Raw genomic sequence first — 68,390 nt, 5'->3', positions numbered from 1 at the left:
AATAAGGCTGCTGGGGGGTTCAATATTCTGATGGGTGTTCTGGAGACTGGATTCCCAAAAGTGGGATCAATGGGTCATATGGCAGTTCCATTTTTTATTTACTCACTCAAAGGAGCATGTTTTTTCCATTGATATTTTTAGAGAGAGAGGAAGCGAATGGAGAGACACGCACAGAGAAACATCGATGTGAAAAAGGCACATCAATTGGTTGTCTCCCTCATGCTCCTCAGGGATTGAGTCTGCAACTGAGGCATGGGCTCAGACAGGAAGCAAACCCCAGACCCTTTCAGTCCATGGGCCAACCCTCTAACCACTGAGCTAAATTGGCTAGGGCCCATTTATTATATATACAATAAGAAAAGGAAAAAAGAGCCGAAACCGGTTTGGCTCAATGGATAGAGCATCTGCTTGGGAACTGAAAGGTCCCGGGTTCGATTCCGGTCAAGGGCATGTACCTTGGTTGCGGGCATATCCCCAGTAGGGGGTGTGCAAGAGGCGATGACTCTCTCTCATCGATGTTTCTAACTCTCAATCTCTCTCCCTTCCTCTCTGTACAAAATCAATAAAATATATTTAAAAAAAAAAAAGAAAAAAAAAAGAAAAGGAAAAAAGAGAAAGGAGACAAAAAAATAGAGTTAGAAAAGGAAAGAAAAGTAAGAAATATGAAAGAAAAGAGGAGAAACAAAATAATAATGCAATAGAAAGAAAGGATAAATAAGTACGATGCAAAGAGCAAAGTGGAGTTTGTGATGGCAGAGTTAGTGGCTCCTGGGAGCGCCCTTGGACCCTGTCCTATGTTGACTGAGGATGACTATTTTCCAGGTCCGTCTGGGCCTCCGGGAGGTACTGTGGTGCTAGCTACCGTCAGAACCTGTCCACAGCAACGTCAAGCAACCCAGTCTGGCCGCCTCCCAGGGCTGGCTGTGCGCAGGAGGGGCCCGGAGGCGGGTCAGCAACCCACCAGGGCACCTGTGTCCCCTCCACTCCCTCTGCCTGCGCCAGCTGCCACACGCAGCCGCTGGAAAGGCTGTTTCTGAAGGGGCTGTGGTGGAATCCGGAGGGTGCGACCTCTGGGTGGCGCACTCAGATTTCCTGGAAGCTGGGGTAGGAGCCGCGTGTCCCGGGATTTCTCCCTGGCCTGGGCAGCGGAGCCCCTCCAGCTTTCCCCTGGGGTCTGCTGGAAGCCAGGAGCGTCTCTCAGCTCCCCCGGGAGGAGAAGCACCAGCCAGGTTCCCAGGACAGTGTGGGGAACGGTCACCCCAAAGCCTGTCCCTGACACCCCGTAGGCTTGGTGCAGCCCCCTCAGCGAGGGTGCAGTGCGGGTGGGCTGAGCAGCTGGTGCTGCTGTGTGTGTGTGTGTGTGTGTGTGTGTGTGTGTGTGTGTGTGACAGGTCTCCCGCCCAGTCCTCCCATCTCCCCCCAATGCCTCCCAACCCGGTCTCTCCCCGGAGACTGCAGAGAAGCCTGTGCTCTGGCCTTTATTGCTGTTTTGTTTGGTTTTGAAGTGACTTTATCTCTGTCTGCAGTGTTTAGTCTGCCTGGACCCGAGGAGTCAGATCCAGGTAGTTAGCACTGTCTGTGCAATGAGGCTCAGGACATTCCAGGGCGGCTGGAGGGGTTCCGTCTGAGGAACAGACTGGGCTGCTCTGGGCGGCACCACCTCTTAGGAGCCGGGGGGACTGAGTGACCACCCTGCACTTTGGTGCCTGTCAAGCGCGGAGTGAGTGCTGGTCCTGCCGCCCATTACCGGGAGGCCTGGACAGAAGGTGCTCGGAGCCTTCTTCGCCCACTTCCTCCAAGAAAGTGGGCGTAACAACACCTTCCGTGTGGAATCAGCATCAGCAGTTCCATCCTTCACCGAAGTGGCCGTCACCAGCAGCGCCCCCTGCAGGCTCGTCCTTCTCTGGTACCTTCACGTTTGCCACTAAGAACACGTTGTTTGAGCCTTAGGTCAGTTTATTACGAGGTTTATGCTGTCCCCCTGCTCCTTGGCCACTAACTGTAAACTGAATTCTGCCTCACAGGCCAATATAAAACCGCACATTCACATCACCGCCATGAGTCTATCCCGTGTGATTTTATTTTATTTTATTTTATTTTATTTTATTTTATTTTATTTTTAATATATTTTATTGATTTTTGTACAGAGAGGAAGGGAGAGAGATAGAGAGTTAGAAACATCAATGAGAGAGAGTCATTGATCAGCTGCCTCTTGCACACCCCCTACTGGGGATATGCCCACAACCAAGGTACATGCCCTTGACCGGAATCGAACCTGGGGCCCTTCAGTCCCCAAGCCGACGCTCTATCCATTGAGCCAAACCGGTCCCGGCATCCCGTGTGATTTTAATTATAAAATATAACTTTGTAAATATATATTGAATTAAGTTTCTGGGCCCAATTCAATGTGTGTGGGCCCCTACATCAGCAAAGAATTCTCAGACCCCAGTAGGGTGTCCAGGAATTTACCAGAGGTGGCCTCAAACCACACAGGCTAAGGGTCCCCGCACCACAGATGCTCTGGCCTGTGCTTCTGACCCGCCGGCTGCAGAGTGAGGGTCCTCTGACGCCCCAAACTGAGAGTGCCCAATGCCAGTCCAGGCTGCTGCCCGCACTCCTGACTGACTGGCTATAAACCCAAGGCCCCAGCCTCTCCTGGGTTCGACTGATTGCTGGGATGGCTCACAGACCTCCTCTCTGATCACTGTTTATTGTAAAAGGACACAACTCAGGCGCAGCCCATGGAGGAGGTGCCAGGGCGGGTGCTGGAGGGCCGAGGGGTTCCCGTGCCCCCCAGGGCGCCTCTCCCACCTCCCTGTCACCAACCTGCACTGTCTCTGGGGAGTAAGTAACGTGATTTATGTCAGCAGCTTCTTAAAGGAACAAACACACCGATCAATGGAACTCCTCCCTGTGACTGTGGGCAGCAGCTGCGTAACTCAGTGGCTCCCCGTCGCTGCCTGGAGGCCTGGCTGCGGCACCGATCCCGGGGCCACCCAGTCCCCGATGCGGGCACAGGGGCTCGGACCCGCTGCGAGCTGGCCCCGTGCGAGGACGGCCGCCCGCTCGGGGCTTCCTTCCGCAGCAGCGCGGCCCCGGCCTTGGCCACGCCGCTGTGTTTGGGGCCCGGTCCTCACGGCCTTGCCCAGGAAAGTGCCTGCATCAGTGGGCTGCGAGCTGGACCCGTCTGGGGCCGCGGAGTCATTGCCTGAGCTCATGGGGTGCAGCCAGGGGCCGGGCCGCATCCACAGGACGCTGTCTGCCTGTGAGCCCCGGTCAGCCCGCAGTGCAGCCCGCGTCCTCAGACCGACCGGCTGCGGTTCCCCTGCAGGAAGCTGCGGTCAGCTGCCCAGGCCGCTCCCCGCTCAAGCGGGGGCTGGGGGCAGGGTGCTGAGCTGTGGGAGGGGGGGTGTGGGGGGGGGGGAGCGCGGGGAGGGGCAGGCCTGCAGCGCCGCTCTGCACAGCCTCCTCCTCCAGGTGCTCCTGCACGCCAGGAGACCTCCTGAGGCTGGAGTTTGGGGCCCTCCGTGTCCCATCACGTTCCCACAACCCCGCCCCTGGCCCGTCACATGGGTGCTGCGCATGAGTTCCCGGGTTCAAGGCGCGGGTCCCGTTTCTGCAGGCCCCTCGGGACCTTGTGGGGGGCGGCGCCCCGCCCTACCTCCCAGGACCCTGGAGCCCCAGCCATGTGGACCCCGCCCCTCGGGCACCCGAGCGCCCGCCCCTCCGGAGACTTCGCTCCCCGGCAGGGGACCGGCGCCCAAGCCTCCCCCAGCCCCTCCGGAAAGAGGGAGAAGCCAGCTCTCTGCGCCGCTGTCCTCCTTTCTGCTCCTAAAGAGGAAGTGGGTTTCCCTCCAAACCTCCAGCTCGAACCCAAGTGTTCCCTGGAATTGAAGCGAAATGACTTTCAGACCGTTTTCACTCATTCATCGCTGGCCGGGAGGCAGGGCGGCCTGGGGCGGGGAGGGTCTGGGGACAGAGAGGACTGACCTGGCCGGTGGACACACTGCAGCTGCACAGGGATGTGCCGTGGACTGTGCACCCGAAACCTGTGCCGCTGTTTCCGTGTCAGCCTGTGCACGCGATAAACCCGCACAACACCACACACACACTCACACACAGATATACATACACACATACACACATTCACACACACACTCACACACACACTCACACACACTCACACACATACATTCACACACACACCCACACAAACACACACATTCACACACACACACTCACACACACACACACTCACACACTCACACACACATTCACACACACACACACACATAAACACACTCACACACACACTCACACACATACATTCACACCCACACCCACACAAACACACACATTCACACACACACTCACACACACACACACTCACACTCACACACTCACACACACACACTCACACACTCACACACACATTCACATACACACACACACACTCACACATAAACACACACTCACACACACACTCACACACATACATTCACACCCACACCCACACAAACACATACTCACACACACATACACAAACACACAGAAACACACACTCATACACACACACTCACACACACACTCACACACATACACACACACACTCACACACACACACTCACATACTCACACACAAACACACACACTCAGACACTCACACACATACACACACACTCACACACATATATACATACACATACACTCACTCACACTCACACACATACATATACACATACACACACACTCACACACAGATATACACACACACACACTCACACACACACATTCACACACACTCACACACTCTCACACACACATACATTCACACACACACAAACACACTCACACACACAAACACGCATAAACACACACTCATACACACACTCACACACACATACACACACAAACTCACACATAAACACAATCACACACATACTCACACACACACACTCACACACACACACTCACATACACACACACTCACACAAACACATATACACACACACTCAGACACTCACACACATACACACTCACACACACATATATACATACACACACACTCACTCACACTCACACACATACATATACACATACAAACACACACTCACACACATATACACACACACACACATTTCTAGCTTTAGGTGAATTTGTTGAAAATTGTCTTTTTTTTAAAAAAATCTTAATGATTTCAGAGAAGAGAGATAGAATCAATTGTGAGAGAGAATCATTGATCAGAAATTAGGAATCAAACTTGCAACCCAGGCATGTGCCCTGACCGGGAATTGAACCGTGCCCTCCTAGTTCATAGGTCAATGCTCAACCGCTGAGCCACACAGGCTGGGCTGGGCTGAGAACCACCTCGCTCAACGCCTGATTACTCTTAGCCTCGGCTCAGCTGCGCCCAGCCCATCCGCAGGGTGACTGGGCCCTGGCCTGCGTCCATGGTCATGCGGGCACTGTGCTGAGCGCTGAGCACTGAGCACATGTGGGTTGAACTAAAGCTGAGACCCTGCCTTCACAGAAATCCCAGTCTGTGGGGGGACGTGGAGCAAAGAAAAATAATCAACAGCTAGTCACACAAACAAATGTGTGATTGCATGTGTGACAGGTTCCTGGGAGTGAGGAGGGGATTATTTGGGGGGGCGGCGGTCAGAGAAGCTGAGAGGTGAGCAGGGGGAAGCGTGGCTGAGGCAGAGCGGATGGGAGTGTGTTTCGGGGCGAGAATCGCAGGTGCAGAGGCCCTGAGCGGGAACGTGCCTGGAGTTTGGGGCCGTGCAGGAGTGCCAGTGGCCGGAGGGAGTGAGAATGCTGGGAAGTGGCACAGAATGAGGCTGAAGATGCACCGGAAGTCACACCCTTCGCCACCTCCAAGACAGGGGGGTCCCCCTCAGAGCGCAGGGAGCGGCTGGGGGGTGTTGGGGGGGGAGGGAGCCGCTGAGGGGTCATCCTCGCTCAGAGCCCCGCTGGCCGCCTTGTGGAGAAGCTGCCGTGGGAGGCGGGTGCTCAGGGGGAGGGGGTGGCTCAGGGGGAGGCGGATGCTCAGGGGGAGGCGGGGGCTCAGAGGGAGGCGGGGGCTCAGGGGGAGGGGGTGGCCCAGGGGGAGGGGGTGGCCCAGGGGGAGAGGGGGGCCCAGGGGGAGACGGGGCCCAGGGGGAGGCGGGTGGCCCAGGGGGAGGGGGTGGCCCAGGGGGAGGCGGTGGCTCAGGGGGAGGGGATGGCCCAGGGGGAGGGGGTGGCCCAGGGGGAGGCGGTGGCCCAGGGGGAGGCGGTGGCCCAGGGGGAGAGGGGGGCCCAGGGGGAGGCGGGGGCCCAGGGGGAGGCGGGTGGCCCAGGGGGAGGGGGTGGCCCAGGGGGAGGCGGTGGCTCAGGGGGAGGGGATGGCCCAGGGGGAGGGGGTGGCCCAGGGGGAGGGGGTGGCTCAGGGGGAGGCGGGTGCTCAGGGGGAGGCGGGTGGCCCAGGGGGAGGCGGGTGCTCAGGGGGAGACGGGTGGCTCAGGGAGGGCAGTGGGCAGCGCTGGCGGTGGCCCAGGGGAGAGGCCCAGGCCTGGGCCAGGAGGATGAGGCTCTGGGGTGGAATATTAGCGCTTGTATCAGCCATGCTGAAACGTAGCCAAAACAATGAGAGTGCTGATTTTAAAGACTCTGTTCTCCACGAGACAAGCGCGCTGTGAGATGCTGGCTCTGTGTGACCAGGGCGAGAAGCTGCTGCCCCACCCATGTTCACACGAGCGCCCGCGAGCCGAACGCCTCTGCCCAGGAGCCGCTGCCTTCGTGTTCTCCATCTGCCCCCACGTTCGCCGGGGTCGCCTCCGGCTGAGGATGAGGATGAGGGAGGAACCGAGGTGGACGCGGTGCTAGGAGCAGGGAGCACGGCAGAGGGGGGTCCATGGGGAGGGCAGGGGCGAGAGGAGGGGGCTCAGGGGCTCATCTCAGCCCCCTTCCACGGGACCACGCTCCCTGGGAGCCAGAGGGGGAACCGGCTGTGGAAGGACCAGGCCCCTGAGCTGCGGGAGCTGAAGCCGGGCCGCGCAGTCACCGTGACTCAGCCCCTCTGGCTCTGGCCTCGATCCCGCCTTCCACCCAGCAAGTCCCCGCAGAGCCCGGCGCCTCGCGGGAGCCGTGCTCACCGGGCGAGTCTGCGGCGGAGCACCCGGCCGGCCACCTCACCGAGCCTACAGGGAGGGCAAGGGTCACCTCCTGATAACCGGGTGCCACCCCAGAGAGTGGGAGCCGTTGGTGGGGAGGGTGCCAGGCTGACACAGGCCTGGTCCACACACCTGCTCCGCCCCACCTCAGAGGGTGCCCCATCTCTGCCCACCGCCCAGCCCAGGCGCCCAGGCGCCAGAGCCTGCCAGTGTGGCCTTCTGCTGTTCCGGAATGCTCCCATCTGCCCATCTACCCTGGGGTCTTGCCCTTTCTTGTCCCCACCCCTGGAGGCTGCCGCTTTCTGTCCGGACCTCATTAGGAGGGATTCCCTAAGAGCAGAAAGCTCAGGCATAGGCCTCTGCACGCTCACAGACCCCTGGGCCCGCGGCCCCAGAGCCTCCTCCCCCGCTCCTGCCGATAACGTGCACACATCACACGCTAATGACTGCGGTGGACATCTGACGCCTCAGTCCCTGCCTCTGTGCCTCTGCCTTTGCTTCTGCTCCTTGCCGAAACACCTCTCTTCTGGTTCAGACACGGTTTCCCCGCCATGATCCTTATCGGAGTCCCTGGAGCACCTACGTGCATCCCAATCGCTATGGTTTGGGGGAGAGGCCGAGAGTCCATGCGGCAGAGGCAGGGACGTGTGAGGAGTGAGTGGCTGATTGTGCAGATCTGCTGCCATCCTCTGCGTGGCACAGAGCAGATGCTGGCAAACGCCTGGCGGACGGTGGAGCACAGGCTGGCAGACCCTTCCTTCCCAAGCACGTCTGGTTCCCCACTGACCCCACAGGGCGCCCCCTGGCTGTTCCCACCGGCTCCTGCCTCTTCCCTGATGCTCAGGGGGAGGCCCAGGCTGGCAGGGCTGGGCTGGGGCCTCTGCCTCGCTGTGCCACGCAGTGGGCATCTCAGGGAGCTGCGTGACCCTCCGGTCTCCCACCGCACCCCTGCCGAGCTTACGCAACCGGGAGGCCGGGAGCACAGGCGCAGCTGCACTTTGGAAACCTGGAGGCAGTCCAGTCAGGCTGAATCAATCAGCAGAGCCCCCACCCAGGGCAAACACAGCCCGGGCTCCAGGGAAGATTGGCTGTGACCCCGCCCAAGCCTCAAAGACACATTCTGGCATTTAGAGGCGAACAAAGGGCTAATCCGAGCGGGAGCACCCGCATTTGAATACTGTTTTGGTCTCCTTACACAACATCAGGGAGGGGAGAGGGTGCCAGGCGGAGTGGGCGGGAGGAGGGCTGAGCGGGTGGGGAGAAGGCCCTTAAAAGCATCCCCTGCAGGCCGCTGGGCACCCCAGAGCGCCAGCCGCCCAGCCGCCCAGTCAGAGGAACCGACCGTCAGTCAGAGGTAACCCTTTCCTTTCCCCCGGCGGGGGCCTCTGGGAACAGCTCTGCGCTGCCCCTGAGGCCCCAGAGCCCACTCCGGGCAGCTCTGCCGCCCCAGCGCTGGGAGGGGCACCCAGGACTGGAGAAGCAGGGCGCCCGGGATGGTGGGTGAAAAGCCCCCTCCGCTCCCCGAGGAGGGGCAGGCTCAGCAGTAAAGGGAGCGGAGGCTGGAGGGGAGCAGGTGCAGTCCTGCTTTACCACTTGCTGACTGAGAGCACCTGATGCCGCGGGCCCCGCTGTCCTCTGTGAAGGGGCCCTAACAGCTCGACCTCTTTGGGGACCAGAGGAGATGATGAAGGAGCACCCACGGTGCCTGGGCGGTGAGGAGGGCAGGCCCTGAGGTCAGCGGTGCAGAGGGAGGCGCAGGACTGGGACCGAGTGCCCGCTGTCCTGCCCACAGGGTCTCATGCTGGCAGCCCAGCCATGGCTCCCACGTTGAGGGCTGCTCTGAGTGATGCGAGGCTGGCAGGGCGGGAGGGCCTTCCTGCTGGGCTGTGTGGCTGGGCTCATGGCCAGCAGGGGCACCAGGGTGAGGGCTCCTTCCGGCCCCCCAAAGGGCCTAGAGAGAGGCCCATGGTACCTCCAGGCTGGGGCATCCTGCATGCCAGCAGGGCCCTGTCTGTGCTGCAGCCTGGAGGGGGCAGCGCTGGTGGTGGTGGTGGGGAGTGGGGGATCAGAAACCACTTGCAGGAACACACACACACACACGCACACACTTCCATTTTTTCAAAAATTATCTATACCATATATAATAATAGATATCATATGTATGACACGCAGTATATATCATATATGCATGTATTACATACATAAATTGTATATGTGGTATACATACATATACTATACATGGTCCATGTAATTTTTTTTGCAGAATGGAAATAGCCGTATTGTAGCATTTTCTTTCTTTTGCTTTTCTTCTGATGTTAGGAGTGAAGCAACGTCTGAAGTGGGGGCCTCTGGGGGACAGCAGGAGCTGCTGAGGGGGAGCTCACATCTCTGTGACCCTTTTGTCTCTTTTGCATGTTCTACCATGAGCACTGCCGACCACCTGTATTCAGAGAGTTAACAAACACTTTATTTTTATTTTTATTGTTGACACTATTACAGATGTCCCCCACCCCTTTGCCCGCCTGTGCCCTTCCCTCTGGCCACTGTGGTCTGTGTCTGTGGGTTCACATGCATGTTCTTCGCTAATCCCTCACCTCTTTCATCCAGTCCTCTCCTCCCCTCCCCTCCGGCAGCTGTCAGGCTGTTCCATGCATCCATGCCTCTGTTTCTATTTAGTTCACCAGTTTATTTTGTTCATTAGGCTCCCCGTATGAGTGAGATCACATGGTATTTGTCTTGGAGTTATTTCACTTAGCACAATGCTCTCCAGGCCCCTCCATGCTGCTGGAAGAGGCCCTTCTTTTTACAGCTGCATAGTATCCCCGGTGTAAATGTCCCACAGCTTTTTATCCACTCCTCTGCAGATGGCCACGTGGGCTGTTTCCAGATCCTAGCTACTGTGAATTGTGCTTCTATGAACACAGGGTGCATAGATCCTTTTTGATGGTGTTTCTGGTTTCTTGGGATATATTTCTAGAAGTGGGGTCACTGGGTCGAATGGCAGTACCATATTTAATTTTTCGAGGGAACTCCATGCTGTTCTCCACAGTGGCTGCACCAGCTGCATTCCCACCAGCAGCGCATGAGGGCTCCCTTTTCTCCACATCCTCGCCAGCCCTTGTGTGTTGGTTTGTTGATGGTGGCCATTCTGGCCGGTGTGAGGTGACATGTCTCAGTGTGCTAACCACCATTTAACTAGATGACATTCATAGCAGAAAGTTTAGGGCCACTGATTCCTCCCCTTGGGGCTCACCCTGGGCTGCCCTGGGCCCCCTCTCCAGGGCACACCCGCAGCCACAGGTGCTGACACCTCGCCCTGCCTCCCCTCCTCTGCCTCAGCCATCACACAGGGGCAACGAGCCCTTTTAGTTTTATTTAAACTATTTTAAAAATTGATTTTCAGAGAGGTGGGGGGGGTCATGGATCCTTGCTGCCCGCCTGCCCCTGCCGGGAACCACCCGCCCCTTCCGGTAAACAGGCCCTGACACGCACACTGAGGGCGTGTCCCGCTTCTGTTATAAACAAAGATGAACTTTCTTGTCCGTGAACGTCTGGGAACATTGCTGTGGTTTCTGTAAGCGCCCCAGGGCCGCCTTCCCACGGCGGAGCCGGTGGGGCCTGGCTCTGCGCGGGCGCCCTGTCAACTCGGTCCTGGGTCGGGCACACACGGGGTCTGCCTCCCAAGCAAGCAGGACTTCTGCGAAGGACCCGGCTGTTGACTCCGGGCTCTGCGTTTTATTTTGGCTGCTCCTCACCCAGGACATGCTCTCCACTGGCTTTTAGAGAGTGGAGAAGGGGACACATAGAGACATCCATGTGAGAGGCATCCATGTGAGAGACATCCATGTGGGAGACATCCATGTGGGAGACATCCATGTGGGAGACATCCATGTGGGAGGCGCACAGATGGCTGCCCCCCATAGGGCTGGATGCCACCTGCAGCCTCGCCGGGGTTGTCCTGGGCTGGGAATCGAACCCGAGGCCCTTCAGTCCTCGCTCTAACCTCGGAGCGGCCCGCCCGGCGGCTCTGGGTCCCTTAACCGGCCTGGGTCCCCCGCGGTCCCCGCCGCCGGGACCTGGGCGCCGGGAGCTCGGGGCGCCGGCCTGGTGCCAGCGGCCGAGGCCGGAAGGAGGGGCCCAGGGCGGGGAGGGCCTGACTTGCCATCAGAACTGGGCTCGGCCCCGTCACCCCTTCCCGCCTCCCTGCAGCGAGGGGGACGTCTTCTCCGGGCGATCGGAGGGCCAGAGGGACCAGGCGACTGTCAGGGGGCTGCGGAGGCAAAGAATACCCTTTCCCGGCGCTCCCGGGAGAGGCCCCTTCCCCTACGACACCGAGGAGCGCAGGGCGCAGGGAGGAGGGCGCAGGGTGGAGGGCAAAGGGCGCAGGGGGCGCAGGATGGAGGGCGCGGGGAGGGCGGGGAGGAGGGCACGAGGAGGAGGGCGCAGCCCGCCGCTCCAAGCGCCGTGTCGGTCCCCGCAGGCACCATGAGCAAGATCAGCGCGGTGGTGCAGCGCGCCCGGGCCGCCTTCGAGTCCGGCCGCACGCGGCCCGTGCAGTTCCGCATCCAGCAGCTGGAGGCGCTGCGGCGCATGATCAAGGAGCGCGAGAAGGACCTGGCGGGCGCGCTGGCCGCCGACCTGCACAGGGTGCGCCCCCTCTTCTCCCCAAGGGGTGTCACTCCCCACCCCACCCCACGCCTCCTCAAGGAGCGTCCCCCCCATCCCTCCAAGGGGCGCCCCCCCACGTCTCCCCAAGGGGCGCCCTCCCTATCCCCACTCCCCCCAAGGGGCGCCCCCCCCTTCAGGCACCTGACACCTGTGCCCAGACCTGCAGACGGACTCTCGCAGACCCACCCACCGCCTTATGGCTCCCCTGCTGCCTGGTTCCCCTGCGCCCTCCCCCGCCGCCCGGGGAGACTGCGGCCCCCATCACCCTGGCAAGCGGGACAGGCCCTGCTAGGAGGCACAGATCATGTCCCATTTGGCAGACTGGGAGACCGAGGCCAGGGAAGGTAGCAGGTCGGTCAGGGTCGCCCACTCAGCGCTGTGGGCTGGGGGCTCACGGGCCTCTCCCCGCAGAACGAGTGGAACTCGTACCACGATGAGCTGGTGTACTGCCTGGAGGAGATCGACTACACCATCAAGAACCTCCCGGAGTGGGTGCAGGATGAGCCTGTGGAGAAGACCGCCCAGACGCAGCAGGACGAGTGCTACATCCACTCGGAGCCGCTGGGCGTGGCGCTCATCATCGGCACCTGGAACTACCCCTTCGACCTCACGGTGCAGCCCATGGTGGGCGCCATCGCTGCCGGTGCGGGCGGGGGGACGGGGAAGGGAGGGAGGGAGGGAGGCCACTGTCCCTCTCTGCGGGAGGCCGGGCCAGGGCTGCAGAAGAGGTGCTGGGCCAGGGGTGTGAGGGCCTGTGTCCACTGGGGCCACGGGAACAGGCCTCCCGGCCCCCAGGCCCCGCCAGGCTCTCACACCCCGCAGCGCCCTCCCTGCCGCTGGCCGCCTCCCTGCGATGTGCCAGGGTTTCCTCCAGGCGCCTCCCCTCTCTCCCTCCTTCCCGGTCTCATCCATGGGGACACAGGCCTGTGGCCTCTCCTGCCAGGACACAGGAGGAGGGAGGCGGCAGGCTGGGTCCCTGGGGGGCGGGGAGGGGGCACAGGGCGCTGACTCTGTGCTTTGCAGGGAACGCGGTGGTCATCAAGCCTTCGGAGCTGAGCGAGCACATGGCGAGCCTGCTGGCCACCCTCATCCCGCAGTACCTGGACAAGGTGCGCCCCGAGATCCTGCCGGGGGTGGGGGACAGCTGGCCTCTGCCTCTGGGGCGGGCCCTGAGCGGGGTGTGTGTGTGTGTAGGGGGTGGGGGGGGGGCTGCGTGGCTGTGGCTGTGGCTGCCGGGCGGGGAGGGGGGTCCTCTCTGAGCCTCACTCTCCCCTTGGGAAGGATCTGTACCCGGTGATCAATGGGGGAGTCCCGGAGACCACTGAGGTGCTCAAGGAGAGGTTTGACTACATCCTGTACACCGGGAGCACCGGCGTCGGCAAGATCGTCATGACGGCCGCGGCCAAGCACCTGACCCCGGTGACCCTGGAGCTGGGCGGGAAGAGCCCGTGCTACGTGGACAAGGACTGCGACCTGGAGGTCGCCTGCCGGTGAGGCTCAGCGCCCATGGGAGCTGGGGCCGTGCTGACTGCCGGCTCCCGGCACCGCGGCTGGGGACACACACACACACACACACACACACACACAGGCCGTCCCTGCCCTGAGGGCCTGGGCCTGGGCTGGAGCGGGGGCGGCGAGGGGACCCGCAAGCCCGGGAAGGCAGAAGGGGAGAGGAGAGGGGAGCTCAGCTTCCCGTCCCATGGCGGGCAGGGACCCAGGGCTGGGCTTAAGAGCACAAAGGCTGTCCCCCCAGACATCCCCGAACCCTGCTCTCACTGGTGAGGGAAAGATGGGGGAGCGGGGGAGGGAGCATGTCCAGGGCCAGGGGGCGCCTCAGCCAGAATCTGCAGCCGCCCCCTGAGGCCTGGCCTTAGCGGCGGGACAGGGCGGGACAGGGCGCCGTCCGTCCCGCAGCCTCCGGGTGAGGACACGTCTGACCCGGTTCCCACAGGCGCATCGCCTGGGGCAAGTTCATGAACAGCGGCCAGACCTGCGTGGCCCCCGACTACATCCTCTGCGACCCCTCCATCCAGGGCCAGGTGGTGGAGAAGCTGAAGAAGGCCGTGAAGGTGAGCGGGGCCGCGGCGGCCGCAGTGCAGGCGGGCGCGGACTTCAGAAAGCTGGGGTCTTCTCTGACCATAAAAGCCCCCCACACTCTGTAGATAATTTGGGAAAAGATTAAAAAGCATAAAGGAGGGAAATGTCCCCCGGAATCCTGCCACCCACCACAGCGGCTGCCGCGGGGTGCCGCCCCCTCCCGGGCCTGTCTGAGGCCTCAGCTGCCCCTGACGGCGCCCGCCGGGCAGTGTGAGCGCCGCGGGGCCCTGGGAACGGCAGTGCCCGCGCTGAGCCCGGCGGCCTTGGTGTCCGTGGTGCCCGGCCGGCGCCTGTGCCCTCCCAGCCGCCACCCCCCGGCCTCGGCGCCGGCCAGGCCCCGTCCCTCTCTGAAGCCATCCCCTCGCCCACAGGAGTTCTACGGGGACGACGCCAAGAAGTCCCGGGACTACGGGAGGATCATCAGCTCCCGGCACTTCCAGAGGGTGATGGGCCTGCTGGAGGGCCAGAAGGTGGCCTACGGAGGCACCGGGGACGCAGCCGCCCGCTACATAGGTGTGTGCCCTGCCAGCGCGGCCAGGGCCCTGCACGTGGGCAGCAAGTGGGCACAGATACCTGGGGGCGGGGGCGGGTAGGGGAGTGGTGCAGGCCTGGGGCGGAGAGGTGACAGCCTGGCCCAGCCCAGAAGCCCCGCCCCCAAGGCCCTGAGGGCAGCCCCCCCCCAATGCAGCAGGGCGTGGCAGCACCACAGGGGCCCGGCAGGGCTGGGTGAGGACCAGCGGCCGGGCCTCCAGGCACCAGGAGGCTGGAGGCTTCACAGGGGCTCGGGTGGCCTGGGAGGCCGTCAGGGGGGAAGCCGGGCCCCCACTGCGGTGGGAGGTCTGGGGGGCTGACTGCGGCTTCCCGCCAGCCCCCACCATCCTCATGGACGTGGACCCCGAGTCCCCGGTGATGCAGGAAGAGATCTTCGGGCCCATCATGCCCATCGTGACCGTGCGCAGCCTGGAGGAGGCCATCCGCTTCATCAACCAGCGCGAGAAGCCGCTGGCGCTCTACGTGTTCTCCAACAACGACAAGGTGGGCTGCCCCCTCTGCCCCCCACTCCCCACCCCGCCCCCCACCTCCCGCCCAGGCCCGGGCAGCCCGCTCCCCGCTCCCCACGGCCTGTGGCCTGGGACCCGTGCCCGCAGCCCGGGCGCCGCCGCGCCCCCGCCCCCCTGGGCCTGGGCAGCGGGAGGGAGACCGCCCGGCTGCGCCCCAGCTGGCTCCCGGGCTCAGGGGTGCCCACCAGGAGCCTGAGGGGTGCGCTGGGTCCCCGGCAGGTGATTAAGAAGATGATTGCCGAGACGTCGAGCGGCGGCGTGACGGCCAACGACGTCATCATCCACCTGTCCGTGCACACCCTGCCCTTCGGGGGAGTGGGTGAGTCTGCCCGCCTGCCCTCCGCGGGTCCCTTCCCGCCCTGGATGGGAACTCAGGGCCGGAGCCGTCCTGGCCCGCTCCCACCCCTTTCCCTGTGCCCTCCGCCGGCCTGCGTGCCCACCCGCCCAGGAGCTCCGCCCTCTGCCCAGCAGGTCCCCTCATCCCGGGCTCTGTGTGGTTCCGGGGTGGCCGCTAGGGGGCGCCAGGAGCTGGCCTCCCGGAGGGTCTGGCCCTGGCGCGGGGCTGAGCCTCCGGTCTGTCCGGTCCCCAGGGAACAGCGGCATGGGCTGCTACCACGGCAAGTTCAGCTTCATCACCTTCTCCCACCGCCGCTCCTGCCTGGTGAGGTCCCTGCACAAGGAAGACCCCTTCAAAGCCAGGTTCCCGCCGAGCATGCCCAAGGTGAGCGGGGGCCAGGGCTGCGGGGAGCCGGGGAGCCGGGGAGCCGGGGAGCCGGGGAGCCGGGGAGCCGGGGAGCCAGGGAGCCGGGGAGCCGCTGGGCCTGCGCGGGACCAGGCCTCACCCCTCTCCCCGCCCTGTGCTCCTCACAGATGGCCCGCAACTGAGCCTGCCGCTCCGGCCGCTGCCACAGTGCCTCACCTGCTCCTGCAGCCCCTGCAGCCCCTCCCGCCCCTCCTGCCCCTCGCCCAGGAGCTGCCCCCCCCCCAGCCCCCACCCCCTTGCTGGACACGCAGGACCAATAAAGTTTTCCAAACAGACGCCTACGTGTGCGTGCTTCTCTGCAGCCCTGCGCCCACCCCCCCGCAGTCCCGCCCCATCCCCACCCACGGCTCCCTGACCGCGGAGAGGGGAGGGCTCCCCAGCGTCTCACATGAGCACCCACTCTGGGCTCACGGCAAGAGGCTCTGCGTGCGGAGATGTTCGCGTTTTATCCAAACTCGGGGTGTCGGCTTCACCTCCGGGGTGTCTGCAGAGGCTGCCCAGGAGGCTGTGCCTCCAGAACCAAGACCCAAAGGACTCCCCACAGTGAGGTCTGGCGCTAGGCCAGGCCCCCCCACCCCTCCCCGGCCCAGCCAGGCCCCAGCTGCCAGCCGGAGCCCTGGGAGACTTCCGGGCAGAAGGCAGCGGGCCTCAGGACCCACCGTGCGGGGGCGGGATGGGGGGCTGGCCTCAGGGTCTGAGGGGCCCAGATGGGATCCAGTGACACAGTCTGGAGCGGGGCATCGGGCAGAGAAGGAGCAAAAAGCAGGTGGGGGCAGGTGGGGGCAGGTGGGGCAGGCTGCGGGGTGCCCGCCTGCTGGTCCTTCAGCGGTCCCTCTGGGCAGCGGGGTGCTGTGTGGAGTCGGGTTGGGGAGGAGCGGCTGGTGCTCACAGACTTCACCGCAGCACAGCCGGCCACACTACCCCCTCCCACGGGCGGGACAGATGGTGTGCAGCCCCGCCTCGGTCCTCACCCCATGCTCGTCTCTCCCCAATGGCATGGAGGGCGGGGGGTGTCTCTGCCCAGCAAAGGCCAACCCTCCCCGTGGCCAGGTCCTGCCTCTCCAGCCTTGCCCCTGCTGATCCCTCTCTGCACACCCTCCTCTCTCCGCCATTGCCTGCCCCCTGTCCTCCTGTCCCCCTGTCCCCCTGTCCCCTGTCCAATGTCTGCACTGGGTATTTCCAGGCCAGTAGCTCAGCTCACATTCCCAAACCCCAACACAAGCCAAGAAGCCCTCAGGCAGCTGCCCAGGTGTCATCCCTCTAGTGAGGGGCCGGGAGGGCGCGGGCAGACGGAACTGGTGGGGATCACTAAATATTCACCTTGTGCAAATATTCAAATGCCTGAGTCTAACAAAACCACAGTTTTCTAAAAACCCACCGCCCTCCAGCTCCTGCCTCATTCCTCCTCCCTTCCTGCCATCTCCTCCCCCCGCCCTCAGGGAGCCTGCATCACCCCCAGTCCCCTGAGCCACCAGCCCCTGTGGGCAGGCCCAGTCATTCCCTGTCGCCCCCTCCCCCGCCTGGCCACCCTCCTCCCGGCACTGCTCCATCTCTGGTCTCTGGGACCCCACACTTCACCAGTTTCTCCCCAAAATGAAGTCTCCGGCTCTGGCCCCTGAGCCTTGACTCCTGTGTTCAACTGCCCTCTTGGCATGAACTTGGATTCTTTTTTAAAAAATATATTTTATTGATTTTCTTACAGAGAGAAAGGGAGAGAGATAGAGAGCTAGAAACATCGATGACAGAGAAACATCGACCAGCTGCCTCTTGCACACCCCCTTACCGGGGATGTGCCCGCAACCAATGTACATGCCCTTGGCCGGAATCGAACCTGGGACCTTTCAGTCCGCAGACCGACGCTCTACCACTGAGCCAAACCGGTTCAATTGAACTTGGATTCTTAATAGAACTCTTGATCTCCCCTCTAAGCCAACGTGCCTCATCCTCAGAGGACTGCTCACGCCCAAACCTAGGACTGACCACTCCTGCCTTCCTTCGGGGCCAGGGCCTCCGCAAACCGGGGCACCTCCCCTCCCGCTCCCGCTCCCGCTCCCGCTCTGCACTTCCCGTGCTCTTCCTCCTCGTCATCCCTCACAGCTCCTTCTGCCCGAGACCCGGGGCTCTCCTAGCAGAAGAGCCGATCCTGCCACTGCCGCTGCGAGGACAAACAATGAGAAGCCAGAGGCTCACCCCCCACCTCCTGTCAAAAATAAAAGGCGCCCCCCCTCCTCCCCTCCCTTCACTTAGGCACTCACGTTAGAACACGTGTGAGGGCCGCTTTCCCTCTGAATCCTTCCAGAAGGTAAACAGGCCTGTGACCAGCTTTACAAGCCAAGGCTGTTTCTCTCAAGCACCTGGGAGCCCTCTCTCTGAAAGGCCGTCCAGGGAGACAGCGCCCTGTGCCTTGCTCTGAGCTGCAGAGCCGCTGTCACAGCAGGAGAGTCTGCTTCCTTCCAGATAAGGCCAGCGAACCCAGGCGGTCTCCCCACTGCAGGCCGGGGAGCTGCAGGGCAAATGGGGCTGGCGGCTAGTCAGCCTGCAGCCTCTAGCTGCGGGTGGCAGCTTCTTTCTGTCTCCACTCTCAGCGTCAGCACTGCCTGTGGCTGCATCCTGTTCTGGCCGTATGCCTAATCAATAATCCCATATAATAAAGATGTAATATGCAAATTGACCATGATGCCAACACACAAGATGGCCTCCCTTATATGGTCAAAGATGGCTGCCCCCATGTGGATACAAGATGGCCACCACAAGATGGCCAGCAGGGGAAGGCAGTTGTGGGGGACCAGGCCTGCAGGAGAGGGCAGTTGGGAGGGACCAGGCCTGCAGAGGAGGGCAGTTGGGGGGGACCAGGCCTTCAGGGGAATGTAGTTGGGAGGGACCAGGCCTGCAGTGGAGGGCAGTTGCGGGGGACCAGGCCTTCAGGGGAGGGTGCTCAATACATATTTCAGTAAAGGAATTTAAGAGCATCCTTGGTGTTTGGTTGCTCTGAGTCCTTTTTCCTGCATCTTCTCATCTGAAATTTCCCTGTTTTAGATGACTACAAGCTCACAGGAGCCAGTTGTGAGGGGAAGCCATGTTAATGACAAAGACAGGGTCCTGGTTAGAGACAACCAGTGCCCGTCCTCCCAGCACTGGGCCCCCAGCCACGGCTCTGATAAACCAGAGTGGAGCCAGCCAGGCCGCAGGCAGGAGGAAGGGGAGAGCATCGGCTGCTCCTTCTCCCATCAGCCACTCCGTCAGCCCTGCAGAGGCTGTGGCCTGTTCACAGACCAGGGAGCTGGGGTTCGGGAGGCATGTCATTGGCTCACCGTGCAGTGACCGCACCCCGTCTCTGGAGGCCTGCCCCTTCCTGACACCCGGGAGAGGCCCCTGCCCCCACGCTGAGTGGCTCAGAGGAGGGTGGGGGATGGGATGGGGGGGAGAACGCGGCGTGGGGAGGAGTGGCTCAGAGGAGGGTGGGGGATGGAATGGGGGGTGGGGAGAACGCGGCGTAGGGAGGAGTGGCTCAGGTTCTGAAAGGCTCCCCCTGGCTGTTCACCGCGGGGAGAGGAAAGCACACTCCCCCCTCTCCGCCATCCTGTTTCTGTTTTCTGTCATCAGTATAACGCCTCCAGTTTACAAAGTAACCTGTTTATCCGCAATGTCCTCACCTGGCCCGCTCTGGAGAACTCCGTTTTCACCCTGGATTTGAACTCCAAAGAAAACAGTTGGAATAAACCCGATCCTGCCCCAACAAACACTGTGATTCATTTCCTGTTTTCCCTTTCTACTGTGGTTGTTTTTAAATAAAGGAATGGGCTGAAAGAAATCTGTGTGCAATTATGAGTCAACCTTTCTAAACAATTGCCATGGCCCAAACGTCAATGTCCAGATTTGTCTCGGCTCTCGTGTTACCAGCGAGAGCAGCGGCATTTCCTGGTCCCTCACCAGGTCAAAGGGCACGGAGGCAGCCTGGCAGCAGGCCTCAGGGGCCATTCTTCAGTTCAACACCCCCTCCCCCCCTTCCCGCGTCCCCTAAAACTAAACAAGAGAAAAGATAATAAAGACAAACACAACTGGTCATAGTCAGAGTCTCTTTTAAATGCTGCATTTTGGCTGTTGTTATTCAACAGGAGGGAAGATTTTCTTCACTCACTGGTGGTGGAAACACAGACCAGGTTGGTATGTTTGACACACTGACATGTGATTGGGTGGCTTAGTCAGGATGGCGAGGCTATGCTGCAGTAACAAGTGAACCCCCAAAGTCTGTGGTTAACACAACAGAAGGTTGTGCCCCGCAGTCAGAGGCTGCTGCTCTGAGCATCCCACGCCAGGGCACCCCCTCACGCCCCACGCGCAGTGGAAAAGGTGCGAGGCCACATGGAGGAACATTTTTTTTTTTAAATAAATCTTTATTGCTCAGATGATTACAATTGTTTCTCCTTTTCCCCCCATAGCTCCCTTTCACCCGGTTCCCGCCCCACCCTCTGCCCTTTCCTCCCCCCCATTGTCCTCATCCATAGGTGTGCGATTTTATTCCAGTCTCTTCCTGCACCCCCACACCCCTTTCCCCTGATAATTATCAATCCACTCCCTTTCTTTGCCCCTGATTCTATTATAGTCACTGGTTTATTCTGGAGGAATGCTGTTATTCGTTGAGCAGCAAATGTCTGTGTCACGTAGACAAGAACAAAAGGACAAAGACCACCTGGGAGGAGGGCAGGCTGTGCGAGGAGGGAGAATCTGCTGTGTTTAGAGACACGAGTTGAGGAGTTGACAGCGAGAAAGGCTCGTCACACACCCCTTGTCCCAGGTCGGAGACCACCCCTGCCTGCAGCGACTGTCTCTCCGTCCCCCACTTCCTCCGGAGCGCTGCCCCCCAGACCTCCCGCCTGGTCTCTCTAAAGGTAACGGCAAAGTCCACCATCTCGCACCCCAGGACGCGGAGTGACGCCTGGCCCCCGGTGTCTGAGGCTCTCGGGCCCTGCCTCCGGCCACAGTCAGCCCTCTCGGGCTCTCTCGCCTCTGCAGCAACTTCCCGGCTGGCGGGCCGCTGGGCCCTGGTGAGCAGCAGAGGCACCAGAACCCCCACTTTGTTCAGACATTCACCTCAAAGAAAGGCCACTTTGTCCCCAGTTCAGAGATAAATCCCCCCAAATAGTCTAAATCAGGAATATTGTAACAACTTTAGGAACTTAAAAACAATACTAATGCCTAGGGTCCTAAGCTTAAACATTTTTAACAGACTTTATTTCTTTTTAAAAAATTTTCATTGACTTCAGAGAGGAAGGGAGAGGGAGAGAGAGAAACATCAGTGATGAGAGATAATCAATGACCGGCTGCCTCCTGCACGCCCCACACTGGGGATGGAGCCCGCAACCCAGGCCTGTGCCCTGACCAGGAACTGAACTGTGACCTCCTGGTTCATAGGGCGATGCTCAACCACGGAGCCCCACCACCAGGCTAGACTTGATTTCTGATGGCAGTTTTAGGCACATGGCACAGCAGAGCTGAAAGGACAGAGATTTGCCGTCCACCGCCTGTCCCCCGCTCACAGCCTCCCACGGGCAGCGTGCCGAGCGGCGCTGTTGTTACGACGATGGGCCTTCATGGGTGGATCATCCTCATCTTCCGAGCGTCTGACTCTGGCTCCAGGGGAGGCGGGTTAATCTGTAAGGAGGCCCGCAGGTGGAGTTAGTGTGCGGCCGAGGGCCAGCAGGCCGTGAGGCGCAGAAGCTGCTCGGCTGGCTGGGGCTGCACTGAGGACGGGTGCCCGTCGTGGCTGTGGGTCTGGGGCGGTCAAACAGCAGCAGAGGGCTGTCCCCTCGCTCAGCCTGTGCGGCGTCGGGGTGTGGCCGTTGGGGTGGTGGCCCCTGTGCCCAGAGGACCCCCGGGCGGCAGAAGCTGGAGACAGCCGCCCTCGGAGGAGGCGCTGAGCCAGGAGCCACCCTCTCCAGGACTCCGGGACTCCGGTCCCCTCTTTGTGACACTAAACTGTCCCTCCCCTACTTGTAGGTAACCACTGTGAAGGGAGTTCTCAGCTATTTACGTTCGAATAGTGGATGGGGATCCCCTATTGTTTTCAGGACAGGCCTGGCCTCCCCCCCTTCAGCTGTCCATCTCTCCCTCTCGCCTGCCCCCCCTCCCCTGCAGTGACTCCCCGCAGGCTCACCTCTCTCCTCCCTCCTCCTCTCCATCCTTGTCCTCCTTTTCCATTTACTCTCGCTCTTCCTGAGCCACTGTCGGGTCCCTCCCGCAGGGTCAGGATGATGCTCCCCACCCAACGCCCTGCTTGCCCTGAGCGCTCCCCACCACGGCGGCTGCAGGGGACTTTGGGGGTGCACCCGGCTGTGCCCCCCATCACCGGGCCTGAGTCTATGGGACCAGAACAGGAAATGGAAATCACTGGAGGCATTTTCAACAGGAAGTAGTTAACACAGAGAACGAGGCTCTACCAGGTCAGGGGAGGGCCTGGCCTCTGGGAGCACTCCGGGGCGCCTGGGAGCTGCCCCCAGGAGAGCTCCCTCTACCTCTGCTTCCTCCAGGCTCACTCTGTGCCGGGCAGGGGCACTGCCCCACAACCGCCCGCCTCCTGACCCAACCAAGCGGCCTGGCCACGTGCTGGCTGGTGCGGCCCCGGGCCCTGCTTGCTTACCGGCCACGCAGTCAGATCCCAACAAGCACGTCTCACGGACGGAACTTCCTTCCTACCTACAGCTCTGGCTGCGAGGGCCTGTGGACTCTCCCGCCAGGGGTTAGTGATAGAAACAGCATCCTTTGCTCCGTTTATGCAAAGTTTTGAAAATGCCAACTGGTGTGGCCTGTGCTGCTTAACTTCTCTAAGGGCAACAGAGGCTGTCCGGGAGGGCAGACCGCGGCGTTGACAGCCTCAGGCAGACCTTGGACCCAGAACCAGCGCCTGGGGAGCATGTGCTCCTGGGGGTGCAGCCCCACTCATGCCCCAGGCTCCAGGGCTGGCCTCCACCTCTGGGCTCCTGCCCAGCAAGGTCATCGGCGCCATGGCGGCCCTTCCCTGCAGGGTCCTGAGTGAGCTGCTGGCGCTCTGGTCTCTGCCAACACTGCGGATGGGCCTTAGCCTCTGAGCAGAGCAGGAGGCGAGGGAGGCAGAGGCTGCGGGGAGGGAGGCTGGGCTGGGGAGGGGTCTGCACCTGTGTGGTCTGACCTGCGCTTTAAACCAAGAGCTTGCTCCCCCTGTTCCTCCTGTGACAAGGTGCCCAGGTAACTCCGTGGCTGCCCGGGGAACGCTGCCCTCGCCTGGCCCGGCACTGCCTGCACAGATCCTCTTGCCTTTGAGCCAGGGCCAGACATGAGCTCACATGTCCTCATGTGACCTCTGGGGAAAGAGAAGTTTGTTAGTAACTGTTGTGCTTGAGAAAGACAACAACTCTCTGCTCCCCACAGCCTGTCTGCCTGGGAAGTGTTTGTGGGCTGGGGATCGTGGAACACCTTTAAAAAAGAGATAGAAGAAGATATAAACAAGTGGAAGAATATACCATGTTCATGGATGGGTAGAATTAACATCATTAAAATGTCCATACTACCCAAAGCAATCAGTAGATTCAATGCAATCCCCATTAAAATATCAATGCCATATTTCACAGCTCTAGAACAAACACTCCAAAAATTTATATGGAACCAAAAAAGACACAATAGCCACAGCAAGCTTTTGAAAGAAGAATAAAGTTGAAGGGATCTCAATGCCAGATATTAAGCTATATTACAAAGTCACTGTACTCAAAACAGCCTGGTATTGGCATAAGAACAGAATATAGATCAATGGAACAGAACAGGAAACCCAGAAATCAACCCAAACCATTATGCTCAATTAATATTTGACAAAGGAGCAAGAGCCTATGATAGATTAAAGACAGTCTCTTCAATAAATGGTGTTGGGAAAATTGGACAGGTACATGCAAGAAAATGAAACTAGACTATCAAGTTATACCATACACAAGAATAAACTCAAAATGGGTAAAAGACCTAATGTAAGTAGGGAAGTCATAAAAATGCTAGGAGAAACCATAGGCAGCAAAATCTCAGACACCTCTCATAGCAATATGTTTATGGATACAATTCCTAGGACAAAGGAAACTAAGGAGAAAACAAACACATGGGACTACATCAAAATAAAAGCTTCTGCACAGCAAAAGAAACTATTAGCAAAGTGAAAAAGGAGCCCCCTGTATGGGAGAACGCATTTGCCAATGATACATCTGATAAAGAGTTAATTTCCAAAATATATAAAGTACTCATACAACTCAACAAAACGAAGACAAACAATCCAATTAAAAAATGGGTAGAAGACCTGAATAGACACTTCTCCAAAGAGGATATACAGATTGCTGAGAGACATATGAAAAAATGCTCAATGTCACTAATTATCAGAGAAATGCAAATTAAAACAACAATGAGGTACCACCTCACACCTGTCAGAATGGCCACCATCAACAAATCAACAAATGACAAGTGCTGGCGAGGATGTGGAGAAAAGAGAATCCTAGTGCACTGCTGGTGGGAATGCAGACTGTGCAGCCACTGTGGAAACAGTATGGAGTTTCCTCAAACAATTAAATATGGTACTGCCATTCGATCCAATGATGCCACTTCTAGGAATATATCCTAATAAACCCAAAACATCCATCAGAAAGAATGTGATTACTCCTAGGTTCATAGCAGCACAATTTACAATAGCTAAGGTCTGTAAACAGCCCACATGCCCATCAGCAGATGAGTGGATAAAAAGCTGTGGGACATTTACACCATGGAATACCATGCAGTAGTAAAAAAGAAGGATCTCTTACCCTTTGAGACAGCATGGAGGACCTTCAGAGAAAGACAAGTACCACATGATCTCACTCAAATAAATAATAATAAACTAGGAACAAAAAAGATCCAGAGACATGGAAGCATGGAACAGACTGATGAATTTCAGAGGGAAGGAGGGAGGGAAGAGATTATCCAAAAACTTACCTGCATATATGCATAGTCCATTGGTAGACAATAGTGCAGGGAAGACGTGGGGTGGGTGTGGGGTGGAGGTGGTAATCAGGAAAGCAGGCAGGTATAAAAATTTATCTTTATTTATATGTTCAACAATAAAGATAAATTTTTAAAAAGTGAAGGTTAGCATATCTATCTACCTGAAAAGGTTGGTATAAGACCAATTAAAAAAAATGCTAATGCTGTTGGTCTAATTAGCACATAATGTAGAGACATCTCTACCTGCATATGCTATTACATTAACACATACACTTCCACACTCAACAAAACACATTCTCTGGGAAATCTGCAGGAATCAACATGCCACAAGCCAAGCCCAAGCTGTTTGTTTTAGTCTTTTCCCATCCCTCCTTCTCTTTCTCCTTCTTCAATAAGATTTGTTATGCAACAAGGTTCACTATGTAGCTGATTGACTTAAGAGCCCAAGGACTTTTCCAGTGTTCATTGACGTAAAGGGAAAGTCTGGCCTATTCATCAATCGGGCTCCTCTAGTCTCTGTCAGCGATTTTCAACCTTTTTCATTTCATGGCACACATAAGCTAATTACTAAGATTCCGTGGCACACAAAAAATAGATTATATTTTTTGCCAACCTGGACAAAAAGTAAAATAAAATAAAAATAGGTACAATTTAGATTCATTACACCGGACGGCTATGCTGTGCTGGCTGCTGTCATGTTTTTATTTGATAATCTAAGGGAAGAGCGTTCAGTGCCCTGACTGAATGGTCAGGTGCTGCGTGATTTACCTTTAAATAAATCTTTATTGTTCAGATTATTACAGTTGTTCCTCTTTTTCCCCCCTATAGCTCCCCTCCACCAGGTTCCCACCCCATCCTCTGCCTTTAACCTCCCTCTCCCCCCGCACTGTCCTTATCTATAGATGTACGATTTTGGTCCAGTCTCTTCCCAACCCCCACCCCCACCCCTTTCCCCCAAGGATGATCACTCCACTACCTTTCTATGCCCGATTCTATTATATTTGCCAGTTTATTCTGTTCATCAGATTTTTTATTCACTTGATTTTTAGATTCACTTGTTGATAGACTAGAGGCCCTGTGCACAAAATTTGTGCACGGGGGCTGGTGGGTTGTCCCTCAGCTCAGCCTGCACTCTCTCCAATCTGGGACCCCTTGAGGGATGTCCCAATCATGGTGGGACCGGGCCTAAACCGGCAGGTGGACATCCCTCTCACAATCCAGGACTGCTGGCTCCCAACTGCTTGCCTACCTGCCTGCCTTCCTGATTGCCCCTAACCGCTTCTGCCTGCCAGCCTGATCACCCACTAACCACTCCCCTGCCAGCCTGATTGCCCCTAAATGCCCTCCCCTGCAAGCCTGGTCACCCCTAACTGCCCTCCCCTGCAGAGTTGATCACCCACAACTGCTCTCCCTTCCAGGCCTAGTCTCTCCCAACTGCCCTCCCTTGCTGACCATCTTGTGGTGGCCATCTTGTGTCCACATGGGGGCAGCCATCTTTGACCCCTTGGGGGCAGCCATCTTGTGTGTTGGAGTGATGGTCAATTTGCATATTATTCTTATTAAATAGGATTTGTTATTATTCAGGTATGACAAGGGCAAGAGATCAGGACACAACTGCCATTGAAAAGATAATTTCTCACACAAAGTTCCCAAGGGGAGGGCACTCCATGTCACTGGGACCACAGTGGGGAGCCCCGGGGTCAGTCAGGAGGGGAGAGCCTTCAGTGTCCCTTCCTGGGAAGGAAGGGTTTACGATGGACACATTGGAATGACTCCTGCCGGCCTGGGTGTCCAGCAGCGGGCTCGGGTGGTTAGGGCAGAAGGTGGGAACGCATAGGGTGCCGGGCTGTGCATGCCGGGGTTGGTTTGGCGTGACAGGTGCAGAGCTGATTGTATCCCTAGGAGTGGCCAGCTCCGGGCAGGCAGTCCCTTCAGTGCCAGCAAGGCCCCCAAGATGCAGTGTCAAGGACACAGAACAGAAAGGCCAGGTGAACCCAGGCGACCTCTGTGTATAAAGCAAGCGTGAGCTGAGTGTGACCTGCAGCCTGCAGGGCTGCTCGGCTCCCCGGGCAGCTGCCCACAGTGCTGGCGGCCTCCTTCCCGAGGACACGATGCAGCAGTCCGGCTGGGAGCAGGGAAGCCAGAGCCGGAGGCCGGGAGGAGGCCCGATGGAGGAGGGCAGGGAGGAGGCTGCACGGAGCTGGGCAGGGGGGCAGCCTGAGGGCGGGAGCAGAGCTGGCCTGGCTTTCCCTGGGGCAGAGCCTGGCCGGGAGCTCCGTTGGTGAGAGCGGGTCCGGATGCACCAAGGTTGTGGGTTTGGCTCCGGGAAGTCACAAACAAGAAGCAGCAGCGAGTGCGCAAATAAGTGGAACCACATGTCGATGTTTCTCTCTAATAAATAAAGAAACGTGGTTTTTTTTTGGTTTTTTTTTTAAAAAGGAGTAAGGATTGTCTTCTACAGAGCAGAGAGTATTTGCGGCAAGGTGGTGGCAGTGGCCAGCCAATAAGAATTCCAGCCAGAGGACGGCAGCGGGGGAGACGGCTCTGGGAAGGCACAGAGAAGGTGACGAGGCCTCCGCGTGGAGCCGCAGGGTCACCGGGAGGCTCGCTGGGCGCTGCCACGTCCGGCCCTGGCCGTGGCGCGTGGTAACCGGCGGGTTAATGAGGTGCCTTCCGGGCACAGGCCGCCCCGGAGGACGGGCTGCACCAGGCGGTGCCCTTTGGGTTCGAAGGCTCGAGTCACTGTTTTCTAACCTCACGGCGTTTTCTGGCGTTAAAACCCAGAAATCAGCAGGCTTTCGGGGGGAGGGGGAGCCCCTCGGGGAGGCCGAGGGACACCTCACTGCTCCGGTCGGTGAAGTGTAACCAAGTACAGGAGCTGACAGTTAACAAGTAACCGAGTAAACAGAGGGCAGCACGGGCGTCAGCTGCCGGTCGGCCGTCCCAGGCTGCGGCTGGCCGTGGCATGTGGGGTGCCAGGCAAGGGCACCCGCTGCCCAGCAGGCTCCTCTTGGGGGTTGGAAGGTGAGCAGGGGCTCGCGATGACCCTGCTCCCCTTGTCCTCCGGGTCCCCCACCAGGACTTGGTAGCTTTGGGGCCCTCCTCATGGTGAGTCCCGGCCCCTGCCAGGCGGCGGGAGACCCTCTGCCCTAGCTCAGGGCCTCGGCGCGGAGGCGGAGGATGGAGAGCGCCTGTGATGGCCCCGGAGGAAGCTGTGGAGGCTGCCCCGCAGTCTGGGCAGAGAGGCCGCTTTTAGGCTGCGGCCTCCACAGGCTCTGCAGTGGCTGCTCCCCCGCCAGGCCTCGGAGGCCCGGGCTGCACAGCGGGGCCCGGGGAGACGCACGTCCTCACGCGACAGTCCCTGGAGCGATGGCGACAGGAGGCACCACTGCCGGCCTCCGCCCTCCCGCTGACAGGGACCCCGAGGCTCAGTCACCTTCGGCAGAGGAAGCCAAACAGCTGCGCGCCTGCCCGGCCCTGGAGGGGCGCGGGGCCTAGTGCCTCGCTGTTCTCTGCCGCCTTCTGTGCCGTGTGCCGGCAATGCCAGGGGCAGTGCCGTCCTCTCGTCCCCCTCGGTTGGTGGTAAAGGCACCGCTTAGTGCCCAGGCTGTAGAATATCCCACTAGGAGCTCGGCAGAGGAGGAAGAACACATCGCCAGGAGCCCGGTGCCCAAACTGGGAACGTTTTGTGGAGGAGGCCCAGTGGTGTGGGCGGCACGCCGGCGGAGCCGCAGGAGGGCGTGGCGAGCATCTCCTGTCTGGTTCCTCCTCCGTGCAGCTCCCGGCTGGGCGCTCTGGGGACAGGAGCCTCGCACGCGACCCCCCCCCTCCCAGGTCAGCTGTCCTGCCTGCACGTTCCGGGCCCCTCACTCACTCACTCCTCCTCTCCTGGGGCAGCCTGAGCCCAGCGAGGGGGGTTGGGCGCTCCCCGGTTTGGGCTGCTGCTTGTCCTGGGGGCACACCCACCCTGGTGGACGGGAAGAGATGGAGACCAGGGGCGGAAGGAACCTTGCAGGCGGCCCAGGGACAGCTTCACTGAGCAGAACAGATGCGAGAGCAGGGGGCTGGCTGCTCAGGCCGGGCACCGGGCTCCCAGTGCTGCTGCCCAAAGGGGAGGGGGCAGAGGGAGGGCGAGGGGTCTCTGCCAGGGTCCCAGACCCAGCCCCCACCCCAGGCTCCCGCCTGACCCTCCCTCCGCAGGGCAGGGTTCGTGAGCAGCCCCCCTGGATGTGGTCTGGGCTCTGCGGCCGGCTCTCTGTCTCCATTTCTTCTTCTATGAAAGGGGAGCCGTCTGGGCACGGTCACCTCGGCCTGTAAGGCTCCCAAGTCCCCCTCCCCAGGCCCAGCACGCCCTGCCCTGCCCCAGCTCCCCCTCGAGGTCTCGCCGCTGACCTGGGGGAGAGCAGACACAGGCACCCACAGCGCCAGCCCTGGTGACTCCGGGCGGCCAGGGCGCTGGGCTTTCCCTTGTGGGGCCAGGGCCAGGGCCCAAGGGTCGCCGAGGAGGCGAGGCTTGTCCCACGCTGGTCTTCAAGGCAGCCCTCCTCCCTCTCCTTACTCATTAGCCAGCTGCCAGGTGACCTGGCCGCGGGTCCAGGCCGGGCGGGGGGTGCTCAGGCGCGTGCTCAGGCGTGCGGGGAGCCCGGCCGGCAGCCAGGGCCCGGGATGGACAGCCTCCGGGACGCAGGGCCCCGGCAGCGCGGGGGCTGCTGCCCTGCCCCCTGCCAGCTGGTCCCCGTCGGCTTCAGGGCTGAGGCGTGGCGGCTCTTGGTCCTGTCCGGACCCCTGGTAAGGAGGTGGCAGTGCGGGCCGGGGGGCTGGGGCCGGCTGCTCCGGCATGATCTGGGGGTGCCAGGGGCTGCGGCCCAGCGTGGCGGACAGCAGACGGCTGTCCCCGATGGTGCCGGGGGGAGAGGAGGGCCTGTCCTTCAGAAACCACAGGCTGGTGGGGCGGGGCGGTCTCCTAGGGACAGTGAGAGCCTCTGAGGCAGGAGCCACAGGCCTCCCCTCGTGTGCGGGGGGAAGAGGGAGCCCGCTGCCCTTTTTATGTATGTATGTGTGCATGTATGTGTGCATGCATGTATGTGTTTGTGTACTTTATTGATTTCAGAAAGAAAGGGAGAGGGAGAGGGAGAGGGAGAGGGAGAGGGAGAGGGAGAGGGAGAGGGAGAGGGAGAGGGAGAGGGAGAGGGAGAGGGAGAGGGAGAGGGAGAGAGAGAGAGAAATAGGAGAATCACTGATTGGCTGCCTCCTGCACGCCCACTACCAGGGATGGAGCCCAGCGCCCAGGCCTGTGCCCTGACCAGGAATTGAACCGGAACCTCTTGGTTCAGCCACAGGGCCACACTGGCCAGGCCCTGCCCTTTTTACTGACAAGGGAAAATGTCTTCGGATACATTATTTTTTTCTGATTACAAAAGCTAATTGGTGTGTGTTCCTTGTAAAAGTTTCAGACAAAGCAAAAAGTTATAAAGAAGAAAGAAATTCATCTCCAGTCCCACTACCTGGACATTTTTTTTTTTTTTTATCCTCACCCAGGGGTATTTTTTCCATGGATTTTCAGAAAGAGTGGGAAGGAGGGGCTAAGGGGAGAGAAAGATGGATGTGACAGAGACACATTAATTGCTTACCTCCCACACGCACCATGACTAGGCTGGGGATCGAACTTACAAACCAGGTACATGCCCTTGACTGGAATCGAACCCCCAACCCTTTGGTGAGCAAGCAGACTCTCTAACCACTGAGCACACTGGCTAGGGCCATTGCTAAGATTTTGCTGGGCTTCATTCCTCCTCCTTTTGTTTATATGTGGCCTGGCCTGTGGTTCCATGACATGGGTAGCAGCGGTGAAGGCTTGTGTTAGTCTCGGGCTCCTGCCCGGGGTCTCATTCCTGCCCGTTTAGGCAATAAGACCACAGCCGGGTCCACACAGCCATGGGAGCGCGCTGTCTCCTCTCCGGCCTGGCCGCTGGGCCAGCTCAGGGCACAGCTCCCTGGCCGCTGGGCCAGCTCAGGGCCCCTGGGCCCCGGTGAGTGCGGGCTGTGACCCAGGCTGCCTGTCCAGCTCCTGTTCCAGATGCTGTCCTTCATGATCTATGTGGTGAGCTCGGTGTTCTGCGGGCACCTGGGCAAAGTGGAGCTGGCGTCCGTGACCCTCTCCGTGGCCGTAAGTGCAGCAGGGCTGGAGGGGCACTCCCCCACCCCCAGGGCTTCCTGGAGAAGACCCAGCACAGGGCTGACAGCTGCATCCAGCTGGGACTGGCCCTCACAGATGGCACACAGTCTGCGGGCGGCCGCCCAGAGGGGGTCTCAGCTGCTGCTGGTGGCCTTGCCCCGGATGCAGCCCCTCTGAGGGCAGCGCCCTCCGTGGGCAGCTCCTGACGGCCTGCTTCCTCCTCTCGGCATCAGTTCGTCAATGTGTGCGGCGTGTCCGTGGGCCTCGGCGTGTCCTCCGCGTGTGACACCTTGATGTCCCAGGTAGGCGGGCCTCCTGCAGCCCGGCGGGCAGCGCGGTCCCTCCATGCTGCCCAAAGCGGGTGGGGGCCCCCAAAGGAGGAAGGGGTGGAGAGGTTCCCTGCCCGCGTGTCACATTTTGAGGGCGCACAGATAGGACCCCTGCCCGGGGGGCCCGAGTTCTGGGCTTCCGGTGGGCCTGGGGACCTGGGTTGGGCCCTGGCTGCCATTGGAGGTGACTTGGCGAATGCTGTCCAGGCTCCAGCCTCAGCCTTTCTCTGGGCTGGGGAAGGACTGGGGCGCGGGAGGGAAAGTGGGGGACCGGGTGGTGCTGGGCGAACAGCTCTGAAGACGCTGGGAGCCCCTGGCTGGCAGCTGCTGCCTGTGCTGGCCGAGCAGGAGGGCCGCGGGGGTCCCCGGGGGTCCGGGCCGGAGCGCTGAGGGCGGCTGTGTTGCAGAGCTTCGGCAGCCCCAACAAGAAGCACGTGGGGGTCATCCTGCAGCGGGGCACGCTCATCCTGCTGCTCTGCTGCTTCCCCTGCTGGGCGCTCTTCCTCAACACCCAGCACATCCTGCTGCTGCTCCGGCAGGACCCCGCCGTGTCCAGGTGAGGCCCCTGGTAGGACCCCCGTGTCCAGGTGAGGCCCCCCGGGTAGGACCCCCGTGTCCAGGTGATCCCTCGGGCAGGGCGCCGTGTCCAGGTGAGGCCCCCCCCCCTCGGGAAGGGCCCCCGTGTCCAGTGAGGCCCCCGGGCAGGGCCCCGTGTCCAGGTGAGGCCCCCGGGCAGGGGACCCCAAAGGAGCCCCCGCCCGCTCCTCCCAGGTGCCGCGCTTTGGGGATCAGAAACAGCCACAGTGCGCCTTGGGGGAGGTCCAGGCTAGGTTTGGGGATTCTTCCGCACAGCATGCTGCTCTGCCTGCGGCCAGCAGGGGGCAGACAAGCGGCCAGTTTTAATTCAGGAGGAAAGAGGCCAAGGAGGGATCTGCGTGTTATTTGCATTTGTGTCCCAGCACCAGTTGGAACATGACAGAAACAAGTGTGGCCCTAGCCGGTTTGGCTCAGTGGATAGAGCGCTGGCCTGTGGACCTGGGTTCTACTCTGCTCAGGGCCCGTGTCGAGGCAGCCAATCAATGTGCTCCTCTCCCATAGATTTTCCCCCCTCTCTAAAAATCAGTGGAGAAATGTCCTCGGTGAGAATTAAAAAAAAAAAGAAAGAAAGAAAGAAGGAAAGAAATGCACTGTGCACTACCCACTGTCCCAAAAAGGAGAAATAGGACTGAACTGATTTCTGATAGATTGCACGGTTATTATTAATTTTGGAAACGCCCCCATAGGACCTCCTTGTTCACTGTACATGATGTGCGCTCATTGGCTAGCTCTTGGCAGGAGGGCGTTTTACCCCCTAAAGCCGCGCGCACTCGGAAGGCCATGCCTGTGCGGAGGCCCTGTGGCCGGTCCTCGGGCCTCCTGGGGCACGTGGCGGCACCCCCACTGGTCTTGGCGGCTCCTGCAGGGCCCGGAGAGCCGCTCAGCAAACCGGGTCCCCAGGGAGCCGCGCTGGGAGGCCGCTGCCAGGCTGGCGCTCGGTTCTCTTGCAGGCTGACCCACGAGTACGTGCTGATCTTCATGCCCGCGCTCCCGGTAAGGCTGGGCCCGGGCGGAGGCTTCCCCTCCCGAATGGGGCTTTCCCCCTTTCCTCCCCACCTGCTGGGAGGCACCCCCGGCAGTCCTTTCTGGTCCGTGCAGATTGAACTTGTAAAAATAACAGAACGTGCCTTTTCTGATCAAAAAACCATTTATTGTAGAAGCCTGGGGGGAAGGAAAATTTCAAATCACCTGTAACCCTACCACCCAGAGAGAACTAGGTTCTCTTTCCAGGATTATTTCTACTCACACATGCGTGGTTTCAAACACACATACACATATGCAGTTTGAAATGAGGCCAATGTGGTATATTGTATCATAACCTGCTCCTTCCCTTTCAAATATGTCGTTAGTACCTTTATATGATTAAACCCATTTAAAAGGCCACATAGTACCTCATTGTGCCGCAATGTTTTAACCGATCCTACACGTTAGGTATTTGGGTTGTTCCCTACAGTCATTATTATAAACTAGTAGCCCTGTGCACAAATCCATGCGCCAAAAGCTCGCCAGTAGCTGCTGCTGCCCCCCTTCCTAACTTGCTGCCCTGCCCACTCCTGTAGCTCTCTGCCAACCATTTGTAGCTCACTGCCCACCCCCTCCTGCTGATCCGTGATCCAGTTGTTAAGCAGTCAGTCATTACACTTCACCGTGTAACGACCATTTGCATATTATATCTTTACAGTGCACAAAATTTGTGCATGGGGTTGTGTGTCCCTCAGTACAGCCTGCACCCTCAAGGAATGTCTAACAACCCTTTCACAATCCAGGACTGCTGGCTCCCAACTGCTCGCCTACCTGCCTTCCTGATTGCCCCTAACCGCTTCTGCCTGCCAGCCTGATCACCCCCTAACCACTCCCCTGCCAGCCTGATTGATGCCCAACTACTCCCCTGCCAGCCTGTTTGTCCCTTACTGCCCTCCCCTGCAGGCCTGGTCACCCCTAACTGCCCTCCCCTGAAGGTCTGGTCACCCCTAATTGCCCTCCCCTGCAGGTCTGGTCCCTCCTAACTGCCTCCCCTGCTAGCCATCTTGTGGCGGCCATCTTGTGTCCACATGGGGGCAGCCATCTTTGACCACATGGGGGCAGCCATGTTGTGTGTTGGAGTGATGGTCAATCTGCATATTACTATTTTCTGAGTTAGGATTGCCTTCTTTCCTCTCATGAACTTACTGAGAGCTCAATGAGCAGCGTGTCCACTGGGCCAATTCCCTCGACTGCTCTGCCATCCACGGCCACGCTCAAGGGATTGAAGCTCAGAGACACATGTCATTCCCTGGCAGGCAGGGTTGGCCTTGCCAGCTCGAGTTGCCTTCCTGTCTCTCAAACCCACTTACCCTCCATGGCACCAGGGGGCGATGTTCTTGAGGAGAAAGCTGGGAAGGAAGGGGCCGCCCAGGCCTGGCAGGGCAGACCGGCCACCCACGCTGAAAAGCCAGTGCACGACCTGGCCGGCCCGCCCGCGCCGGATTGCTTTGTGTCGTGGGAACACGTGGAAGGGCTGTTTCTCCTCCACGTCTTCCCCAGAACCAGGCTTTGCTCTTCAGTCCGGGAGGGTGGGTATTTGTCCAACAGGGCCACGTGCCCGCGCAGGGGGAAGCACCCTACAAAGCTCCCCGGGGGGAACTCCTGTGTTAAGTAAACAAGTCCCTCCCATGGGGTGCAGCTGCAAACTTTAATGAACAACAATAAGACTTACATAATGCTCACCTGGCATTGGAATGCTTACAGATGCCAGTGCGGTTGTGTAATCACTTTGCTTACGTGTGTGTGTGTGTGTGTGTGTGTGTGTGTGTAATAGGTGCACATAACATCCCGGGGAGACAGGGAGGCAGAATCACACGGTATAAGTGTGGGGCAGAGCCAGTCTTTGAACACGGGCAGTGCGCTCCGGCTCCATACTCCTGACACTGCGCCGCCTTCAACAGGAGAGGCTAAGGGAGGGATGGGCACATGGCACAGGCCTGGGCCAGGCTGACAGAGGACAGAGAGAGCACAGAGTGCCCCAACACACACACACACACACACACACACACACACACACACATGCATGCACACATACGTACACACATACGCGCACACGCACCCCCCAGATCCGTGTGCTCCACAGGGAAAGAAAGCTCCCTCCCGGGGATCTGCGTACACCTACACCCCCCAGACCCTCCTCATGGGCCTTGAACCTGCTCAGAGAGGCTGCTGGTGCGGCCGCCTTGCTCAGCTGCCCCCGCCCCCTCCCATGGCTGTCTCCAGTGCCCAGAGCCTGCGCCAGGCGCTCACACCTGTGGATCAGGATCTGGTGTGTCCTGAATCAGGCACGGGGCAGCCTTCCTGAGCGGGTGGGAGGCCTGGGGTGGCTGCCAGCACCCGCAGCCCTCGGCCTTGGCAGCAGCCCGCCATTCCCTGCCTCTCCCCGGGCGGGGCGCAGCGCACCAGGTGAAGCCTGCCTGTGGTCCCTCGGAACTTTGGTGGAGTAATTGCCGCAAACTCAGATCCCTGAGAAGTCCCTGTTCATGTCCGTCTGGTCATGCTTTGGTAGTTGTTTACCTGTGGTGTGTTTTATTTTGTGCAGGTGATTTTTCTTTACAACCTGCTGGCAAAATACTTGCAAAATCAGGTACCAGTCCCCGGAGGGTGGCTAGCGCACTGTCCGGGCCCGGGGCAGGGCTTTCCCCGTCTCCGTGTCCGAGTCTGAGCCTGGGCACCCTGACCTCGGGCACAGGGCCCGAGGGGAGCCCGTGCCTCCAGCCTCTCCGCACCCCCCGATGTGCCCACACCCTGGTCCTGCCCAGCCCATCGCAAGGCCAGGCCAGTTTTCGTTTATTTCAGGGGATCGTCTGGCCCCAAGTCCTCAGCGGCCTCGTGGGCAACGGCATCAACGCCCTGGCCAACTACGTGCTGGTGTCGGTGCTGAGCCTGGGGGTCAGGTGAGGCCGAGGGGCTTCGGGGGCCTGTCGGGGACATGCGCACCTAGTGCCCACCCTCCCCTGGGGCAGGCCAGTGTCATCCTTGCTTCACCCACGACGAAGGCTGTGGAGGCCGCTCTCACCGCCCAGAAGGGGGAGGTCATGTGGAATTTGGTGGGGACGCCCCTCCAAAGAGACACGGCGAGAGGGGTCCCGGGGCCTGAGGGAGCCCTGCCTGCCTCGGCCTGCGGCCTCAGCCCAGCCCCCGCCTCCCTGCAGGGGCTCTGCCTTCGCCAACACCCTCTCCCAGTTCGCGCAGACCGTCTTCCTGCTGCTCCACATCACGCTGAGGAGGCTGCACCGGGACACGTGGGCAGGTGGGCGGCCCCGCGACCCGGGCGCCCCCTGGGCGGGCAGAGGCCGCCTGGAGCCCCAGTGAGGAGGCCCCCCACCCCGACCTGCTTCTGGTCCCCTCAGGGCCTTGCTCTCCTCCTCAGGACTCCCCCCTCGAAGTCCTGGGGTCCCTTCACCCCATGCGCCCCGGGGCGGAGCCCGCAGGAGTCAGGCTTGAGAGCCCTCCGCTGGCCCCTGGACCTCAGGAGTGGCAGTAACAACAGGCAAACCCTGGTGTCACCAGCGGCCGGCTCTCCTGGCCCAGCTAACGGCACACCCACTATTCCCACTCCCCTCGGGGAAACTGAGCGGCTAAGCGACTCCCCAAATGCCAAAGATGGTACATGTGGGGGCTGGACTCGAACCCAGGCCTGTCCACTCCCAGGCTCAGATTCCAGCCTTTCTGCCTCCTGAGGGCTGACGGCCTGTGGCTCCGCCTCCAGGCATTTCAGGCACCACGCAGGCCGCCTCCTCCAGGCCAGGCGCCCCCGCCCCCACGTCTGCCTGCCATGGGCTCGTCCTCTGGCCTCAGTGTGCCGCCTCCGTGACCCTCCCGGGAAGCAGAGCAAAGACAGGACGCGGCTCTCCAATGAGCAGACAGAGCCCAGGAGGGCAGGCGCTTGCCCTAGATCCTGTGGTGTCCCGGCTGGAGCGGCCCCCGCCCGCACCCGGGGCTCCCGCCGCCCCTGACCCCCAGCTGCTCCGTGGCCCTGGCCAGGCAGAGGATGCCCTGTCCCCACGCCCTTTTCCAAGCCCCCCCAGCACTGGGCCAGGGCCTGCCCTGGGTACAATGCCTCTTGGGCCTGGCAGGGGGCACAGCGGCTGCTGCTCAGCTCAGGCCTCTGCTCCTAGGCTGGTCCGTGCAGTGCCTGCAGGACTGGGGCCCCTTCTTCTCCCTGGCCCTGCCCAGCATGCTCATGATCTGCATCGAGTGGTGGGCCTATGAGATCGGCAGCTTCCTCATGGGTATGTGGAAGGGCGGGGTGGGGGTGGGGGTGGGGGTAGGGGCGGGGGTGGGGGGCCCCGTGGGCGGCTCACCCAGCTCAGGAGCCCCTTCCTGTAGTTGGCCAGTTGCCAACTGGGGGCACTGTCTCCCCTCAGTCTGAGCTCCCAGGGGCAGGCCTGGGCCTTCTGTGGTGAATGCCAGCACTGCCCTGGCACCAGTGGGTACCCAGTGCGGGGGAAGTCCCCGAGCGAGTGGGAGGTGGAGCGGACGGTGCCGAGTGTGCATGGGCCTGGCCGGTGTGGGCTCCACCTGAGCACTCAGCACGGAGTCCACGCTGCCTGAGAACCAGACTGCCCCTGGCCCCGGAGACTGCCAGTCCGCCCTGCCCCCCGGACAGACGGGAAGGCCAGGCCCAGGACAGACGGCTGACCAGAGCCGATCCCGCACAGCGGCCCCCTGGGTTTCCCGGCCTGGCCCAGTGCTCTTTCCACACCAGCCACGTGCTTCGGTTCAACTGGAAAGCCAAGCCTCCCGGGAACGGCCTGCAGAAGACGCCGAGGCTGGGCAGGCTCCCGGGAGGCTGGAGGCCCAGCAGGACGAGTTTGGTTGTGAATTTGCCCTTCAAAACCCTTTACCCCAAAGCAGAGGTGCCCGTCCGCTGAGGGCCTCGGGGCTGGCCCAGGCCTGCTCACCCCTCTTCCCCTGACAGGCCTGCTCACCCCTCCCCACCCCCCACAGGCCTGCTCACCCTTCCCCCCCCACACAGGCCTGCTCACCACCCCCCCAGGCCTGCTCACCCCTCCCCACCCCCCCACAGGCCTGCTCACCCTTCCCCCCCACACACAGGCCTGCTCACCCCCCCCCAGGCCTGCTCACCCCTCCCCACCCCCCCACAGGCCTGCTCCCCCCCCCCCCAGGCCTGCTCACCCCTCCCCACCCCCCCACAGGCCTGCTCACCCCTCTTCCCCCCCACAGGCCTGCTCACCCCCTCCCTTCCCTGCAGGCCTGCTGAGCATGGTGGACCTCTCTGCCCAGGCTGTCATCTACGAGGTGGCCACAGTCACCTACATGGTGAGTGCCCCCGCCGACCAGCACCCCTGTTGCTCCTGGCGTCACAGGAGGGAGCGGACTGTCACTCTGTCCCAAGGTGCCCCCCACCTCAGGGCTCCCCATGCCCCTCAGGTCCAGGCCCTGCCAGACTCACTCAGACAACTGGCAGTCACCCCGGGGCCAGTACTGAACTCAGTGGTGTTAGAAGAATCCTTTTCTAATGAACACCATTTTAAAATCAGGAGGTTTTACCCCATAACCTGGATTTCTGCATTTTCTTGAAAAAAAATGGGACCTTCTATTTGGCCTTGGGCCTGTATTCCTGCACCCCTCAGAGAGAACTGGGGGACAGGGTCCCTGGGGTTCCTCTTCTCCCACCTTTCTCTGGAGACATGGGGTCCGTGTCCTCAGGTGCGAACCCCCAGCCTCCGGGATGCAGGCTCGGCCCCCGGCTCAGCAGAGGGTCATGAACCCAACTTACAAACTCATTGTGAGGTGACCCTTGTCTTCACAGACGCTTTTACTGAAACATTTTCCTCCAGGGAGCTTTCCTGGCAACTCAGGGCCTTTTAAACATTCACTTTCTCATGAGTCTGGGGAGCATGTGAGTCTAACTGCAGGCCCGTCTGCCTCTGACGTCTGATGGGGGAGATGGGGTGGCCCCACCCCCTCACCACAAAGCAGAGGGTGCAGCAGGCTCTTCCTACGCCGCCTGCCTGGGATCCACCTTCCTTTCTGCTCCTCTTTGGCCTTGGCTGGGGGCTGGGAGCTGGGGGCTGCTTCACAGCCAGTCCGGCCTCTTTCTGGCTCAGCAGCCATCCATCCGAGGGGCCCAGACTGGCTCCGCTGACTGCACCCTCTTTCCTTGATCCCAGATCCCCATGGGGCTCAGCATCTCTGTCTGCGTCCGAGTGGGGACGTCCCTGGGAGCCGCGGACACCGTGCAAGCCCAGCGCTCCGCCGCCTCAGGCGTGCTCTGCACAGGTGGCACCCTCTCCCACGCTGGGGATCGAGGGCCTGGGTGCCTGCGGCAGGGCTAGGCGTGGAGCAGCCAGGCTTATTCCACTGGCTACACCTGCGTCGGGCCCAGAGCGGCCCTGGCTGATCCGTGGACGGTACCCCACCCCCCATTCCAGCCTGCTGTGCTCCTTCCCGCCCTCTGCCGGGCTCTCGGGCCTCTGGGGGCAGCCTGCCACCACGCACCTTAGTGTGGCTCCCCAGGCGCTTCCCTCCGGCCGCCCGGGGAGCTCTGAGCTCTGAGCTTGCCCTCCAGCGGCCCCAGGAGCTGGGGCCCTCTGGGCCCCCTCAGAAGGAACCAGCTGGTGTCCTCGCCTGGCTCTGCCTTCTGGCGACAGGTGCAGATCAGCTCCTCCGCGGAGCGCCGGTGCTCAGGCTTCAGGCGGCACTGGGTCCCCTAGAGGCAGCCACGGCACAGCTCCTGCGGGCCACCCCCCCCTCCCCCGCCCACACACAGTTTCCCATTTCTGGCTCATTTCTAGCACGTGACCGGGTGATCCTGATGCTGCTGCCCAGGACCCACTTGGAGAGCCACGGGACAGGCGTTTCTACGCTGTCCTTCCCACAGGGCGGCAAACAGTGTTCCCGTCCACGTGGCTGGCTCCCATGCAGGACGCGAGGCCCCGGTGTGGCCGGAGGGCTGGCCTGTGCCGGCCGCGCTGGACTCCGTGGCTGATTAGCCAAGTGCTCTCCCCTGTCTCTCTCAGTTGGCACCTCGCTGGCTATCGGCGCCCTGCTGAGCCTCCTGAAGAACCACCTGGGCTCCGTCTTCACCAGTGACGAGTAGGCCATCGGTTTCCTCACCGACCTCTGGGGAATGCCCAGTGGCTGCCGCTGTCCTCGGAGATGGGCATGTGCCTGGCTTGGCCCTGGGTCCACAGGGAGCCGGGCTCGCCCTGGCTGGGCCCCCACAGAGACGCCAGCACCTGGGCTGGTTCCCCAGGCCTGGCCCCACCACCTGCCTGTCCCATGGGCCAGGGACCTGGGTTTGCATGCGAGACAGGGTGGGAGGAGGTGCAGTGGCGGGAAAGTGGCCAGGTCTCTACGCGGCAGTCCTGCTTCGGCTCCCAGCGAGGGCTCAGGCTTGTTCCTGCTTCCCTGCAGGGAGGTCATCGCCCTGGTGGACAAGGTCCTGCCCGTCTACATCATCTTCCAGCTGTTTGAGGCCCTCTGCGTGAGTAGCTGAGGACTAGCATCAGCGTGTGGAGAGGCTGCCTGGGCGGTGAGCGCCCCAGGTGTTTACTCACAGGAGGTCTATTTGTACCCCAAACAACGGCTCCCTGCCTCCTGCGGTTCCAGCAAGCCAAACTGAAAAATCGCACCAGCGGAAGCTCACTGGTTCCCAGTCTCTGAGTCTCCGTGTGCCTTTCTCTATCGTCCAAACTCCACCCATAGGAGCCTGGGTCTACGGGGCTTCTGCTGGGGCTGGGGTTCAGTGCAGTGGGGGGCTTCCTTTCCCCTCCCGCCAGCCAGGCACTCGGCCATCCCTCCTCTCTGCGCGGGCGTCTCCCTCCCTCAGCGCTTTGCGGCTCCCCTGATGGGTGAGCCTCTCCTCCTTTCTGGTTGTACATTTCCCACTCTGCCAGCTTTCCTGTGGTTTTGGATGATGTCCGTTCTGTCTTCTAGTTGCTGTTTTGAGATTGTTGTGCGAGGGGGCCAGTTTAGGTGCTTACCTAGCCGCCATCTTGGTTTCTTGTTCAGATTTCAAAGTTCAAGAGGCAACACCTGTCCCCAGGGCGTGACCTCTCTGCTCACATGTGCAGAGCCATAAAGTACCCATAGCCCTCACCCTAACAAAATACAAACAACCAAACACCAGCAGCCGGGGTGCTGACGCGGGAGCTGTGCCTGCGCTTCTTCAGCTCGTCCGCTCCGGTCCCGGGGGACGAGGCTGGGAAGCAAAGCAGGAGGCGAGCTTCCGGCCGGACAGAGGCTGCCAGTCTCCGACGGCAGGCAGTGGGCAGAGCAGCGGCCGCAGGAGCACCACCTGCCAATCCCAGGACCTGGGGATGGTGCCGATGCCATAAGGGTCTTGGGATGGGGGACAGTCCCGGATTATCAGATCCCAGCGTCACGCCAGGGCCTCAGGGGTGGGAGGCGGCGAGCCGGAGAAGGAGACGTGTGAGGGGAGCGAGGTGGGCGCGCTGCTGTGCGGGCTGCGGGGCCCAGGGCGCAGGCGGCTCCGGGAGCTGGGGAAGGCGGGGGACACTGGCCTGGCCCAGAAGGCACCAGCCTTGGCGTCCGCGTGGTGAGACCATTGGGACTCCCAGGCTCCAGGACTATAAAATGACAGTGCGTGGTTTTAAAGCTAAGTCTGTGTGGTCTGCTACAGCAGTGCAGAAAACACCTCCCCTCTCTGAGTGAGGTTTGGTGTCTCCCAGGCCAGTGGCAGTGTCTCTGACTTTACCGCCTTTCTGTGTGGCGAGGATGCAGAGGCGAAGGGGGCCTGAGCTGTGCTCCAAACGTAGCCACACCCGGCACCGCCTGGGCTCCAGCGCCACACAGAGCAAAGGGGTGGGAGCGCCTGCCCCCCCCCCCCCAACTGCCCTCTGCTCGCCCCAGTGTGTCTACGGCGGAGTCCTGAGAGGCACCGGCCGGCAGGCCTTCGGGGCCGTGGTGAACGCCATCGCCTACTACGTGGTTGGCCTCCCGCTGGGCATCGTCCTGGCCTTCGTGGTCAGACTGCGGACCATGGGTACGCGGCGGGGCAGGGGGAGGGCTGGGTGGGCCTGGACACCCGCCCACTGGCCCTGTCCCCCAGGCCTCTGGCTGGGCATGCTGACCTGCGGCGTGCTGGCGGCGGCGGCCCTGGCCGCCTACACTGCGCGGCTGGACTGGGCGCGGGCGGCGGCCGAGGTGAGTCTCTGCCCAGGTCAGCGACTGCCCACCGGGGAGGCCCGGGCACAGATCCCCCCGGAGGGGCCCGACACGACACAGACCCCCCCAGCCTCCCCCCCATGGTCCCTCCCCCCACGGCCCCCTCCCCCCACGGCCTCCTCTCCTCCACAGCCTCCCCTACCCACTGCCTCCTCCCCCCATGGCCCCCTCCCCCCATGGTCCCTCCCCCCACGGCCCCCTCCCCCCACGGCCTCCCCCCCCCACGGCCTCCTCCCCCCACGGCCTCCTCTCCTCCACGGGCCCCTCTCCTCCACCGCCTCCCCCCCTCCGCTGCTCTGAGGGCGCGCTCTGGGGCAGCTGGAGCAGGGGGAAGCGGAGCGCAGTCCCAGGATGAGGGCTGGGGGAGGCGGGGGTGGGGAGCTCCGGATTTGGGGTCCAGCGCGGGAGCCGGAGGCTGCGGGCTGACGGCAGGCTCTCTCCTCAGGCTGAGAAGTACGCGGGGCTGCCGCGGCGGCAGGGCAGCCAGCACCCCGAGAGCGGGCGCCCGGGAGCCGGGCCCCAGGAAGGGGCCGTGTCTGCAGGTAACGCCGAGGCTTCTGCTGCTCAGAGCGGCCCGCGGCCCCGTGCTCTCAGCGGCCTGAGGCCTGAGCCCGAGACACCCTCTCACACACACACCTCCTTACACACACACACCCACACACACACCCTCACACACACCCTCACACACACCCTCACACACACCCTCACACACACACACCCTCACACACACACACACACCCTCACACACACCCTCACACACACACCTCCTCACACACACACACCCACACACACACCCTCACACACACACCTCCTCACACACACACACCCTCACACACACACCTCCTCACACACACACACCCTCACACACACCTCCTCACACACACACACACCCTCACACACACACACCCACACACACACCCTCACACACACCTCCTCACACACCCTCACACACACACCCACACACACACACACACACCCTCACACACACCCTCACACACACCCTCACACACACCCTCACACACACCCTCACACACACACCTCCTCACACACACACACCCACACACACACCCTCACACACACCCTCACACACACCCTCACACACACACCTCCTTACACACACACACACACCCTCACACACACACCCTCACACACACCCTCACACACACACCTCCTTACACACACACTCTCTCACACACACACCTCCTCACACACACACCCACACACACACCCTCACACACACCCTCACACACACCCTTACACACACACACACACCCTCACACACACCGTCACACACACACCTCCTCACACACACACACACCCTCACACACACACCTCCTTACACACACACACACCCTCACACACACACCTCCTTACACACACACACACCCTCACACACACACCTCCTTACACACACACACACCCTCACACACACACCTCCTTACACACACACACACCCTCACACACACCCTCACACACACACACACCCTCTCACACACACACACCTTACAAACACACACACACCCTTAAACCCTCACAAACACACACACACCCTCACACACACCCTCACACACACACACACACACCCTCAAACCTTCAAACACACACACCCTCAAACCCTCACACACACACACATACATCCCCTTACACACAGTCACACACACACCCTCAAACCCTCACAAACACACACCCTCACAGACACACACCTTCACACACACACACACACACACACCCCTCTCTCTCTCTCACACACACACACCCTCACACACACACACACACACACACCCTCAGACACACACACACACACACACACCCTCACACACACACACCCTCTCACAAACACACACTCACTCTCTCTCTCTCTCTCTCTTTCTCTCTCTCTCTCTCTCACACACACACACACACACACACCCTCACACACACACACACTCTCTCTCTCTCTCTCTCTCTCTCTCTCTCTCTCTCTCTCTCTCTCTCTCTCTCTCACACACACACACACACACACACACACACACACACACCCTCACACACGCCCTCACCCTCACCCGGGAGGCAGCCCGCAGCGGGCTCTCAGCTGGGAGCTCCCGGCAGCTCAGCCTCTCCGGTGCCCCCTCCGCAAAGGCCGGAGCTGAGGCCGGAGGCTCCCGGCCGGGCTGTCCTGTCCTGAGGGGAGGGGGGGTCTGCCTGCTCCTCCCGCACCGCACCCCCCGGGCGCACCGTCACCCGGTGTGCGGTGAGCGAGGCCCGCTCAGGCCCCCGCCCGCCCCGCGGGCACCGGGCCGCCGCCCTGAAACCACTGACCGCGGCTCCAGGGAAGCGCGTGACCCCGTCAGTGCGCACACCCAGCGCTTCGCGCTCATCCCGCCCGCTGCCGCCGGGGGCGCAGCCAGCGCGGGGGCGGCTCCGGGGGCGGCCGGCCAGCGCGGGGGCGGCTCCGGGGGCGGCCGGCCAGCGCGGGGGGCGGCTCCGGGGGCGGCCCGGCCAGCGCCGGTGGGGGGGGGCGCAGCAGGGGGGACCCTATACCCCTTCCCGGCCGGGAGGGCTGAGCGCCCCTTTCCTCCGCAGTGGCCACGGGCGCCTGCCCCGGCGTCTCCCTGACGAAGTTCTCGGGCCCCGGGCGCCCCGCGGACCTCCGGGCGGACCTCGGGGCGGACCTCCAGCCGGCGGCCCCGGCCCGCCCCGCTCCCGCCCGCGGGCTGTCGGCGCGGCAGCTGGCTGTGCGCCGCGGGGCCGCGCTGGGGGCCGCGTCCGCCGCGCTGGCCGCGGGGCTGGCGGTGAGCGTCCTGGCCTCCCGGCGCTAGGGGGCGCCGCTGAGGGGGAGCCGGAGCCGCCCCGCACAGTCCCAGGCACTCCGGGGCTGCGGGGCCACATGGCCCTCCCCGAGGCGCGCCATAGCCCAGGGTCCCAATGCGATTCCGCTGTGGCCAACGGCTCCCTCCTCGCCCGACTTGAGGCGAGGCTCCGGGACTGCAGACGCTTCCAACGAGACGTTCCAGTCAGAACAACCGCCACATTAAAAGGAAGCCTTTCCCAGCGGCTTCTGCCCCTCTGTCCGCGGCCTCCGCCCAGCGCTGGACAAGGGGCCGTGCGCCCGACCCCCCGCTTCCGGCCCGCGGTCCCCTCCTCCCCCCTGCGGCCAGCGCGGCTGCCCATCGCCCGCCCACACCTCCCCCTCCACCGGCATTCCCGTCAGAGGCCTGCAGCAGCCTCCCCGCCGCAGGTGACAGGAGGCGCAGTGTGGCCCGTGCGGAGCCGGGCGGACACCTGTGGGCCCAGCTTCTCAGCCGCACGCACGGCCGACGCAGAGGGCAGCCCGGCTCCATGGCCGGTCCCTCAGCACCAGCGGTTCTCACCGCCCACAACCAACCGGACGCAGCGGGCAAGGGCAACAGAGACAGGATGGAGTCCAGCTCCCTGACTTGAAGGCCAGCGTGCTATGAACTCAGCTCCTGTTCGCAGCGAGTGGACAGCAGCCTCCAGCCGGCAGGCAGGCCGCACCCTCGTCTGCCACAGGTGCCTCGTGCCGAGCCTCTAGCACCACGGCACGCACAGGGACAGCGTGGCGAGGCAGTGCCACTGGTTCTCCACCGTGTCCGTGACTCCCAGCGAGGAGGGAAGGGTCCGTGGTCGAACGAGCGCTGGAAACACCCGGGCACCTGAATGCACTGGGGTCTCCCAGCAGCCCCCGGGGCAGGCTGGTGGTGCCCCTTTTGTGTGTGAGAGCTTGGGATTAGTGTCCTACGAATGTGCTCACAAAACATTCTTGAGATCAGCAAATGGGGATGGGAGGGTAAGAATGCCACCAGTTCTGTTTCCTTGCCCAGGCCACTGGGCATTTCTGGCACCAGCTGATGTCCCACAACTTAGTTCTGCATACCCACCAGACACAGCAATAACTCCCACAGGTTAGGGCCTGGGTCCCATATATGCTGTCCCCGTCTCTCCCCACCCTCACTGGCAACTTCAGGCTCTGCACACCGTCCAGGTGTCGCCTAAGCTGCTGACCAACCAGACACGGATGGGAGGTTCCAGTGGCCCCTCCTCAGGCCCAAGGGCAGCCAGATGGGAGGGCTCCCCTGCACTGTCTCCCTGTGCTCCCTGCCTGCTCCCCACTCCTGCCTTGGGGCTTTATGAAGGCTTCATCAGAGGCTCTGATCGAACCATTGGCACGGGCGATTCAACTCTCCCTCCAGCACCCTCCCCCTCTGAGGTTTAGGGGGGAAGTTCCACCCTCTAATCACATAGCTGGTTTCCTTGGCAACCGTCTCCCAGACCACCTCCTCAGGTCCTGTCCTAAAATCTTCATCATTAACATTAACAAGACACCTTAGTCACATTCACCACTTAGGAATTCTGTGGCAGGAACAGGGACAAAGACCATAACTATTTATTATTACAAATTACAACAGCCCAGAGGATGTAGGTGGAAAAAACTATTTACTACATAGGTATTTTAAAGAACAAAAACCAAACTCACAAAGGGCAGAAAGCAGAACCTGGGAAAAATTTCCTTAGCTAGAATTTAAAACGAGGACGCATGTCTTAAAGAAGTTGAGACACACCTTTGGTAAAGACAAAAAGTGTTTATACAATAGTTGGATCAAAGAATTCTCTCCCAAAGATCGTGTCTGAGGTCCCACGCCAAGAATGTTATGGAAATTACCACTTTCATCAAATATAATGGTTTATTTTGAAGCAGACAAGCCAATAATTTAGTTTAACTAGAAATTATAATTACAATTTACTAAATGAAAATGCCATACTGAAGTTATGATTGATTATTCTATTGTTACAGTTAAGCAACCTTTTCCTAAACTAGGGTAGTGATTAATTCTTGACGCCTCGTTCTGTGATAAAGACATACTTCAGACGGGTCTTCAGGAGCAAACTCATTCAGCAAAGCTGATTACACATTCCACCAGTAAACCACATTCTCTCACCCAGTGGGCGGAGTCTGTCTCCAAGGGGGAGGGTGCGGCTCTGGCGGCTGGTCCCCGGCTGGTCCCCAGCAGGCCCCGCGGGGAGCCGCCCTCCTCTGGGCTCCAGTTTGGCTGGTCCCCGGCTGAGCCCCGCAGGCCCTGCCCCTCAGGAGGGCTGCTCGGTCCTCCATCCCCTCGGCCTGGCGTGGAGTCTTCCTGCAGATTTTCCCGAAGGACCTTCCCACCCCGAGCAGCCACGGTCTCCTGCCCAAGACGGACGGAAATGGGTTCCCCAAAGGGGCCTCTCTGAAGTGTAAAAAAGTGAAATTTACTTGCATTGTGCTACAGAAATAAAAAAACTTAAAGATCTGTCCTTGGAAGGCCACTAGCTCGCAATTTGAGGGCCCTGACAGAGGATAAGAATTGTTGTAAGTACAGCATTTCTACTCCATTCAAAATGCCAGTTAGGTTTTGTAAGATGTAGATCCTAGAACAACGCCTACACCGTGCGAGTGACGGTGACACCCGAGTCTTCCAGGACTGACAAGGTGCCCCGGGGCTGCCGCCCCAATAAGCCCCTTGGGCAGGGACCAGAGGTGCCACAAAGCAAACACAGCGCGACGGCGGTGGACGAGAACGGAGGAGCACCTGGTCAGGCGGCACGTCTGCCAGTGGGCCACCTGGTGGAGGTCAGGTCCGCAAGCCCCAAGGGCGAATGAGGGACAGGGACTCTTCTCCCCGGTTCTAGAGCCCGGGAAAATCTATCCTCATCTCCCTGGTGGAGGCAACAGCAGGGACGGGGCGGGGCGGGGCGTCCCATGTCCCATGACCCGGGGGGAGGCAGTCCCTGAGTGGTTCCGAGACGCCTTTGGGCTCCCAGGGATGCAGGGGCAGCTCAGGCACTCCTTCCCTGGCCCCAGTCCGGGCGGCACAGTCCGGAGGAGGGAGGCTCTGAGGGTCCTCAGTGGGGAATGCTGGGATTTGGCTGAAATGCAAGTTGCATTCATGGCGCTTGGCAATGACATCAGGGTTGATTAGGGTGCATGTTCTCTTCCGTTCCTGGCAGGATGCTAAAGCTATGGCTTCATTAACTACTGCACAGAGTAGTTCCTGGGCGGCGAGGAGGCGGAGTGGGGCCACTGTTCAGTAGTCCAGCACCTGGAGGGAGGAGAGAGACCCGTCACCAACCAGCCTGGACCGTGCGCTGCGTATGCGAACTCCGAACGCGTGCCCCTCAGGGGCCTCAGTGCGGGGTGAACTGGGGTGAGGTCATGCTCTCCCCACACCTGTAACCACGGCGCTGCGGCGGCATCCTGTCCTGCGCTGGTGGGACCGCACTGGCAGAGACGGGCGTGGAAATGCTTGCTCACTGTCCTCACACCGAGAGCGTGAAATATGAAAACCGCTCAGCAGCTACAACGCTGCTGACTTCACCGGGGCGGGAGCTTGGCCGTCAGGGCGCCAGCCTGATGGGGCCGAGGGCATGCTCCCCGGCCAGGGCACATACAAGCAAGCAACCAGTGAACACATAGGAGGTGGAAAAACAAGTCGATGCTTCTCTCGCCCTTTAAAATTTAATTAAAAACACTACGAAATTCCAAGTCCTACTAACTCCAACCCATACTGCTGTGGCTGAAGCGCTGCCCACACCTTAGAGTTCACTGTCACGTTGGATTTCCAAAGGCTGGTGACAGGTATCACGTCCGCCTTCTGCAGCCCCGGCCTCTCCATGCCCTCGGCACGCTCCCTGCAGCCGGCACCGCGCCTCCCCGGGGCTGTGTCCTGTGTGCATGTGCCTCTGTGGAGGCAGCACTCACACGTACTGACAAGTGTTTCTGACCACCCCGGCCGCATGGCGCAGGTGGCTGGAGCATCCTTCTCACTCCAAATGTTGTGGGTTCGATGGCCGTTGGTGCAAGTGTGAGGCAACCGAATGATGTTTCTCTCTCACATTGATGTTTCTATCTCTCTCTCCCTTTAAAATCATGTAAAAACATATCCTTGGGAGAGGATTCTTTAAAAGTCTTTTAAGTCCATCCTAATCCTAGCAAAATGAATACAATCACATCCACACATAATTATAATAAAGATTCCTCAAGTAAATGACCAATATAGGCTCCGTCATTTATTTACAATAAAAGGTAATTTAAAAAAAAATGGATAAAAGCTCAGAGAGAATAGCAGAGAAGCAGCTAAAAGGAAAAGAAAGCCAAATCTTTAGAGTCTCACCCTGATTCAACCAGCCTGACCACCGCCTCACACCACCATGGTGTTGAGACCGGAGGGTGGAGCTGGGAGGCACCGGGAGCCTGGGGCTCCCCTCGGGCTGCAGGAGCAGGTGCTGAGGCCTAAGGAAGGGCCTTGCCCATGTCAGAATCGACGGCAAATGCCCACTGTCTCTTCTACAGCCCCAGCCCGCTGCGTAGAGAAGGAGGAGTCCCTACCTCACTGCACAGACAGCTGGTTCTGACACGTCGCTCACACGGCTCCCGGGGCGGCCAGGAAGCCCAGCAGGGCCTCCCTCCTCAGCACAGCCCGGTGTTTCTGAGAAAACCCAAAGGACTCAATGCAGCCGGTCTGCGACCCCACCAAAGCCATGCAGCTGCGAGGTCAGGTGGGGCAGGACACAGAGGCACACGTGCTGTCCCATTGCATGCTCCCGCCTCTCCCCAGCCTGCTCTGCACAGGTGGTGTCCCTTCAGTGCAGCCTCGGGGGCGAGGGACACCCCCGGAACCACCGCCTCCCCTTCCACCGCCCGCACCTCGAGGACACGCAGCCTTAGTCAGCCCATCGCTCTGCCGCCCGTCACCAGAGCCGTTCTATGGAGGCAGCCCCGGAGGGCAGGCACTCAGCCCTCCCTCACCCATGCCGCTCACCACACCATGGCCACCAGGCCTCCTCCTCCCTCTAGGGCACTTCAAGAAAGAAACCAAAACGGAGGCACCAGGAGCAAAGGCAGAGGGTTAGGAAGCTCAGAGCCGGCCGGCGGTTCTCGTGGCTGAAGTCCGAGACCAGAGGTCAGCGACTGTGCCTCGGACACGGGTTCTGTGGCCACGAATCTCAGCACAGCGGCAGCGAGAGGCCACGCCGTGAGGGCGTGCCTGTGCCCCCACCTTTCTGCGAAACAGGAGGCTGGCCAGTGGCCGTGCCTGCCCACCGCCTGCATCTGAGCCAGAGTTAATGGAGGACTGAGCCCTGACTGGCGGCCCCCAGGCAGGGCCCGACGCCACACGAGCAGAGGACTTACCTTGAACAGCACGGCGGCCACCACGCCCAGGATGGCGAGGAGCAGGAGACCGAGTTTGCCTTTGCTGAACTTCTTCAGAAGGAAGAATTTTGCCCAATCCACCTTGGACTGGCTGTTGGGGGGATACCTGAGCTTGTTAGCACTTTCTCCCTTTAAACTTTTCAATAAGCAGGGACGTTGATGAGAAAAAGTGTCGAAAGAGTATTTTCCGTGGTAAGCTCCCATCCCACTGGAACCTGAAACACAGGAACAGACACCAGGGCAGCGCTGCAGGCTGCTGCCTCGAACCCGCTCCACCTCGGCTGGCCCGGCTCTTCTCACTCTTCCCGGCGCCGCCCCTGGCGTCTCCCTGTAACAGGATGTTCCCCGCAGGCTCTCCGAGGCCAGGGACAACGCCGGGCGGCCCCTCACTCCCTCACCACCCCCACGTCCCAGGGGAAGGGAGCTGGCAGGGGCAGGACTGCCCACGGGGAAACACAAGGCCTGGATGGAGCCCAGACCGCCAGGCGGCTCCACGCCACAGCCCCCGCACCCACTGGCTCTTCCAGCTCCCAGAAAGCACCCGAGAGCAGGATGACCGGCGACACCGCTGGCGGTGACAGGAAGGGAAGCCTGCCTCTCAAAAGCCACGCTCTGGCCAGCATTCACTTCTCGATCTACTGTGTGTGCTGGGCAGACACACGTCCGGCACCCAGGGCGGGAGGCAGTTCATGGCCCGGCAAGTGGATGGCAGCTGAGCTGCAGGGAAATCTGCAATATGGATCCAAAGACGGGCATTTTGAAAAGAACTCGGAAGAGGTCGTCTTTAAACAGTGGGCTACGGGTAATCGGAGTGTTCTCGGGGCTCTTCCATCTCCCCAGGTTTTCTTGCTAAGTCTGAATGCCTCTCGAATTTGGGGGAAAGTTTGTTTCCTGTAAAGAAGAGGGTCGTGGTGCCAAGTGTACCCACTCAGACAGGCCTGAGCCCATCCCTGGATCAGCATTCAGCAGCCCTGAGCCTCATCTTGGGCTGCCCCTGCCAGTGGGAGCCGGGATCCCGTGGGCACTGAGCAACTAGACACAGCAGAGTCTACTCGAATCCTTGAAGGATGTGGGCAGCGAGACCACATGACTAACTAACCATCCTTCCCTCCTTCACCACTCTCTCCACACCCAATTACACCCAGCCCATCAGCAAATCATGTTTCTCCCTTCCCACTAGGTCTCCCCCACCGTCCTCGCCCAAACCACCACCAGCCAGTCTGGATCCTGCAGCCCCGCCCGCCCCTCACGGCAGTGTGTCACGTCCTGCGAGGGCCTGGCATCGTGGGAGGCAGCGGGCTTCTTGGGACAGGCTCACCTTAACCAGGTGGGTGTGACGGGCAATGAGGGCCAGGTGCTGCCACGGCAGAGGCAGAGAAGCAGGCGCTGTGGGGCTTTGTTGTGTGCTTTTTGCTGGGAGAGTGTTTGCACACGTGTCAGTTCGTATATCTCTGAGAGGTAACAGGGAAGCCACCACCCAGCTCCCAAAGGAAAAATAAAGAGTTGAGTCAGTCCTCCCAGGTGTGAGAGAGGCATGTGGGTCCCAGCCCAAAGGGCCTCTGAGGTGAGTGCCCGCGGGACAGCTCAGGGCGAGCAGCCTAGCACTGCACTCCTGGCAGTCTCCCCTGCCACTCACTACCTCCCCAACCACGATGGGGGACCCGAGTGCTGGCGCCCCAAACCCCCTCAATCTGGGAGGAGGACAATCATCGTAGGCAACGAAAGGAACGAAGTGATCAGAGCCTGTGGCAGGTGCTGCTCAGGGTGAAAGGTGGGGGTGGCAGGACAGAGATGAACCCCAGCACCGGGCGTGCAGGGCAGCGGGAGACACTGAGAGGACCCCCTGCGGAGAGGGGGAGTGGGGAGCGGCAGTGGGGACACTCACCCACGCCCCCGAAGGGCAGCGAGCTGAGCGTGAAGTGCATGATCACGTCGTTGGCCGTGACGCCCCCGCTGGACGTGCTGTCAATCATCCGCCGGACGAGCTGAGGGACAGAGGGAGGCTGGTCAGCGCTTCAGGCAGCCCGCGGGCGTGGGGGCGCCATGCTTCACCTCCAGTAGAACGTGGGGAGCCCCTGCTCTTCTAACCAGGAGCCCGACCGAGGAGAGGCGCCCGCACAGGGCAGACAGCCAACGCCATCCCTACTGAACTCCCAGGCCCCTCCCAGGAGGCAGTCCCGATCACCCTCTTAGAGCTGGACTCCCCACATGGTAGCAAAGCCTTTTAAAAGGAAGGGAGAGCTCAGTATAAAACTGTCAATACTCTACCTCTGCTTTCAGGTACAGAATATGACTTCTAGGTGCCATTTAGCTTTTATGGAATGCAACAAATATGTAAGACTTAGTATCCAGTTTCTGAAGAAATGGTGTCCTAAGATCTCTCCAGCTCAGCACAGAGAACTGCAGGCATCGCAACCCCCCCCCTCCCCTCAGCACCCCTTGCCCCACAGCCCGGGGGTGGCATGCTGCGTATTAAGAAAGGCTCTCACTGAAACGCCAGTGGATTAATGTCAGAAAAGAAAAGCTTCTAATGCTGGTCCACGAGGCTCCCAGGGGAGGTGTCGGACATCACCCCTGGAGACCTATCCCCAAGGGGTACGCCCGCTCACAGCCCAGCCTCCCGAGAAGAGGCGGGGGGTCCCGGTGTCACACAGTAAGCCACTGGCTCTGCTGCCAGAGGGACACGCTGCCAGTGGTGGCCGTGAGGGTGTGCTGCTCTGTGACGTTTACCTTGTTGTTACGAGAAAACACGTAGAGAGCCAATGGCTTCTCGCGGTCATTTATGAATTCTATGGCTTCATCTGCATTCTTCACAGGCACTATTGGGAGAATTGGTCCAAAAATTTCCTCTTGCATCACCTTGGTTTCAGGGTCAACGTCAGTAAGTACTGTTGGGGCTGAAAACAAAGCAAGCAGATGAAAAAGCTACAGGAGACAGGGGCAAACCCCACTGACCTTTCAGCAGGCCACCTCTCCATCCCCCCTCCCCTCCCCGGGACCGCGTGGAAAAGCCCGGGTATGGAGGAGCCAGTGCTATCTGAGCGTCTGCGAGCACAGGGCGCGGGGTCATCATGCAAACCAAGAGGAGGAGCCGTGCCTGGATGCAGCTTACGCATGTGTCACCCGGCCACAGCACACGCCTGACAGGAGGTGCGCACCTCTCTGGGAGCACAGACAGCCCTCTGGGTCACATCAGCATCTTTAACCAGTGCTTTCCTGCAGAGTCCCACTGAGCGGCATTCCACTCCGTCACACACTAAGAAAACATACTTAAGTGGCCAAGACTCCCTCCCCCTCAGTCAGGGCTCCGTCCACTGCGGGCAGGGGCGCAGGGAGGCACTGTGGACACGGAAGGAGCTTGGCGAACACCCAGCCTCACCCCGCGCCTGCCATCCCGGGCAGCACGCCCCAAGACCTGTCACATGCTGGGAGGTCAACTGAAGGAAGCGCCCGGCAGCAGCGACTGTTCCTCCTTCACTCCCTGCCTCCGACCGGCCCTGGCAGCACGTGGACAGTCCTGCCGGCACTCATACACCCCCATCCACGCCTCCCCGGGGCGGAGAACGGACTCTGTTTGGGTGTCCACCCTCCTGGCACAGCCATGAGCTCAGATAAGGTGACCCTGACTCCAGGTCAGAGGAAAGCTCCTGATGAGTCTGAGCTCATCATGAATGCCCTTCCCAGCCGCTGAGGATGGGACAGAAAGACCAACAGCTGGGATTCCTGAGGTACGGCCGGCCCCTGGGCTCACAGGATGCCGCTCACCTGAGAACACAGTGTTCCTGTGGTTTGAGCCCCGTAAGTTTTAAGTGGGTTTTGTAATGTTCAGCATCCTATCTGATAAAACAAGTAAAGCTGGTTGGGGCAGCCTTTTGCCAACTAAATGTGTCATTCTCCTGTTATATGTTACTTTGGGAAAGGGGCTTAAAATTCAAAACTCATTTTAAGAATTTTAAAAGCCACCAAAAGTAAACAAATGTCAAGCATGAGAGATCAAACAATTTCTGCAAAATCGTTGCCAGGGGCTAGTTGTGGAACAGTGGCTAGGCTATTTCTTTGAGCCGTTTTGCCAGGCGTAACCTGGAAGTAATTCCAGAGTTCTGTGTAGGAAGAAAACTATTTGTAAACACAGAAAAGCTAGTGCCACACAAGTGGTTTAATTCAACGTGTGTGTGTGTGTGTGTGTGTGTGTGTGTGCGCGCGCGCGTCTAGCACGTCCAGATCATCTTTACAGTTTACCCGAAGCGCCTTTAAGTTTATTTTGCACAAAAGATCTGTTTGTTTAGTGTCAATAAACACTGTCAGTGCCTCTCCCATGAGGAAGGGCTCCCCTTACCTATGTAGCGGGTGGCCTCGTCAGACTCCCCACCAAAGGCGATCTTCTGTCCTTCAAGCAAACTCAGGAGCCTCTTAAAGTGACGAAGATTGATGATCCTTTCATAATCAGGAGATTCCTTTATATTTTCTCCATAAAATTCCTATTTAAAACAATAGTGTTTCACTGTCACAAAAGACCCATATTTCAATTTCTTCACAAGTACAAAATCTACTCCTGCTCAAAAAGCATCACTTTCCACCCCACCAAGTGCTTTCATAGCACTGACTGTTCCCAACTTTGAGGGGTCAGCTTCAGATTTTTTTACTTTGTGACGGTACAAAGTGGTACAACTTGAGTGGAAAGTGTATTTCGGACTCTGCTCTTCTCCGGGCCGGTGAGGTGTGGGCAGCGGCAGTGCGGTGACTGCCCAAAAGCAGCCAATGTGAGTGGCCGAGCACTGTGAGCTCCGTGGCACTGAGCGAGGATGTCCAGCAGGTTAGGTGCCAGATCCATTTCCACTTATATTTCCAACTTACAAAGGCTTGCAGGTCACCCACTGGAGGTCACGGAGACCTGCAATGGTGGTACAGCCAGGCAAGGACAGCAGTTCAAGCAGCCGCACATGCCTGTCGTTCTCCAGTCTCCGGGCCAGAGGGGCCTTGTTCCATCTGAGGACCCTGCTTCCCTGTAGCTGTGGCTGCTCCCTGCACGGAGCTGGGTGGCTGCAGCAGAGACCCCGGGACTGCAAAGCCTAGAGTGTTTGCTACCTCGCCCTTTTCACGCAGGTCGCTGAGCTCTGCGCTTTTCCATGGTTTTCCATCTTCTCTAGACAGGCATTTCCACCCGTCACAGACAACAGGGCAGCCAGTCAGAAGATCCAAATACAGCCTGGTCAATTAAACCCTCAAAGGCCATAAGTCAATATTATTATGTAAAACAGACAGGAAATTACTGAGTTGTTGCACCACTTCACCTTCCTCTCCAATCAAAATGCACACTGCCCGCCCACCTCCGCACAGGTCAGGTCTGGGTAAGAACCTCCAAGCAGGAGCAGCCACGCCTGCCTTCCCTCTCAGGCAGGCCCCATCTAAACTCCAAGAGACCCAGGAGACTTGCAACCAGGGGAGCAAAGGGCAGCGGCAGCCTGTCCTGGGCTGACCCCTGAACCTGTCTCCAAGGCCCCTTTTCCCTGACTCCCCAGAGAGTCAGAGCAGCCCGGCCCAGGTGCTCCTGCCACGTTGTCTCTCCTACGCTCTTTGTTTCCCTGCCTCAGCTTTAAGAAACATCCTCTCAAACCAGACAAACCCCCCGCCCCGCCCCCAAGCAAACAAGCATCATCCCAGCAGCTTGTGGACCTGCATGTTCCTGGCGCCCCCTACCCTCCCACCCTGTGCCACCAACTACGATTTGCCATGCTGGTGGCACCTGGAGTCCCCGGGCCAGCGGAACCACGGTGGAGGGTGAGGACCGGGAACTGTTCTTACACGGCTCCCTGGTGACCTCGGTTGAGAACCTCTGTGCTCAGAGAATAAATGCCTCAGAGACCACAGGGCCTTACTCCTTTGGAGCCAAGTCCGTCACCGTTCTCCACAAAGCTCGACTCCTCCGATTCTCAGTCCTCGCCACACAGGGGGTTTTAATCCCCTCTCTGCCACCTCACACCCCCCCAGTCTGGCCAATTCTCCTTTCATCTTCTCCTGGTCTGGCTCCATCTTCCCTCCCATCACTCTGTCTAAGACCCCTGGCACCTGAGGCCTGTAACCCTGCCCGGAGCAGCGCCCCTCCCTAAATTCCTGGTGTGGTTTCTGTGCTCTGGTCACAAATGGCGCTTGCTCCCTGGTGTTCTGGATCCTTGTGTTCAGTGCTCAGTTAGTGCCTGTCAAGTGAACAATGATCATTCCAGTAATTCCTCCCACCAGGGGGCTCAGTGACCCATTCACACTGGTTCATCCCTTCCTTTCTTCAATCCAAACCAGACACGCGGACACTCCCTTACAGCCTTCCTGATTTCCTCCCTAGAGACCTTTACTTTGCACACCGGGAAGACCAATACCCACGTTAAGAACAGACTATAGCCAGGACCGGTTTGGCTCAATGGATAGAGCGTCGGCTTGGGGACTGAAGGGTCCCGGGTTCGATTCCAGTCAAGGGCATGTACCTTGGTTGCGGGCATATCCCCAGTGGGGGATGTGCAAGAGGCAGCTGATCGATGACTCTCCCTCATCGATGTTTCTAGCTCTCTATCTCTCTCCCTTCCTCTCTGTACAAAATCAATAAAATATATTAAAAAAAAAAAAAAGAACAGACTATAAATGGGTGGTTGATTAACTCACTCCTCCAAACACTCTACACACAAGCACCGACAACCTTAATTGGCATGACCACTATGCCACCTGATTACACTCAAAGGACGGGCAACATTCTCTCAAAACCACACACAGACATTACCCGGTGTGCAGCAAGCCTCTTTAAAACGTGCAATACTGACTACTTAGTCAGGAGCACTGGCCTCTTTCCCTTTAGCTTTTCCCATTAAAAATGACAACATCGAACACAACAACAGAAGGGATCAAAACTGTACCTATTTTTTTTTTTTGGTCAAATTAGGAAACAAGTTTTTGGTGTGCTGCAGAATTTCAGTAGTTTGTGCGCCATGAGATGGAAAAGGCTGAAATTGCTGTTCTAAAGCATGTACCACAACTAACCCGTTTATCCATCAGCAAGTCAACTAGACAAGTGTGCTTCTAACCAGCCTGACCTTAGTCCCAGCAGACACTCCATGGAAAGGGTGCGAAGCATTTATAATTAATTAGCCAGGGGGTTAACACAGACTATGGGGATTTCCAGGGGAAGCAAGGGTGTAAGGATGCTGCCTGCAAACAGCTGATCTGACTCATCTTCATGAAACCAATGGCATCAGACACGTTCACCACTAACCTTCACAGTTTCCTTAATCTTCTGCACGATTTGACTCTGGAGAGATGGCTCGCAGAGAATGTAGTCGGGAGCAATGCAGGTTTGGCCGCAGTTCATGTACTTGCCCCAGGCTATGCGTCTGCAGGGGACGAGCCAGAGAGACACAGGATTAATCTTCTCTTCTTCTGTCACACACTTTTGTGTTATTTGAATGTTTTCAGCTAACATGTTCAAACACTTTCTTGGTAATCTTTTGCTGTTGTTGTTAATCCTCACCAGAGGATATTTTCCCATTGATTTTTAGAGAACATGGAAAAGAAGGAGAGTGGGAGAAGAGAGGAGAAGAGAGGAGAAAAGAGGAGAGGGAGAGAAAAAGAAAGAAAAACATCGATGTGAGGGACACATCGATTGGTTGCCTCCATGAGCCAGGGATCGAACCTGCAACCCAGTACCTGCCCTTGACTGGGAATCAAACCTGTGAGCCTTCCATGTGTAGGCTGATGCTCTAACCACTGAGCCCACCAGCCATGGCACTTAACAATCTTTGTAAAAATATTTTAAGAACTCGTCTCTAAATCAGCTGGCTGGAACTTGGAGTGCATTTTCCAGCTGATGTGAAGGACTCTAAGGAGTGGGCAAATTCTCATGCCAACTCACGGGAAACAGCCCTTTGCCCGCAGAGAGCTCTACCCGCTACAGGAAAGAGAGAATAGCTTCTCAACACCCTCTGCCTCCCCCACTTCCCCCAAAGGGACATGAGGGATGGCAGGAGTTCCACACAGGCTCCGCCTCCTGGCTGCAGCTTTAGTCCTGCTGGCAGGATGCTCGGGCAAGCAGAACAGCAGCCGCTCCCCCTGGAGAGCTGTGCCCATGGATGGGTCAAAGTCTGGGACTCTCACCAGCTGAGAGTCCCATATTCTGGCAGGCAGACTTCTACTTACGAAGACAACCTGGACCCCAGCTCCCGCTCTATACCGCCTCCTTGCTCCGTGTCTCCGAAGTAGAGAGAAGCCACCCCCCACCCCCACCCGCAGCACACAGCCCTCTGGGTCCTTCCTGCTAGCGAAACCTGATTTAGCAGAGAGAACCTGACACCTTTTGTCCTCTGGTTCCCAGAGCAAGATGCTAATCTAAGTTAAAAGATAAGTAATACTGGTTTTATCAACAAAGGCGCTCAGTTAAGAAATGGACGGAATACCCTTTCTGTTGGGAATGTAAAGATCTTATTAGGCATACCCAATACTTTGGATCACCTACCAGCAGAAAAGTAAAATTTCTTGTCGATCTGTAATCTCAAGCACAGAAGACCCTCTCCCATGACCCCGGGAGTGAGGGCCTACTGCTCATTGCTGCTGGCAGAGCAGAAGAGACAGTCTGTGCAGGAATTCAGTTACCCATGAGGACTTCAGCCGCCAAAGCTTCCTGTCTCTCGGGGTCCAGAGGCGTAGGGCTCCAGTGCAAAGAGGATACATCAACCCGGAGTCCCCACTGTGCTAGGAGAGCCCCAGGGTCAGGGCCCGCCTCACCTGCAGGCGACGTCCAGGTCACAGTCTCTGTCGATGTAGCACGGACTCTTCCCGCCCAGCTCCAGGGTCACCGGGGTCAGATGCTTGGCAGCAGCCGCCATGACAATCTTCCCCACCGCAGTGCTCCCGGTGTAGAGGATGTGGTCAAACCGCTGCTTCAGGAGCTCGGTGGTTTCCTCAACACCGCCATTAACCACAGTGTACAGGTCCTCAAAGAAGGAAAGACAGCCATGGCCGGTGTGGCTCAGCCGGTTGTGCATTGTCCTATCCACCTCAAAGTTGCCAGTTCAATTCCCAGTCAGGCCTCGAACCACCCCTCCTCCCCCCCGCCCCATAGGGCTGGGGGGCATGAAGGCAGCAGCCCATCGACGTTTCTGTCTCTCTCTCCAAATTCAATTTTTTTTAAATCTTAAAAAAAAAAAAAAAAGATAAACATTTGCACTGCCAAATTAATCAATTGTCTAAAGAGCAGTTTCTTCAACACGGACATGTAATATTCAGTAAAACCGAGAAAAGATGGAGACCAGCCCTGTGAGGCTAGAAGAGGGAGAAGATGGAGGACAAGGGTGGAGAGAGGCCAGTGGCATCTGAGAGCCATCATCCCAAGGGACGACTGGAGAGTGGAGAGTGCAGGGTTTTCTACATGAGCTCAGCAATGAAACACAAAAGAGAAGAGAGCATATGGGTGCCCTGGACCAGGGGCCTGTGCAAGCTGAGAATTTAGGGGAGAAAGAAATGGCTGCTATGAGTGACCGCAGACAGGCCCCCACCTCACGTCTGAACCTGGACATTCTCTCTCTCAACACAGCGCAGGGCCTAGCCCACGGCAGGAGCCAAGTACCTGCCTGCTGGCAGGAACATGGATTGGAAGTCAGACCTGACTGACTCTTCGCTCTGTGACTTACTATAATAGCTAGTGTCTCGGGCAGGTACCTTGTCTGTTACTGGGAGCTCCTACAGCTTTGGGCTGAGCATTACCAGAAGGAACCTTTTGAAAAACGACACGAAGAGCAAGAGGACAGACAACGAGGAAAACAGGGAGATGTGCTAGAACATTCTGAGGTGCTGGCATGAAGTAAAAGTTGGTTTGTGGGCCTCCTGTCTCCACTAATTAGGGCTAATCAGTCCTCATTCACTTCTGAGTTTAACAGCCCCACTGTTTCAAGTTTTAACCTGTGTATGGCTCAATCTGCAGAGCGTGTGTGACTGATGCCCCCACAGCATCACCATGCCCATCGGGACGCTCAGATAGTGAAGAATTTACGCTTGGTTTCTAATCCTACTCCAACCACGACATCTCTCTGTTTTCATCATCCTTCTGAGCCAGACAGCCACAGCCATCAGAACAACCTGTTCTGTGGTTTAGACAACAAAGGACAGTATTATTCCAGGGGCCGGAGTTAGATTACTGTAAGTTAACGCGTACAACTACAAGTGCAATATTTTAAAGCTGCCTTCCAATGACAGTGAAGTGAGGACTCCTTCCTGCAGCAATTCCAGGCCGGACTAAACCGTCCCAGCTCCGTAGTGGTGGCAGGAGGAACAGAGACGGAGCCCTGTGGTTGGAGCGCGTCTTCTTTACTCAACGCCGACACCCTTACAGGCCAGCACTTTAACCCGAGGGACAACTGGTTTGGGCAGCCATTTTCTCCCTGCAGCTTCATGCCACAAACAGGCCCATTTAAAGCGAAGTGTCCTTATACAGTCATATTCCATGAAGACAAGAGATGACCAGAACCCAGCACTGAGCTAGTCCCTCATTAAGTAATTCACCAAAAGAATGCACCTAAAATCACGTTAGAATTAACCTAAAAACAAAGTTAATCCAATGCCGAAGGGCAGAAGAGGGCTGTGATAGCAGGGGCCATGCAGCCATTGGCTCCATGTATGGCGAGCACAGCAGCTGAGCTGTTCAAGCTCTTTCGGAGCTGCTGGAGGCTTAGGACACTGCAAACTGACTCCCGCACCAATGACAGGCGCTGGAGGCGAGGTCCCACAACCAACGGGTGTTCTGCAGGTGGTGAAGGCATTCTTACCTGGTCCAAATACTGGGGGAGCAGCTTAGCCAAGATCTTGGCTGTATTTTCACTTAGTTCAGAAGGCTTGATAATCACAGCATTTCCTAAACAAAGCAAAAAACAGAACAGTATCATCTAATACCTGATTAGATGTTTAATACCTACCAAAATGGTGTGCGTGCAGGGAGTACAGGCTAAGTATGCCAATTATTTCTGTTGCTCTTAGTTCTGTTCAAAGAGCTTATCTCAGTTTCTCTTTTCCAAATGCTAACTTCTTAGTTCTCATCATCGTCAGATAACTAACCACCCCCATTCCTCTCTATTTCCATCACCTTTCTCCCACTCCCACGCCTGGACTTTCCTCTCTGCCCTGGAATCATTGGGCAAACAGGCCTTGTCAACATAAAGCTGCCATTCTGGGTCCTCAGAAATGAGACCTAATCTCTTGGCATAAACCCAGGCCAGCCTTGCTCCCACAGCCCTTATCTGGGTGGAGAAATGGTCGGACAGAATCAGTCGGTTCACCCACGGCCACAGCTGGCACCTGAAGCCACTTGAGAATATGGATGCCTGACTTCAATTCCCGAGCCTATCCACTCACGCCTTCATATCCTTACGCTCTCCACGTACTGCTGTGTAAACCAGGGACACCATCAAAGCAAATGCACTCAGCCACCATCCCTAACTTATCCCCAATGCGAACAGGGCCCTCTGCGAAGGTACGGAGACATACGCGGACACCAGACCTGCAGCAATGGCTCCGATCAGCGGCTGCATGATGAGAACGAAGGGGTAGTTCCACGCCCCTATAATCAGGACGACCCCCAGGGGCTCTGGCTGGACGTAGACCTCGTCCATCATGGTGAGCAGGTTCTTCTTGACTGGCTTAGCAGTAACCCACTCAGGAAGCTGCTCCAGCACGAGGTCAACTTCCCCAAGAATGGTAATGACTTCATGGCTGTAGGCGTTCAGCTCACTCTGTGAGAAGAGTCACAGGAAACCTTGCATAAGTACGACACATCCACCCAAGTGTCTAAAGCTCCAGGCCAGGTACACCGCAGTGAAAACGCCTTATCAGACCAGCAGGCTTGCCATTCAGCTTCCTTTTGCTCCTCCGAGCTGTCAGACTTGCTAACTCCCTCTCTAATAGACTCAATCCCTCTAAAACCTCTGCTCATCCAAGGCGTTTAAAACCAGGCTTAAACACTCCCGTCAGCATCACCTCCCTGATTAGTAACGGCTCGCCTCGATCACACTTTATAAAGCATAGCAACTATGCTTTTGACCTGCATCTTAATGTTTCACCCCAATACAGCCCTTTATAACTATTCTCATTTTATCTGTATATGTTTTGTCTCCCAACCAAATTTAAAACACTCAAGGACAAGGAAGTTATGTATTTCTTTAGTAATCATGCACACACACACTAACAAGTGGCCCGATGCCCGAATTCGTGCTCAGGTGAGGTCCAGCCAGCCTGTCCCTATCAGGGCTGGGCCAGGCCGGCCAGGGGGAGGGGATGCAAGATGTTAGCCATACAGCCCTGCCCCCGATTGGGGTAGGCGGGGTCAGTCAGATGCCAGGCGTGCCGGGAGAGGGACTGCGGGAGGTTGGGCGGTGGTGGTGGGGGATCAATCATGGCCCTGATCAGGCCGGTTGGCTGCGTGGTGCGTGTCATAGCTATTGGTTGTTCTGTCATTCCAGTTGCTTGGCTTTTATACACACACACACACGCACACACACACACACACACACACTAGAGGCCCATGGCGGAGAGGGTCCCTCAGCATGGCCTGGGACCCCTCATTCTTAACCACCGGCCTACTCAATGCTCCTTACTGCTCAGCTTGTTACTCCTTAGTGCTGCCACGGAGGTGTGAGGGGCTCCCACCACCGCTGTGAGCCAGGCCACTGACCACCAAGGGGCAGCTCCTGCATTGAGCGTCTGCCCCCTGGTGGTCAGTGCATGTCATAGAGGCCAGTCTTTCTGCCCTTCAGTCGATTTGCATATTAGGGTTTTATTGTATAGGAGACTAGATAGATTCACACAAACATTTCATGCTTGTAGGATAAATGATTCAGACTTTTAAAAATCTTAATTATTCTATCTTATTTATTTGAAACCACTGCCCCTCTCCACCTAAAGCACACTAAAGGGAATTCTATAGTTCCTGTTGTTACTAATACTAAGATACTACCATGTTTCCCCGAAAATAAGACATCCTCCGAAATAAGACCTAGCGCATGGAAAGATAAGACATCCCCTGAAAATAAGACCTAGCGCAACTTTGGGAGAAAAAATTAATATAAGACACTGTCTTATTTTCTGGGAAACAGGGTACTACCCTTCAAGATAGTCTTTTGGGAGAAGCGAGGGAGAGGGAGACTCCCAAAGCCAGAGCAAAATCTTGTTCCCTGTGGCATAAACATAAAAAGTAAAAACATAAAGGGGATGGGGGGGGGGGGGTGGAGACATATGTGATAGTATCCATTATTAAAAAAAAAAAAAAAAGTAGCCCAAACCGGTTTGGCTCAGTGGATAGAGCATTGGCCTGTGGACTGAAAGGTCCCAGGTTGGATTCCAGTCAAGGGCATGTACCTTGGTTGCGGGCACATCCCCAGTAGGGAGTGTGCAGGAGGCAGCTGATCAATGTTTCTCTCTCATCGATGTTTCTGGCTCTCTATCTCTCTCCCTTCCTCTCTGTGAAAAATCAATAAAATATGTTGTTTTTTTTAAAAAGTAAACCAAAATGACAATATTATTAGAAAACACAGGGGAATGTATTTATGCCCTGGCCACTAGCTACTCAAAGCTTGGTTCCAAAACAGGCCCATGGCATCACCTGGAGACTGATCAGAAACTCACCCCTCAGACCTCTCGCGTCCTAACGGGTCCCAGGGGTCCTGGCGCCCTTTAGGGAGCACTGACCACAGGAAGTCAGGGCGACCCATAGACCCTTCTTCACAAGAACCAGGAAACAAAGTTAACAGACAAGAAGCAGGCTCTGAGAAAACATCTGCACTAAATGACGCCGACAAATTACCGGAACCCAAGATAAAAAATAAAAAAATCCTACGGGAGAAGGACCATAAATGCAACAGAAAAACAGGCGGAACTATACAAGGCAGTTAGTTCCCTGACAGAAGCCAGAAAAACACGCACTTCGGTGTGCAAGCACCTCCGCGGGGCTGGCTTCGGGCGCGGGGCGGCGGGTGGGGGCACCTCTGCTCCGTCCCCGCAGCCTCCCCGTCCCCGTCCCCGCAGCCTCCCCGTCCCCGTCCCCGCAGCCTCCCGGCGGCGCACCTTGCTCAGGTCGGCGGCGATGGCCGCCAGGATGTCGCGCTCGCGCTCCTGCACCAGCCTGCGCAGCGCCTCGAGCTGCTGCCGCCGGAAGCTCAGGGGGCGCGAGCGGCCGCTGCGGAAAGCGTCCCGCACCCGCTGCACCAGGCGCTCCATGGCCGCCTGCTCTGAGGAGAGGGAGGTCGGGCGCTGTGCGGACCAGGCAGCCGGACTCCGGGCCGCACCTCACTCACCGCCCGATGGGCCTCCGCGGCCCCGCCCCCACCCCGCCCCTCTGCCTGCCGCGCGCCTATTGGTCGGGCGGGGCGCGTGACCCCTCCGGAGGCCCCGCCCACCGCCCTCCGCCCACGCCGGGAGCTGACCGCGGGCGGTGCGGGCCGGGGTGCGGCCTCCCGGCCCGACGGGGGCGGGGCATCCGTGGGCCGCCCTGGTGCCGGGGGAGGGGAGGGCCGGAGGGGAAACGGGGCGGGGGCGCTGGCGCTGCCGTCGGCGGAGAGTGGGTGCACCGCCCGCGGGCCGATCCCGCCCTCCCAGCTGGTGCCGGGCTGCGTGCGGACGGCCGCGGCGGGCGGAGGGAGAGGTCGCCCAGCCCACGCCACCCCCCGCCCCTCCCCATCTTCCCTTCTCAGTTGCCCAATCCCCGGGGCAGCCTCGGCCCTCGCGGGCCCGGGCCCAGGCCGCGGCCTCGGGAGACACGGCCTTGTTCCGCCGCCGCCACCGCCGCCGCCGCCGCCCCTGCGATGCGGTAGAGAAGGCTGCGGGCCCTGGAGCCGCACCCTCCTCCGGACCCGGGGCGCCCCCTGCCCCGCACCGTCTGTCTAAACCCACAACAGGCACCTCAGCTCCCGCCGGCCCGCCTTCCCCTTTACCCCGGCCTCGGCCCCGGCCCCGGAGCCAGCCGTGACCGCCGCTCCGGGCCTGTCCGCGAACACATGGTGGGAACCAGCCGCCCCCGCCCGGGCCCACGTCCGCAGCATCCTCCGCGCCGGGCCGCCCCTGCCCGGCACTGGCACCTCCCGTTTCCCTTTCCACTCTGCACTCGGGGCCCTGCTGCCTCTCAGCTCCGCATCCGCCCTCCTGTGCGCCCGCAGGGCCCAGCCGAGCGGGTTAATCGCTGCCCGGGCTCTCGCGCCCCACGGCTGCCAGCGAAGGGGGCACCAGCGGGAAATGGGCGGGAAGTGGGGAGCTCCTCGTGCTCCTGGAGTCAGTGTGGCCCTTCTTAGAGAGGGAGGTGGGATGGCTCTGGACTGGCAGTGCCGGCACATCCAAGCAGTGGAGGTGGCGGTGACTGCATCTCCCAATGGCACGGGGCGGGCATCGGGCAGCTGCTGGTCCATACCCCCTGTCTTCCTGAGCCATGCATTGCTCTTAATCCCCCTCTGCCCCAGAGAACCAAAGTGATTATCTTCATGGCGGGGTCCTAGCTGGACCAGCTTGCTCTCAGTAATCCTCGGGAAGGTACCTTATCCATGTTCCTTCCCTGCTCACAGCTTTCCAATGGCTTCCTGTCTCACTTAGAGAGAAGGAAACCCCAAAGCACACCGCATGCTGTGAGCCTGGATGTCATGGCCCCAGCTCCCCTCCAGCGCATTTTGTGTTATTCTCTCGGCTGGAGTGGCTCCTTGCTGCATCCCCTGAGCTCAGGGCTTTTGCACTCGGCTCCTTTTTTTTTGCCTGAGGGCCCGCTACCTTTCTCAGTTCAATCTCTGCTCAAAGAAGCCTTCACGATCACCATGGCTAAAGCTGCGGCTTTAAACTCTACCTGTACCTGTTACTCGGTCCCTTTCCATATTTTAGTTTGTTTGTTTCTGTCTGTCATCCCCATTGAAACTCTTACAAGTCAGGGGCTTTTTCGTGTTCGCTGTAATATCAGTGTTTATCACAGAGCCTGGCTAGCAGTAGGTACTCGATAAATTATTGAAAGAATGGACAATAAACGATCAATATTCTGGCCTCGGTGTGTTGGCCCTCTCCACTGTTGTGGTTTTCTCAGCAGCCTGTGAAGTTAGAGGCTTAAAGGGATTCTTGATGAAGGAAGGAAGGTGGCATGAACATCAAACTCTTTATTTTTACTCTGTTCTTTTGGAAAAGAAAAAAAGAAAAAAAAAAAAGAAAAAAGGACAGTCAGATGGGGCTGCCATGGTTACATGGGAGACTGCGGTGAGCAATCTTCTCACATCGCCGGGAAGAGCTGTGGCCTCCAGCACACACTGAGGCGGTAACCAGCTCCACTCGGACTGCGGGGCGGCCTGGGCACAGCTGGCCATCTGGACCTGCGGAGACCATGTCAAATCAGCTCAAAGTTCACCGCACAGTTGTCCCAATTATCTCTCTAATCTGATCCCAGGACCTTTAACCCCAGCTAATAAACATTATGCAAAGGATTAGGTAACTTGAGATATGAATCATGCCACAATTGAAAAAAAATCTTTATTGATTTCAGAGAGGAAGGGAAAGGGAAAGAGAGAGACAGAAACATCAACGATGAGAGGGAATCATTGACGGCTGCCTCCTGCACGATCAGGGATCGAGCCTGCAACCCGGGCATGTGCCCTGACCGGGAATCCAACTGTGACCTCCTGGTTTATAGGTGACACTCAACTGCTGAGCCATCCCATGCCACAATTTTTTTTAAAAATTCAAATAATGAACAGAATTTCAATGTGAAAATAGAACAGAGATCAGTATCATCTAAGGTAGGGGTGTCGAACTCAATCAGAGAAGGGGCCAAAATCTAAAATCCAGCCTAAATCGCGGGCCGAATGGTTTACTGAACAGTCATAAACTGTCATTGTGATGGAAACGCAGCGGAGTGCAGTGATGACAGCGCTGTGCGGGCCACATTGCAAGGCCTGGTGGGACGGATTTGGCCCGCGGGCCTTGTGTTTGACACATGTGATCTAAGGCAAGTTAATCTCTGAGTAGCAAATAGCTACTTCTCTGCTAAGGAAAAGATGTGGGCATTTCTTTATTCTAATGACACAATCACCAAGAGTTTGACTCCTCACCAACTCTTGAACATTTTCTTTATAGTGGAAATCAATTGATGGCATTTTGTTGGGCATATTTTAAAAACACATCCAAATGCTTTAATAGAACAATGTGATATATTTATGTGACCAAAGAGAGGCCTGGAATTTTTATTTACCAAATTTCCAAGGTGACATTCTCCTGACTTTTTGAATCTGAAGGACTCACTGATCTAAGTAGCTGTGGGCCAAGGACAGCACCTCGGTGGGATGCAGGATGAGGGGCTAAATGCTCACAAGCAGCTTCTTTCAGGAAATGCGGACTGTGGTCATATTAGTGTGCCCCAGGCCTTTTCCTACTCCACCCTTTTTTTATGTTCTTAAGGAGCTTCTGTATGGTGGGTGATCCACTCCATCACCCCTCCCCTTCACAACCGTAGGGTTATCTTATGACCCACGTGTAGTCGGAGAATCAAGTCTTCCCAGCACAGCAATCGGCTCAGGAATGTGCAGGCAGCTGGAGCCTGTGTTCAGCCTCCTGGGACTTGGCTTTCCCCCGGGGCTCTCTCCCTCCGTGGGTGACATAATTATGGAGCTGCCCGCAGCACGCGGAAGGCAAGAGCTGATAAAGCTAATTCAGAGGAAGGAGCAGCCCAGGGGCAGTCCTGACAAGCCCAGGTGGCCCGTAAGGCTCAGAGCACGCCTGTGAGGCGCACCTCCACAGTCCCACGAGCCAATGCTTTCCCAGGCATTAGGGACCAAAACTTGAACGTTTGCCACGTGTTACCGAAAGAGACTTTTACCAGAGCGGCTTGTCCCATCGCACTGGTTGTGTGGCCAGGCCCTCAGGTAGCTCCCGGTGGGGTGAAGGTCTGAGGCAGTGGGTGTGGTCCTGGCAGAGGAGCAGACGTAATGGCAAACCATTCCCCTTCCGAGGAGAACACCTTGGGGCCAGAAGGAGATAGACATCCTGGCTTATGTCATAGCCAGAGCCCTTGTGGCTGAGAGAATGTGTCTGCTTCACCCTTGCTTTTAAGAAAGCTCTCCCTGATCACAACTGAGGAAATCCAGAGTCTAAACCTTGCGGACACCTTTTGAATGTTGCATTTTTACTGGACGTGAGACACATGCGAAGCAGCCCCAGCTGTA

At 58.9% G+C, this 68,390-nt stretch overlaps 3 protein-coding genes across 7 annotated transcripts; 2 read left to right on the top strand and 1 right to left on the bottom strand.

Annotated features, from left to right (window-relative positions):
* The first annotated feature begins 8,374 nt into the window (after window positions 1-8,374).
* Window positions 8,375-16,018, top strand: ALDH3A1 (aldehyde dehydrogenase 3 family member A1). 2 transcript variants are annotated; one of them, XM_036452052.2, is made up of 11 exons: window positions 8,375-8,508; window positions 11,635-11,801; window positions 12,234-12,465; window positions 12,846-12,931; window positions 13,104-13,312; window positions 13,774-13,891; window positions 14,291-14,432; window positions 14,788-14,954; window positions 15,200-15,299; window positions 15,571-15,701; window positions 15,851-16,018. In XM_036452052.2, the coding sequence occupies exons 2-11, from the start codon at window positions 11,640-11,642 to the stop codon at window positions 15,863-15,865; spliced, it is 1,362 nt and encodes a 453-aa protein (XP_036307945.1). In that variant the 5' UTR covers window positions 8,375-8,508; window positions 11,635-11,639; the 3' UTR covers window positions 15,866-16,018. The 2 variants fall into 2 exon arrangements, with proteins under 2 accessions (XP_036307945.1, XP_045442464.1); XM_045586508.1 differs by lacking the exon at window positions 8,375-8,508 and adding an exon at window positions 8,851-8,855.
* Window positions 16,019-29,202: 13,184 nt separating this feature from the next.
* SLC47A2 (solute carrier family 47 member 2) lies at window positions 29,203-45,136 on the top strand. 2 transcript variants are annotated; one of them, XM_045586505.1, is made up of 18 exons: window positions 29,203-29,513; window positions 30,790-30,891; window positions 31,134-31,202; window positions 31,637-31,785; window positions 32,777-32,819; window positions 35,392-35,436; window positions 35,649-35,746; window positions 36,005-36,102; window positions 36,971-37,084; window positions 38,068-38,135; window positions 38,657-38,701; window positions 38,990-39,098; window positions 39,839-39,914; window positions 40,236-40,305; window positions 41,694-41,826; window positions 41,893-41,987; window positions 42,454-42,550; window positions 44,571-45,136. In XM_045586505.1, the coding sequence occupies exons 1-18, from the start codon at window positions 29,391-29,393 to the stop codon at window positions 44,804-44,806; spliced, it is 1,770 nt and encodes a 589-aa protein (XP_045442461.1). In that variant the 5' UTR covers window positions 29,203-29,390; the 3' UTR covers window positions 44,807-45,136. The 2 variants fall into 2 exon arrangements, with proteins under 2 accessions (XP_045442461.1, XP_045442462.1); XM_045586506.1 differs by lacking the exon at window positions 38,657-38,701 and having other exon boundaries at window positions 29,220-29,513.
* A 1,535-nt stretch (window positions 45,137-46,671) lies between these two features.
* Window positions 46,672-64,993, bottom strand: ALDH3A2 (aldehyde dehydrogenase 3 family member A2). Of its 3 annotated transcripts, XM_045586507.1 has the most exons (12): window positions 64,978-64,993; window positions 64,276-64,450; window positions 61,718-61,949; window positions 60,990-61,075; window positions 58,954-59,162; window positions 57,449-57,566; window positions 54,530-54,671; window positions 52,924-53,090; window positions 52,079-52,178; window positions 50,173-50,408; window positions 49,369-49,468; window positions 46,672-48,082 (listed from the first exon to the last, which is right to left on the bottom strand). In XM_045586507.1, the coding sequence occupies exons 2-11, from the start codon at window positions 64,426-64,428 to the stop codon at window positions 49,403-49,405; spliced, it is 1,509 nt and encodes a 502-aa protein (XP_045442463.1). In that variant the 5' UTR covers window positions 64,429-64,450; window positions 64,978-64,993; the 3' UTR covers window positions 46,672-48,082; window positions 49,369-49,402. The 3 variants fall into 3 exon arrangements, with proteins under 3 accessions (XP_045442463.1, XP_036307942.1, XP_036307943.1); XM_036452049.2 differs by lacking the exon at window positions 64,978-64,993 and having other exon boundaries at window positions 64,276-64,499; XM_036452050.2 differs by lacking the exons at window positions 49,369-49,468; window positions 64,978-64,993 and having other exon boundaries at window positions 64,276-64,499.
* Window positions 64,994-68,390: the final 3,397 nt, after the last annotated feature.

This window comes from Pipistrellus kuhlii, unplaced genomic scaffold (genome assembly GCF_014108245.1).
Source record: "Pipistrellus kuhlii isolate mPipKuh1 unplaced genomic scaffold, mPipKuh1.p scaffold_m20_p_23, whole genome shotgun sequence".
In the NCBI taxonomy this organism is placed as follows: Eukaryota; Metazoa; Chordata; class Mammalia; order Chiroptera; family Vespertilionidae; genus Pipistrellus; species Pipistrellus kuhlii.
This window is presented reverse-complemented; position numbering and strand designations above follow the sequence as displayed.

Excerpts from the sequence above, each read along its gene's own strand:
- ALDH3A1 (XM_036452052.2), top strand. The coding sequence starts at position 11,640 with ATGAGCAAGATCAGCGCGGTGGTGCAGCGCGCCCGGGCCGCCTTCGAG. Across the intron at positions 14,433-14,787 it reads CGCAGCCGCCCGCTACATAG|CCCCCACCATCCTCATGGAC; the intron begins GTGTGTGCCCTG and ends GCTTCCCGCCAG. Across the intron at positions 15,300-15,570 it reads CCTGCCCTTCGGGGGAGTGG|GGAACAGCGGCATGGGCTGC; the intron begins GTGAGTCTGCCC and ends TCCGGTCCCCAG.
- SLC47A2 (XM_045586505.1), top strand. The coding sequence starts at position 29,391 with ATGGACAGCCTCCGGGACGCAGGGCCCCGGCAGCGCGGGGGCTGCTGC. Across the intron at positions 31,203-31,636 it reads GTGACACCTTGATGTCCCAG|AGCTTCGGCAGCCCCAACAA; the intron begins GTAGGCGGGCCT and ends GCTGTGTTGCAG. Across the intron at positions 37,085-38,067 it reads GATCGGCAGCTTCCTCATGG|GCCTGCTGAGCATGGTGGAC; the intron begins GTATGTGGAAGG and ends CCTTCCCTGCAG.
- ALDH3A2 (XM_045586507.1), bottom strand. The coding sequence starts at position 64,428 with ATGGAGCGCCTGGTGCAGCGGGTGCGGGACGCTTTCCGCAGCGGCCGC. Across the intron at positions 59,163-60,989 it reads TCCCCCAGTATTTGGACCAG|GACCTGTACACTGTGGTTAA; the intron begins GTAAGAATGCCT and ends TCCTTCTTTGAG. Across the intron at positions 52,179-52,923 it reads TGTTTTCTCGTAACAACAAG|CTCGTCCGGCGGATGATTGA; the intron begins GTAAACGTCACA and ends TCTGTCCCTCAG.